Source organism: Alnus glutinosa, chromosome 3 (assembly GCF_958979055.1).
Source record: "Alnus glutinosa chromosome 3, dhAlnGlut1.1, whole genome shotgun sequence".
NCBI classification, from domain to species: domain Eukaryota; kingdom Viridiplantae; phylum Streptophyta; class Magnoliopsida; order Fagales; family Betulaceae; genus Alnus; species Alnus glutinosa.
Genome location: NC_084888.1, coordinates 14475520 through 14536467, shown reverse-complemented (window position 1 = coordinate 14536467; position 60948 = coordinate 14475520). Strand labels below are relative to the sequence as shown.

At 38.3% G+C, this 60948-nt stretch overlaps 2 protein-coding genes across 2 annotated transcripts; both read right to left on the bottom strand.

Moving 5' to 3' along the window:
• Positions 1-20646: 20646 nt before the first annotated feature.
• LOC133863831 (protein TIFY 10A-like) lies at positions 20647-33170 on the bottom strand. The gene is made up of 4 exons (XM_062299942.1): positions 32936-33170; positions 22940-23132; positions 21713-21951; positions 20647-21601 (listed from the first exon to the last, which is right to left on the bottom strand). The coding sequence occupies exons 1-4, from the start codon at positions 33066-33068 to the stop codon at positions 21540-21542; spliced, it is 627 nt and encodes a 208-aa protein (XP_062155926.1). The 5' UTR covers positions 33069-33170; the 3' UTR covers positions 20647-21539.
• A 23495-nt stretch (positions 33171-56665) lies between these two features.
• On the bottom strand, positions 56666-59696 carry LOC133862356 (protein TIFY 10A-like). The gene is made up of 5 exons (XM_062298140.1): positions 59464-59696; positions 59085-59277; positions 57875-58113; positions 57707-57764; positions 56666-57050 (listed from the first exon to the last, which is right to left on the bottom strand). Exons 1-5 carry the CDS (start codon positions 59594-59596, stop codon positions 56927-56929), a joined length of 747 nt encoding a protein of 248 aa, XP_062154124.1. The 5' UTR covers positions 59597-59696; the 3' UTR covers positions 56666-56926.
• Between the last annotated feature and the right edge of the window lie 1252 nt (positions 59697-60948).

Below are 60948 nucleotides of genomic sequence, written 5' to 3'. Positions count from 1 at the left end.
AAAACGTTCTATAATCCAAAACAAAAGGAAAATAGAGAAAAGTTTGCAAGTGGCCTAAAAGAGAGGAACAAAAAAAATCCTACTAGTACCCAATCCCGCTGATCTACTGAAATCAAGTAGCGGAGAGAAAGACGTACAAAAGGCTAGATTTGTACTACCTCGGCTTCTTGATCTGGAAGTCGGGAACCATGGACTGAAAAACCTTTAGTCGCTTGATTTTGCAAAGCCTGAACTTGGTTATCCGTAGATTGATATCCTCTAAGCAGCTGGTTTGCAAGATAACAGAGGAGATTCACCACCGAACCTCTAACTGATACAGATCTGAGGAGGATGCTATGGAAGGCTATGCATGAGCGGGGGGAAAAAGCTCATCTTAATCCTGAGACCTTTGGACTTTGAACATCCTACTTCGACAACAGTCAGTTTTCCAAATGATCCATCTGTCAGATATTGTGCTGGAAGCTGTTGGATGACATATTCCTGAAAAGATTTAATCAAAAATATTTCTAAAATAACACCACAAAGAAATATTAGATCGTGTTAGTCTAAAAAAGAAAGTGGTATTATGACAGCTGTCAATTGGATGCCCAAGTATTACAAAAGAAAAGATCGCAATCCAAATGACCCAGATATATCAATATCAACCCAACACACAAACATAATAGGATTTTCATGTACAGTATCTTAAGAAAATATTCCAATCACCAAATATTTCGATATTCTAAAAAGCACAAAAACTTAAAAGAATAAAGGAAGATACAGTAAATACCATGGAAAGAGAAGAGATGTGCAAAGAATGCAAAAATCTCGGGAAAAATCCGCGAGAAAAACACACAACATGACATGATAAATCACTAAAAATGCAGAGATGTGTGTATGGCAGAGAAAAAGATGCAAATCTTAAACCTGTAGAGATCCCGTTCGGACGTGTCACTTAACCGTTCGGATGGCTACTGGTAGGTCAGTGTATGGCAAGCCTGCGCTCATCCGGACGTAAGAATTGGTCCGTCCGGACACTTCACATTGAAAATCTGAAACTAGAGAAAAATTTGCAGAAAAATATTTTCCCCTTAGGTTAGCTTCAGAACACGCATATATAATCAATTGATAAAACAATCAAATAGCATTGCAAAAATATGCAAAGATATAAATGAGAGTTAAATATTCAATAAGCACAAATTTCCCTGCAGATAGAAATTTTAAATAGATTACTCAACTCATGCAATGCGTGTGCGTGTGAAAGCTTTCTCAATAAGGTACGAAGTTCACTGATATGACTTAAAAAAATTGGATTTTCTAAACAAGAGAGAAAATCAATGATAGATCAGTCAAAAGTAAAACCTTATTATATACTAGGGCCTAGCCACCCTCATCTGATACACTCTTCCTAAGATGCAACACTTAATTGTTTTACTTGTACCATGAAGGACAAGATAAAATTTTACTTGCACCATGAAGGACAAGATGTAAAGCTAACTCAGCACAGAAGCAGTGAATAGAAGCATATAACAGGGAATTCAGAAGAATAACTACTTGTTTCTTTTTTGTGCTGCAACCTAGAGCGAATGCTAGAATTTTTAGGTTCTAGGTTCAACTAGCATATTGGTCAATTTGACCATCTAATCAAAAACATATCTCTCATTAGAATTTCCAGAAGCAAGAAGTCAGAGAGGAAAATGATGTACCTTAGGGGAGCCTTGGATAGTGCACATATTCATAGCATGAGGAAAGTAACTATCTATCATTAAGATGCAACAGGAAAACTTAGTAGATATCAGACATAAATTCTCAATCATATATAATCAATACACAATGAACTGAGATATCAGGCAAAAACATATACAATATCTGAAAAGCTATCAAAAGAAAAAATAAAATTTTGTATCTTCTCCCCCAATTTTTTTTTTTTTTTTTTTTTTTTTTTTTTTTTTTTTAATGTTGAAAACAATAAAACAAAAAAGCAACAAGGGGATGCTTATGGAAAAGGAAATAACATCTAGTCCCAGCATATAAGGTAAACTCAAACCTGTCCTCAGGGAGAGAGAGGTTTAGAAATACCAAGACAGAAAAGCAGCCGCCTGACTTGCTTTTAACTGTCATCCCAAAAAAAATATCTGTAGAAGTTTCTCAAGGAAACAAGTGAAGATATGGGGATAGAATAAATGGTTCCTCAAATAGAATGCAAGGCATGAATAAGATATGATATAATAAACAATGCAATACAAACATACCTGACATGCACTAGGATTTAGGAGACAAAATCCTAGGCATGGGAGACCTCACCTACTAGGTGAGTCCACTCCCCCTCAAGGGGTGAATTGTCTCATCCTTCCTTACCCATACCTTCTCTACCTGTGAGGCAGGGGTGTGAGCCATGTCCCAATTGATCAGTCTGACTAGAACATTCTTCATCATGTTGACAAGCCCTTCATTGGTCTGATTCTTCTTGGGCTTGTGAGGCTTCACTTTGAAGCATTCAGCTTTGATGTGGCCATACTTGCCACAGTGATGGCATGAGGGAGAATCCCTATGAGGATAATGTCGTTGTTGTCGAAAAGCATGATGAGGCTTGGAAGGTTTAGAGCTAGACTTACTTGTCTTTTGCTCTGTTTTCCTGATCCGAGGCTGCTGATGTCAGATCTGAGGACAGTGTGGCCTGATGTGTCCAGAGACACATAATGATAGCAGGTAGGCTGACTTCATTTGCTAAAATGCTTCTTGAAGGGCTCTGCAAATTTAAGATTAGCAGTTTCACAAATAACAAAGTCTTTACCTCTTTGAGATATATGCCTCCTATGGGGCAGAACATATTTATCTAAAGAGGTTTTCTCAATAAAGCCCTTTCTGGAATCCACCTGCTTCTTCCAAGGTTTGTTTAGTCTAATATGACCAACCTTCCCACAATGATGACAAATAGGAACAAACTTACTTTGTGTTCTCGAATCCTTGGAGTTAGGCTTCACACAGTTATTTAAGCAAGAATTTTCAGAACAAGCTGTATCTACTATCACAGGCTTAATATCAACAAAATCTAATTCAGAATCAGAAGCATGTGAAGTAGAAGTACTTAAATCAGTAGTTAAACCAGGCTTGCTAGAAATATCTGAATGAATACACATCATGCTTTTCAAATTATCACTTGAGAATTTTTTCAAGAATTTTTCAGATTCCTTTAATTTATTCTCAAGTGTATCAATAATGTCAAATAACAAGGTATTCTCAAATTTCAAAGAGTCAATCAACACATGTGATTCAGACAATTGTATAATGAAAGACTTTTTTTTCTTGCTTCACCTTTTTGAGCTCTTTTGGAGAAATAATTTTATCGAATTTTGCAAAAACTTTAGAGAGCTCAATATCATAATTTTCTTTAGATAACTGAGAGAAATCCATGATAAAAGGTGTAATAAAAAAGTAGAAGTCACAAAGAGATAAGGATCACACTCAGGAATTAAATCCTTTAAACGGAGTGTACCTGCTCTGATACCAATTGAAAATTATTGGACTCCTAATTTATCAAGTGTGTGCAATAGTGTGCAACAAAATACCACAATGTGGAAAATAAAGAGACAGATAGACAAAGAAACGTTCTAAAATCCTAAACAATAGGAAAATAGAGAAGAGTCTGCAAGTGGCCCAAAAGAGAGGAACAAAAATCCTCCAAGTACCAAATCCTGCTGATCCACTGAAATCAAGTAACAGAGAGAAAAGAGAGGAAGCCGGGACCCATGGACTGAAAAACCTTCAGTCGCTTGATTTTGCAAAGCCTAAACCTAGTGATCCACAGATTGACATCCTCTAAGCAACTGGTCTGCAAGATAAATGAGGAGATTCACTAGTGAACCTCTAACTAATGCAGATCTGAGAGAGATTCTACGGAAGACTCTGCATGAGTGGGGGGGAATAGCTCATCTAACACCTGAGACCTTTGGAAATATGAACATATGACTTCAACAATAGTCTGTTTTCCAAAATATCCATCTATCAAACGTTGTGCTGGGAGCCGTTGGATGTCATATTCCTGAACCAAGATTAAACAAAAATATCTCCAAAAATACCATTACCAAGAAAAATCAGATCCTATTAGTTCCCAAAACAATATGGTATTTATGACGGCTGTCAAATGAATGCCAAAGAAACATATAAGCAATGCAGAAATTCATAAGGTATAAATATATCAAGATCAACCCAGCACACAGATAGAGTAGGTTTTTCATGCACAATATCTCGAGAAAATATCCCAATCAACAAATATTCCAATATCCTAAAAGCCAAAAACCTTAAAAGAATAACAGAAGACACAATAAAGATCATGGAATGAGAAGAGATGTGCAAAGAATGCCAAAATCTCAGAAAAAATCCACGAGAAAAACACACAACATGACATGATGAATCACTAAAAATGTAGAGATGTGTGTAAGGCAGAGAAAAAGACGAAAGTCTTAAACCTGTAGAGATCCCGTCCGGACGTGTCACTTAACCATCCAGACGACTACTGCTAGGGCAGCGTACGACAAGGCTGCTCTTGTCCGAACGTAAGAATAGGTCCATTTGGATGCTTCACACTGAAAATCTGAAACTGAAGAAATTTTTTGCAGAAAACTATTTTTCCCAAAAGTTAGCTTCAGAACACGTATATATCATCAATTGATAAAGTAGTCAAATATCATTGCAAAAATATGCAAAGATATAAATGAGAGTTAAGTATTTAATAAGCACAAATTTCCCTGCCGATAGAAATTTTAAATAAATTACCCAACTCATGCAATGCATGTGTATGTAAAAGCTTTCTCGATAAGGTATGAAGTTCACTGATATGACTTGAAGTGACTGGATTTTCTAAGCAAGAGAGAAACTCAATGAAAGATCAGTCAAAAGTCAAACCTTATTATTTACTAGGCCTTAGCCACGCTCATCTGATACACTCCTCCTAAGATGCAGCATCTAATTGTTTTACTTGTACCATAAAGAACAAGGTAAGATTTTACTTGCACCATGACGAACGAGATATAAAGCCAATTCAGCACAGAAGCGGTGAATATAAGCAAATAACAAGGAATTCAGAAGAATAACTACTTATTTCTTTTTGGTGCTGCAACTTAAAGAGCATGCTAGAATTTTTAGGCTGTAGGTTCAACTAGCATGTTGGTCAATTTGACCATCTTATCAAAAACATCTCTCTCATTAGAATTTTCAAAAGCAAGAAGTCAGAGAAGAAAATGATGTACCTTAGGGGAGCCTTGAATAGTGCACAATATTTCATCGCATAAGAAAAGCAACTATCTATCATTAAGATGCAACATGAAAATTAGCAGATATCAGACATAAACTCTCAATCATATATAAGCTTATTTAATTAATGCACAATGAACTGAGATATCAAGCAAAAACATATACAGTATTTGAAAAGCTATCAAAAGAAGAAAAATAAAATTCTGCATCTTCTCCCCCAATTTTTTTTTTTTTTTTTTTTTTATTTTTTTTTATTTTAATTTTTATGTTGAAAACAATAAAACAAAAAAAAAAAACAAGAACATGCTTATGAAAAAGGAAATAACATCTAGTCCCAGCATGTAAGGTAAAATCAAACCTGTCCTCAGGGAGAGAGGTTTAGTACCAAGACAGAAAAGCAGCCGCCCGATGTGCTTTAACTATCATCCCTAAAAAAATATCTGCAGATGTTTCTAAAGACAACAAGAGAAAATATGGGGATAGAATAAATGGTTTCTCAAATAGAATGTAAGGCATGAATAAGATATGACTTGATAAACAATACAATGAAAACATACCTGACATACACTAGGATTAGGAACCACAATCCTAGGCAGGGTAAGACTTCACCTTTACTAGGTGAGTCCACTCCCCTCAAGGGGTGAATTGTCTCATCATTCTTGACCCATACCTGCTTTACCCGTGGAGATGGTTTGCGGGTCATGTCCATGTTAGCCATACTCCTTAGCATACCTTGTATTAGGCTCAGCAATCCATCATAGCCATGACTGCTGTTCAGCTTCTGTGGCTTTCTCTTGTAGCGCCTTGATTTGTTCTTCTTTGGTTTGCCACTCTGATTAGCAGGAACAAACTTCTGCTGATGCCGTGGAGCTTGATGTGTCATCGGAGGTAGAGAGGCTGATGTAGCTCTTGTTGGCAGCTCCCTCTGAACCTTCGCTTTCTGGGCCTGGAGATGTGGACATTTGGGTCGGATGTGACCGATGATGCTGCAGTGATGACAGGTGGACAAGCTTTTTTTGTTGGAATGCTGCTTGACTTTCTCTGTAGAAATATAGTTAGCATTCTTACAAACAATATTGCCCTTACCTTTTATGTGTCTCCTATGCGGAGGGACATATTTTGATGAGGAAGAATCTTCAACTTCACTTTTCCTCAGACTTAATCCAAGCCCTGTGGGATTTCAACAAATAACAATTTGGCCTAATATGACCAATTTTTCCACAATTATGACACTTAGGAATAACCTTACTTTGTATTCCTGATTCCTTGGATTTAGGCATCACGTGATTAGTTAAGCAAGAATTATCTAAACAAGCTGTGTCTTCTATCACATGCTTAATATCAATTAAATCTAATTCATAATTTGAAGCATGTGAAGTAGGAGTACTTAAATCAACAACAATTAAATCAGGCTTGTTAGAGACATCTGAGTGAATACAAAGCATGCTTTTCAAATTATTTCTTGAGAATTTTTTCAATTTATTCTCAAGTTCATTAATAGTATTAAGCAACATGGTATTCTCAGATTTCAAAGAGTCAATCAAAACATGTGATTTAGACAATTGTATAATCAAAGACTATTTTTCTTGCTTCACCTTTTTGAGCTCTTTTGGAGAAACCACTTTATCCAATTTAGCAAAAACTTTAGAGAGCTCAATATCATAATTTTCTTCAGATAATTGAGAGAAATCCATGATAAAAAGTGTAATAAAAAAATAGAAGTCACAAAGAGATAAGGATCACACTTAGGAATTAAATCCTAACAGAGTGTACCAAGCTCTGATACCAATTGAAAATTATTTGACTTCTAATTAACTGTGTGTGTGAACAGTGTGCAACAAAATATTAAATGCGGAATTTAAAGGAGACAAATATTTTGTTGACGAAGTGGAAACTCAATTAGGAGAAAACCACTCCGGGGCCGCCAAACCTAGGATATCCACTATTTCGAAGACAAAGCTAGTTACAAAGCAGTAGCACTCATATAGCCCTGATGCAGTGGTCGTACCTTGTACTCTGACGTGTAACCCAACACGAACGCCTCCCAACCAGGTCTCCTATCTAAAGGGGTCTTCAATGGAATCCTTTACCTTAGGGCCAACTCCTAAGATAGACTTCACAGCTGATCAAATCACACACTGGTAACAGCTAGAAAGCTAGCAGATCTTTAATATCTCCCTAAACACCCTTTCTAAGCTATTTGGAATTCACTACTGAATTCTGTACATAATGCATGCCTAGAGCCTCTTATTTATAGGCTTTACAAGTCCTGATTCTAGTCAAAATTGGAGTCTCTGGCATGCGCATCCGGAAGGTAGACTTGGGCGTCTGGACGGTCAACTGTTTCCGTGTCTGAAAAGCAATTCTGAAACTTTTCAAATTTTGGAGGGTTGTCCGGACGCTTGATATTTCCGTCCGGATCGTGGGCCATCTGGACGTTTCTATTGACCTTCTAGACCATTAAGTTGCATCATTTTTTGTTAGCTTTCTAATGACTCCAATTTCGTCCCAATCCGATATTTGAGCAGAAAGTTATGATCAAAATACTAGGGGGTGTCCGGACGGTGTTGCCCTAGCGTCCGGACAGTTGAACTTCTGCTACATGCAATTTCCATAATAAGGTCTGAGCATCCAGACCACGGAGTCTAATGTCCGGACGGTTGAACTTCTTCTACAAGACTTGCCTTCAAGGATAGTGTCTAGATGGGAACACCACATCGTCCGGACAGTTGCAATTGTCTTCCCATATCTGTGTCTGAGACAGAAACCCTATTACATGTCGAACACTGAATGGCGTTCGGACGGTATTACCACGTCGTCCGGACGGATGCACTTGAACACTGGATTCTTCTCTGTTAGTTTGTAATTGGCCACATTCTGTTGGACAAAATCACTTCTTTGTAAAGATGCTTTTTAACAGGGATTCCACTATTCAGAAGTGTTTCCAGAAGATTATGCGGAGTTTGCAAGTCAAAAAATTCAGTTCCCTGCCAGCCGTCCGGACAACTTGTCATACCGTCTGGACGCCCATCAGACTAAAGCATCATCCGTCTGGACCTTCCTCTATGTCGAGAAGTTTCGAACTACTCCAGCTTGCATCCGTCTGGACGTTTTAGCAATACGTCTGGACGACACTCAGTGTTCGACAAGCTTCAAGATTTCTTTCCAAAACAGAGTTCTGGGAAGATTGCTGCAACCGTCCAGACAACGTGGATTCCCTTCCGGACGCGCTCATCCATAAGGCAAGTATCGCAATTCAAATCCAGACGTCCGGACGCTAGGCATCATGGTCCAGACGAGCGACCATCAAATATGGAAATTGCGTGCATCAGATTTGCCGTCCGGACGACCATCCTCCTGGCCCGGACTCCCAAATCCTCTATATGGAAATTACTTGCAGTGGACGTGTGACCATCCGGACACGGCTCATTTCAGGAAAGAATTTCAGCAAAATTCTCGGACAATTGATCGCACAATTGTCCATCCGGACGGCCCATGACTACCATTCAGACGGCGCCTAGTTTTTATCAAGCCAGACGCTCATTTGAACCGTCAGCCTATAAATAGAGGTCCCTAGGCTTGAGAATAGCAAGAATTCGGTATTGAATTACATTAGTGATTAAAGAGCTATATAGTGACATTATTGAGCTGAGTTAATCTATCTGAAGCCGTTGATGTGTGTGCTGTTGCTACATTTAATCTGAAGTCCATCTTAGGGGTTGGCCCTAAGGTAAAGGATTCCATTGAAGACCCCTTCAGGTAGGAGACCTGGTTGGGAGGCGTTCGTGTTGGGTTACACGTTAGAGAGTAAGGTACGGCCACTGCATCAGGGGTATGTGAGTGCTACTACTTTGTATCTAGTTTTCTCTTCTGAATAGTGGATATCCTGGTTTGACTGCCCCGGAGTGGTTTTTCTCATATTGAGTTTTCCACTTCGTTAACAAAAATCTTGTGTTATTTAATTTCCGCATTGTTATTATTTTGTTAACACTGAGTGCACACACACACTTTCTTTATATTAGAAGTCATTTCAATTTTTCAATTGGTATCAGAGCGGGTACACTCCGTTTCAAGGATTTAATTCCTGAGTATGATTCTCATCTCTTTGCGACTTCTATTTTTTTTTTATTACACCTTTTATCATGGATTTCTCTCAGTTATCTGGAGAAAATTATGATATTGAGCTCTCTAAAGTTTTTGCTAAATTGGATAAAATGGTTTCTCCAAAAGAGGTCAAAAAGGTGAAGCAAGAAAAAGAGTCTTTGATTATACAATTATCTGAATCACATGTTTTGATTGACTCTTTGAAATCTGAGAATACCATGTTGCTTAATATTATTGATGAACTTGAGAATAAATTGGCAAAATTCTCTAGTGATAATTTGAAGAGTATGCTTTGTATTCACTCAGATGTTTCTAACAAGCCTGATTTAACTGTTGATGATTTAAGTACTTCTACTTCACATGCTTCTGATTCTGAATTAGATATTAAGCCTGTGATAGAAGATACAACTTGTTTAGATAATTCTTTCTTAAATAATCATGTGATGCGAAAGTCCAAGGAATCAGGAACACGAGGTAAGTTTGTTCCTACTTATCATAATTGTGAAAAAATTGGTCATATTAGGCCAAATTGTTATTTGTTGAAATTCCACAGGCCTTGGATTAAGCAGGATACTATGAGGAAAAGTGAAATTGAAGATTCTTCCTCATCTAAATATGTCCCTCCTCATAGGAGACATATAAAAGGTAAGGGCGATGTTATTTGTAAGAATGCTAATCATAATTCTGCAGAGAATATCAAGAAGCATTCAAACATAAGAAGCTTGCCCACCTGTCATCACTGGGGCATCACCGGTCACATCTGACTTAAATGTCCACAGCTCCTGGCTCAAAAGTCGAAGGTTCAGAAGTTGCTACCAACAAGAACTACATCAGGCACTCTACCTCCTTCGGCTTTTCAGGCTCTACGACATCAGCAGAAGTTTGTTTTTGCCAATCAGAGTGGCAAACCAAAGAAGAACAAATCAAGGCGCTACAAGAGAAAGTCGCAGAAGCCCAATGGCAGCCATGGCTATGAAGAATTGCTCAGCCTAACACAAGGTATGCTAAGGAGTATGGCCAACATGGACATAACCCACAAACCATCTCCATGGGTCAAGCAGGTATGGGTCAGGAAGGATGAGACCATTCACCCCTTGAGGGGGAGTTGACTCACCTAGTTGGTGATGTCTCCCATGCCTAGGATTGTGGTTCCTAAATCCTAGTGCATGTCAGGTATGTTTGCATTGCATTGTTTATCTTGTTATATCTTATTCATGCCTTGAATTCTGTTTGAGGAACCGTTTATTTTATCCCCTATATTTTCTCTTATTGTCTTGAGAAACATCAGCAGATATTTTTTTTTTTGGGATGACAGTTAAAAGCACGTCGGGCGGCTGCTTTTCTGTCTTGGTATTTCTAAACCTCTCTCCATGAGGACAGGTTTGGCTTTACCTTACATTCTGGGAATAGATGTCATTTCCTTTTCCATAAGCATGAATTTTTTTTTATTTTTATTTTATTTTTTATTTTTTTCTTTTGATAGCTTTTCAGATATTGCATGTGTTTTTGCCTGATATCTCAGTTCATTGTGCATTGATCAAATATGCTTATATATGATTGAGAGTTTATGCATGATATCTGCTAAGTTTTCCTGTTGCATCTTAATGATAGATAGTTACTTTCCTCATGCGATGAAAATGTGCACTATCTAAGACTTCCCTAAGGTACATCTTTTCCTCTCTGACTTCTTGCTTCTAGAAATTCTAATGAGAGAGATGTTTTTGATTAAGATGGTCAAATTGATCACATGCTAGTTGAACCTAGAGCCTAAAAATTCTAGCATTCTCTCTAGGTTGCAGCACCAACTAGAATCAAGCAGTAACTCTTCAATTTTTCTGTGCTATATGCTTATATTCACTGCTTCTGTGCTGAAATAAGCCTTGTCCTTCATGGTGCAAGTAAAATTTTACCTTGTCCTTCATGGTACAAGTAAAACAATTAGGTGCTGCATCTTAGGGGGAATGTATCAGATGAGGTTGGCTAGACCCTAGTAAGATAAGGTTTGACTTTTGACTGATCTTTCATTAATTTTCTCTCTTGTCTAGAAAATCTAGTTGCTTTTTGTCATATTAGTTAAATTCATACCTTTTGGAAAAGTCTTCACACACACACGCGCATTGCATGAGTTGAGTAATCTATTTAAAATTTCTATTTGCAGGGAAATTTGTGCTTATTGAATACTTAACTCTCATTTATATCTTTGCATATTTTTACAATGTTATTTGACTGTTTATCAGTTAATTATACATGCGTGTTCTGAAGCTAACTTTAGGGAAAAATATTTTTCTGCAAATTTTTTTCCAGTTTCAAATTTTCAGTGTGAAGCATCCGGACGGACCTATTCTTATGTCCAAACGAGAGCAGTCTTGCCATATGCTGACCTAGCAGTTGCCATCCGGATGGTTAAGTGACACGTCCGGACGGGATCTCTACATGTTTAAGACTTGCGTTTCTTTCTCTGCCATACACACATCTTTGCATTTTTATTGATTTATCATGGCATGTTGTGTGTTTTTCTCGTGGATTTCTCCCGAGATTTTGGCATGCTTTGCACATCTCTTCTCATCCCATGATCGTCATTGTGTCTTCTGTTATTCTTTTAAGTTTTTGTTCTTTTAGAATATTGGAATATTTGTTGATTGGGATATTTTCTTGAGATAGTGTGCATGAAAATCCTATTCTATCTGTGTGTTGGGTTGATATTGATCATTTGGATTGCAATCTTTGTTTTTCTAATACTTGGGTATCCAATTGATAGCTGTTATAATACCACTTTCTTTTTGGGACTAACAGGATCTAATATTTCTTTGTGGTGTTATTTTTGGAAATATTTATGTTTAAATCTTTTCAGGAATATGTTGTCCAGCAGCTCCCAGCACAATATCTGGCAGATGGATCCTTAGGAAAACTGACTGTTGTTGAAGTTGGATGTTCAAATTCCAAAGGTCTCAGGATTTAAATGAGCTTCTTTCCCTAGCTCATGCAGAGCCTTCCGTAACATTCCCTCAGATCTGTATCAGTTAGAGGTTCAGTGGTGAATCTCCTCATTTATCTAGAGACCAGTTGCTTAGAGGATGTCAATCTGCGGATAAACAGTTTCAGGCTTTGCAAAATCAAGAGATTGAAGATTTTTTAGTCCATGGTTCCCGGCTTCCTGAGCTAGAAGTCGAAGTAGTACAAATCCAGCTTTTTATACGGATTTCTCTCTGTTACTTGATTTCAGTGGATCAACAGGATTTGGTACTTGCAGGACTTTTTTGTTCCTCTCTGTTTACCCTTGTCCTTCTGATACACTTAGGGAGAGTAATTTTTGGTTTCTCTTCTTATTATGTTTTACCCTTTGTCCCTTTGTGACAAAAAGGAGGAGTAATTTTTATTTTTGGATCAGGATTGTATTTTTAACCGGTCAAGTGATTTTTGTCCCAGAATGGCCAAAGGGGGAGTTTGTTAGTTTGTAATTGGCCACATTTTGTTGGACAAAATCACTTCTTTCTAAAGATGCTTTTTAACTTGGATTTCGCTATTCAGAAGTGTTTCTAGAAAATTTTGCGGAGTTTGCAAGTCAGACAATTCGGTTCCTTGCCAGCCGTCTGGACAACGTGTCATACCGTCCAGACGCCCATCAGACTAAAGCATCATCTGTCTGGACGACGTGGATTCCAGTCCAGACCTTCCTCTATGTTGAGATGTTTCAAACTGCTCCAGCTTGCATCCGTCCAGACGTTTCAGCAGCACGTCCAGACGACACTCAGTGTTCGACAAGCTTCAGGATTTCTTTCCAAAACACAATTATGGAAAGATTGCTGCAACCGTCCGGAAGACGTGGATTCCCGTCCGGACGCGCTCATCCATAAGGCAAGTATCGCAATTCAAATCCAAACGTCTGGACGCCAGTCATCATGGTCCAGATGCGCGACCATCAGATATGGAAATTGCGTGCATCAGATCTGCCGTCCGGATGACCATCCTCCTGGTCTGGACGCGCGAAGCCTCTATATGGAAATTACTTGCAGCGGACGTGCGACCGTCCGGATGACAGGGCACCACTGTCTGGACGCGGCTCATTTCAAGAAAGAATTTTAGCAAAATTCTCGGACAATTGATTGCACAGTTGTCCGTCCGGACGGCCCATAACTATTGTTCGGACGGCGCCCAGTTTTAATTAAGCCAGACGCTCATTTGAACCGTCAGCCTATAAATAGAGGTCCCTAAGCTTGAGAACAGCAAGAATTCAGTATTGAATTCCATTAGTGCTTAGAGAGCTATATTGTGAGATTATTGAGCTGAGTTGATCTCTCTGAAGCTGTTGTTGTGTGTGCTGTTGCTGTGCTTAATCTGAAGTCTATCTTAGGGGTTGGCCCTAAGGTAAAGGATTCCATTGAAAACCCCTTCAGGTAGGAGACCTGGTTGGAAGGCGTTCGTGTTGGGTTACACGTTAGAGAGCAAGGTACGACCACTGCATCAGGGGTATGTGAGTGCTACTACTTTGTATCTAGTCTTGTCTTCTGAATAGTGGATATCCTGGGTTTGGCTGCCCCGGAGTGGTTTTTCTCATATTGAGTTTTCCACTTCGTTAACAAAAATCTTGTGTTATTTAATTTCTGCATTGTTATTATTTTGTTAACATTAAGTGCACACACACACACACACACACACTTTCTTTATATTAGAATTTCAATTTTTCATTCTTGAACTCTTAATAGCGGCAGGACGATTTGTCATTACGTCTGGACGGATGCAATCATGAACAGTTTGAAGTTTCTAGACACTAATGGGTGTCCGGACGGATGTTGATAACTGATGAGCATCCAGATGTTATACTGAGTTGTCTGAACGGAAGCTTGGGATCCAACTTCTCTGAGTTAGAATCTGCACAAAATCTTCCTTGCACACTGAAATAGCCTTCTTGAAGCTTATGAGACTTGCAACTTGTCATAATAAGGCTCTTTCCACATCAGAGAAATAAACTCTGAATATATGAAGACTCTGAAATATACGGCATCCCTGTGAAAGCAGCAACATTAGATAGAAGTGATTTTGTCCAACAAAATGCAGCCAACACAAAAGCTAACAGCTTCTTTTGAGACATTATTTTATTATTTCCTATTTTGGATTTTTGTAGAAGCTGTTTGGTAACCAAGCCTAAAATTTCCAATTTCCATTTCACTTCTCCCAAAAACATCAAATTAAAACATTCCAACTTTTTTACACTTTTTACATCACATCAATAATTTTTTGTTACTATTAAAATAAAAAAACCCACTACAAAACAAACCTTTTTCACTTTTTTATAAAACATTCTCAAATTTTATATCACATCAATCATTTTTTACTACTATTCAAATAAATATTCCAATTCATAATTACTTACCAAACAACTTCGTAATATTTTTAACTCTGGATTTTATTTACTCTATTTTACCTTTGTCCTGCTAAGACTTTAAGGGGGAGTAATTTTTTGCTAGTTTTTCTATACTCTTTTTACCCTTTGTCATTTTGAGACAAAAAGGGGGAGTATTTTTTGTTTTGGACTGGAAATTTTTTTAAAAAAAAACCGGTCAAGTGATTTTTGTCCTAGAATGGCAAAAAGGGGAGTTTGTTAGTTTGTGTTAGCTGTATTTTGTTTGACAAAATCACTTTTATGTAATATTGCTACATAATCAGGGATGCTGTTTATTTCAGAGTCTTCATTTCAGATATGTGCTTCAAGATGCTTCAAGAAGATTCTGTGTAGATTCCAAGTCAGAGAAGTCGGAACCCAAGATTCCGTCCGGACAGCCCTGTCTAGCGTCCAAACGCTCATCAGTCAAGCGACATCCGTCCCGGACAATGAGGCAATCCCGTCCGGATGCCCATTAGTGTCGAGAAGCTTCGAACAGTTCAAAGTTGCATTCGTCCGAACGTCATGGCAACACGTCCGGACGGTCTTCAGAGTTCGACAAGAATTAGGTTTTCTTTTGCAGACACGTATATGGAAAGACAGCTAGATCCGTCCGGACGATAGGGCTACACCGTTCGGACGCGATCCTTAATAAGGCAAGACATGGAGAAGAATTACAACCGTCCGGATGTCAGGGCAACACCGTCTGAACGCAGTCCTTATTATAGCAATTGCGTGCGGCAGAGGTGCAACCATCTGGATGTTAGTGCAACACCGTCTGAACGCAGTCCTTATTATGGAAATTGCGTGCAACAGAGGTGCAACCGTCCGGACGCTAGGAAAATGATGAGTGCCAAATATTGTATATTTGTACCCCTTAGTTTCATTTGTTAAACCTTTAGCTTTGTTATTTTCTGATTTCTTGGTTAGTTTTGGTGTTTCAGTGTTTTGGAAGACTTTAAGATAAATTTGCAGTATTTTTGTGGGATTTGCAAAGAAACAAGAGAAGAAGTCTTCAAAGCCATTCAAAGCACGGGTGTTTGGGCTGATGTGGCAGCATTGTTGAAGACAAAAGGAGAGCTGAAGACCTAGAAGGCACTCAAACGCAGTGCGCGATGTCGCTCAAGCGCACTTACAAGTTGTTCGAGCGCAATCGCGCTAACGTGGCAGGCACGAATTCCCAAGCTCTGGCGGCTGCTGACACAGTAAAACCTTAGCATCTTTTTCTCCTATTAGGTTTTTGAGGGGTAGAGGCGCCATTTTGAAAATATGACCCTAAACCCTAGCATTCTTTTCTCCTATTAGGGTTTTGAGGGGTAGAGATACCATTTTATAAAAATTAGGTTTTAACCTAATTTTCTGCTATAAATACCCCATGCTAGGCACTTCTATTTTCACAGTTGTATTCAGAATTCAGAATTCAACATTGTATATACATATTCTTTTTAGCTCTTTTATTTCTTTTGTAATTTAGTTTAATTTCTGTCTTTCTATCTTCTCCATTTCTTTAGTTTCTTTTAGTTTATGTTTTCATTACAAGTTGTTCGGTGTTCTTAGTCATGTGTAGCTAAATGATCAACTAAGATTGAGGATGAAGCCTCACCATTGAAGAGTAACAACATTTTCATGTAAGTTTACACTATCCGATTTTATTGGGTTTAATATTTCCAATGTTTTATTTCTTTTCAATTATTGAGATGATTTCTTGGATATCTATAGTGATTTACGGATACATGTGATGATTTGAGATAGTCTCATTTAAATTGATTGCTTGAATTTTTTTTAAAAAAAACGTTAGATATTCATTATGTTTCGTTCTACGGATACATTTGATGATTTGGTTAAAACCGGATATCTTTTGTGATTTGTGCAAAAAATGGATTGATTTAATGATTTAACACATTTTTGAAGCATAGTAGAACATACATAAGATTTGTACGGTCAGAACTTTGGATATGTATTGACGAACATGAGAATATGTTGCTTCGATTTGGTTTGGTGGATTTCGATCCCTTAGTGTTTTTTTCTTTGTGTTATTTACTCATTTTTATTTCTTTGTTCTTAAGAAAAAAAAAAAAAATCCAAAAATGCTGCTCTAGGTTAAAATAGAATTAATCTAAATAGAAATTGATTGATTTTTTTGTTTACACACACTTCCTTGTGGATACGATCTCGCACTTGCATGTACTATGCTACATACGACTCGTGCACTTGCAAGTAAAATTTGCACATCAGGCAACACCGTCCGGACGCGGTCCTTTATATGGCAAGCATGAAGCGCGTTATGGAAAGCCAATTGCACAGTTGTTCATCCAGACGGCCACAGCTTGCGTCTGGACACCACCTAGAGAAAACCGAATCAGACTCTATTTAGGTCTTCTGTAGCCTATAAATAGAGGCCTCTAAGCATGTATTATTTACAGAATTCGATATTGAACAATTAAATGAACTTCTAATTTTAACAAGTGTGTGTGAACAGTGTGCAATAAAATATTAAATGCGGAATTAAAGGAGACAAATATTTTGTTGACGAAGTGGAAACTCAATTAAGAGAAAAACCACTCCGGGGCAGCCAAACCCAGGATATCCACTATTTAGAAGACAAAGCTAGATACAAGATTGTAACACTCATATATACCCGATGCAGTGGTCGTACCTTGCTCTCTAACGTGTAACCCAACACGAACGCTTCCCAACCAGGTTCTCCTACCTGAAGGGGTCTTCAATGGAACTCCTTTACCTTAGGGCCAACCCCTAAGATAGACTTCACAGCTGATCAAATCACACACTTGGCAAGGCTTTAGAGGAAATATCACATCTCTAAGCTGTAGAGAATTCACCACCGAATTCTGTATTGAAAGCATGCCTAGAGCCTCTTATTTATAGGCTTAGGAAACCCTATTTTGAGTAAAAAATGGATTCTGTGGCACACGTGTCCGGACGGGAGCCAGGGCCGTCCGGACGGGTCAAGTTTTTCTTGTCCTGAAAGTAATTCTGGAATTTTCTGAAGGGCCATCCAGACGGGCAAATATTTCCGTCCGGATGCTTCTAGGGTCTGTCTGGATGCTCAAATTACAGCATTTTTTCTAAGCTTTCCAATGAAGCCGATTTCGTCCCAATCCGATATTTGAGTAAAAAGTTATGACCAAAATACCGGAAGGTGTCCGGACGGCTTGACCTAGCGTCCGGATGGTCAACTGCAACCGCCTCTCCAAGATAGCGTTGAAAGCTACCATAACAAGGCCACGTCAGGATGGTGTTGCCCTAGCGTCCGGACGATTGCACTTCGGCTGCACGAAATTACCATAATAAGGCTTGGAGCGTCCGGACCTTGAAGGCTAACGTCCGGACGGTTGAACTGGTTCACACAACTTCCATTTATGAAGCTTGATCGTCCGGACCATGAAGGCTGACGTCCGGACGGTTGAACTTGGTATTCACGTTCTTGCCTTATAGAGGACATCGTTCGGACGGGATCACACATCGTCCGGACCGTAGCAGCCGTCTTCCTATAACTGTGTCTTGAGGCAGAAACCCTATTTCTTGTCAAACACTGAATGGCGTCCGGACGGTATAACCACGTCGTCCAGACGGATGAGCTAGAACATTGGGATTTTCTCGAACTCTGAAGAGCGTCCGGACGATTTGCCATTACGTCCGGACGGATGCAATCTTGAACTGTTCGAAGCTTTTAGACACTGATGGGCGTCTGGACGGAAAGATCTCGTCGTCCAGACGGATGTTGCTGACTAATGAGCGTCCGGACGGAATACCACGTCGTCCGGACGGCTGACAGGGAACCGAAATAAATCCTTGAAAATTTCATAGAATCTTCTCGAAGAACATATCTGAAGAGTAGACTTTGGATAAAGCAGCATCCCTGTGAAAGCAGCAACATTACATAGAAGTGATTTTGTCCAACAGAATGTAGCCAACACAAAAACTAACAGATATTGAATTCTTTAGAGCTTAGAGAGAATATTTTAGGGAGAACTTGTGACGATCCGCTAGCTCTCAAGCCGTTGCCGTTGTGCTGTTGCTGTGATCTTAATTGAAGTCTATCTTAGGGGGAAGCCATAAGGTAAAGAAATTCATAGAAGACCCCTTCAAGTAGGAGACTTGGTTGAGAGGCGTTGACGTTGGGTTACGTGTCAGAGTGCTAGATACGATCGCTGCATCGGGTATGTGAGTGTTACTGTCTATGTACTAGCTTTGTCTTCTGATAGTGAATTTCTTGGGTTTGGCTACCTCGGAGTGGTTTTTCTCTTCATTGAGTTTCTACTTCATTAACAAAATAATTGTGTCTTCGCTAGGACTTTTGAGAGCTAGCGAATCTTCACATGCCTAGAGTCCTCTATTTATAGGCTAAGAAGACCTAAATCGAGTCTGTCTCTGATTTCTCTAAGCGGCGTCCAGACGATTGCACTTTGTCTGTATGTAATTGCCATAACAGGACCGCGTCCGGACGGTGTTGCCCTGACGTCCGGACGGATGCAGAGTGTATGCACACAATTTCCTTATCAAGGATCTCGGCGTCCGGACGGTGTTGCCCTAGCATCCGGACGAGTGCAAGCTGTCTTCCCAATCTGTGTTTGTGAAGGAAAGCTGGAATCTTCCTGAACCTTGAAGTGCGTCCGAACGTGTTGCTATGACGTTCGGACAGATGCAACCTTGTATTGTTCGGCTTCTTGACACTGATGGGCGTTTGGACTATATTGCCACGTCGTCTGGACATATGTTGTTGACTGATGAGCGTCCAGATGCTTCACTAGGCCATCCTGACGGAAACAAGGGATCCGACTTCTTCTGAGTTGGAATCTGCACAGAATCTTTCTGGAACTCTGAAATTGCCTTATTGAAGCTTTTGACACTGAAACTTGTCATATTAAGGCCCTTTCCATATCAAATAAATAAACTCTGAGTATCTGAAGACTCTGAAATATATGGTGTCCCTGTTATAGCAGCAACATTACATGATAGTGATTTTGTCAAATAGAATACAACCAACACAAGCTAATAGTTTAAATAGTATTACTTTGGAAACGACGCTAAATATAGGGATGAGATTCCAGATTAGAGCCGCTTACTATTCAAACGGTGCTAATTAACGCAATTTCTGTTTAAACGACACTAAGTTGTTAGTGTCATTTTAATAGTAAACAACACTAAAAGCTTAATGTCATTTCACAATTCAAACGACACTAACAATTTTGAGCCGTTTATTGTTCAAACGGAGCTAAATTATTAGTGTTGCTTAAACTTCTAAACGACGCTAATGTAAATTAAAAAACTTAAAATATATATATATAGGATCCTCCTTCTCATCCTCCTCTTCTTTTTCCTCCTCCTCCTCCTCATTCTTTCTTCTTATGCTCATTCTCCTTCTCATCCTCCTTATCCTCTTTCTTCTCCTTCTCCTTCTCTCCTCCTTCTACTCCTTCCTGCACTCCTTCGCAGAGCGCAAGAGAGCTTCTCTCTCTCTCTAAAACGTTAAACTAAAATATAGAACTAAATTTTTCACCACATTAATTAGCGTCGTTTGAATAATAAACGACACCAAAAAAAAAAAAATTGAATTTAGTGTCGTTTATTGTTTAAATGACACTAGATTTAGAGCCATTTTATATAAACAGCGGGCCTGCAGCACTAAACTAAATGACACTGAATTCCTAATCTTTTTATAGTGATATAACTGGATTTTACCTCGACTATGTCAGATTGTAGATCCAATCTGACCATTGACAGCCTTTCATGAGAATTCTACTACATATGATAAGCCATTTTTCATTTAAAGTTTCCCTCCTTTTGAGGTTTCATGCGACAAAGTCATGTTGGTAAGCATGACATACTGAGGAAACGTCGATATGGGATTTTCAGTAGCACACAAACTTATCAGTTATATGACATTTCGAAAATTCAGAAGCTTGATCTACTTGATGAATAGAATGTACAAATTTATTAAATAATCAATCCAAAAAAAAAAAGGTACGCAAGGACTAATAACTAGTATAATTAAGATTTTTAAAGTCGCCACATGGAGGTCCTACGAAATGGTGAGGTGGTCATTATAACTTAAGCTCGAGCTGTTTTGAAGATTGATATTCCTACTCAATCCATGGGTTGCTTTCCTTGGGCTTGGGAAGAGCTTTGGAAGGTGGGTTGACTTGATATGGTGCTTTTACCGCCACCCTGAAAAATAGGCCAAAAAAGTTTTTTTCATCAGTAAAATACAAGAAAAGAAAGGGAGCAATTCAACAACAACAACAATAATAATAATAACCAACAAAAACATTTTAAAATAATTCATTATTCGTTACCCTAAAACTATAAAAAAAAAAAAAAAAAATATGTAAAATCAGTTTATATAATTAAACCCGATATGCAATAATTTTTTTGTGGTATAAAAATATTTTGAGACATTCATGTAGTATGCAAAATTAATAAATAGATCCCTATACTCAATTTTTATATATAAAAAAAAAAAAAATTAGATCAAGTTTAGTGCATGGACCTATTTATTAATTTTATGAAGCTCTCAAAACATTTTTATGTCACAAAAAATTTATTCCAAATCAATATAATCACAAATTACTGATTTTACAATTTTTTTTTTTTTTTTTTTTTTTCCAAAAATCCAACTAAGCCCCTTGAACCTAGGGGTGTTGAAAATGTTGAAAACCCAACATCTGACTGAGCCGACCTTCCTTGACTTTTGTGTAAAGTCGACATATAAATAAGATTTATAATGATCAGAATTTACCAAAGAAGAAAAAGAAGAAACAACAAAGAAGAAGAAAGGGGGAGATCGCCTCTATAAGAGTGCTTACCTATCCTTCCTCTTCTCCAAGAACCGGTGAAGTGAAGCTCTTCTTGCAATTGGCAAATCTAAAAATTAGGAAAAAAAACAAAAAATTTTAATACAAAATACAAATCTCTCGAAACCCATCATTAACATGCAACTCCTCTTAAATTATTCAGACAAGACAAGAAAATTACCAGAACCAATAGTTTGAGATTGTTGTTGAAGGCGTTGTTGGGTGGTATTCCTTTGGGACGAGGCTGCAATAAAACTTCCTGAATTTACTTTGTCCATGCCAAAAGTATAAGAGCATCCCTTTCTGGCCAAAGCCATGATCTCCCTTGCCTTGTCGGCCTGAAAGTCGTTGAATACTAGTACTTGGCCGATGTAAAAAATAGTCATCTGGGCTGTTACAGACTCCTTGATCCCCGGTTTCCTGAAGCAATAAAAAATACTTATAATTTAGCAACAATTTTGTTAAAGGATTAATGCTCGGATATTTCATGCAAGTTTTATGCTTGAGCTATGTATGTGCACGTGCTATAAGTTTTTATTTCTCGAATATATACTCTCGTATAATTCTAACAATTTTTTTTTTTTTTTTTTTTTTTGTTTAAAAAAAATTAACCATAGAATCTATTTTTCTACATGTGGGCCCTAAATATCTAATGAGATATGTTAGCTGGACAACATTTTGCACAACAATGCTGATGTTTTCAGCATTTTCATATTTTTTTTTTAAAAAAAATGCTGGACACATCAGCGTTGTGCAATCCTTATATAAGAGTTGTGTAAATAACATATCTTATATTCAATAGTTAATTTCAAAAAAGTTGTAAAGTTGTAAATGTATCATATATCGTTTGATAAACAAGTTGTATCGTATTAACTCAATCCGACCCGACCAACATAACCATTAATAAATCAGCTGTATTAGGTTGACCCAATCACGATCAATCCATTTGACATATTATTTGAAAAAAAAAAAAAAAAAGAGACTCAAATAAATAAATAATTAAATTTCTTATTGAAAACATAATTTCTTTGGGAGACTCTAAAAAAGAGCTAAAAGAAAGTTTTAATGAATTTTTTTTGCAATAAGGTTAAAAGAAAAAATAAAATCTGATTTTATAATTATACAAATTAAACGGGCCACCAAGTTAAGTGCGTTGACCCATGATTAACCCGTTTACTAAACATGTTAATTTGGGTTCGCAGGTGTATCTAAAATTGCAGTTTAGTGCCAAAAGTAGGGGATCTTCAGTAATTTCAGACGACTCTAGACATGCATATATGAAATTTGAGCAAAAGTATATATATGCTTCGAACTAACCCATGCGTATCTAAAGTTAAAAATAAGTTCATGTTTCTTAATTTCATACATATATATATAGGCCGGAAACCACAAATGGCTGCATATATACCTGAAATCAGCCTTACTAGAAGCCATGTCGCTCGAGTTTGAGGGATCGAAACAACCAAACTGTTGAAGAAAATCCGTGGATTGCGCATTTGAAGGAGACACGGTGTTTTGTCTCAAAGCCTCAGCTGAATTTTCCATGTTTATTAATAAATCCATAGTGGTTGCCGCTGGCAGATCAGATGTTTCGGGTTTTTCTGAAACGTGGCAAGACAAACTATGAGACAATTTGTTCGATCCAACAGTACTACTTCTTGTAAGTCAGGCATATTATATTTGTTGATACGATTTCTACCTTGGTGACGTGGCAGCCTCAGGTTCTCCCCTTCGCCTATAACCTGCAACAAAGCAAAGACCCGCCGGGGTTGGCCGGCGGAGCCTCCTCTGACGCCCAAGTCAGTCGAAGTGTGAGAGGGAGAGAGTACGATGCTTAATGTTAGATTGGATCCATACCTCTTAGATGATAGGTATATATATATACTCCACTTTACTGTTGATGAATAGCAAAAAGTCTTGTTAGTGTACAGTGTGAATAGTGACCGGTAAGGTGTGAAGATGCTAGGCATGGTGCTACATGCTGATTTCTTACCTGATTTGACAAGTACTAAGATCCTAATAAATGCTAAGGATCCTGGTGATTCCCGACCAACCATATAATACCGAGACCTTTTTCATTCCCGACCAAGCCTACCTTCCCGACCAAATGTACTGCCCGAGTAATCACTCCTGACTGAGTGTAGTCCGACACGTGCACTACCCGAGTGGGGAATAATTATTCCCCAACAGTTACCCCCCAATTCGCTTATCTCTTACTCGAGATAAAGAGAATTAAGCATGGGAATCATGGAAATTGATGCTCTGAAATTCTAGAATCTCAAATTTTCGCACTTCTTGTCCCTCTTGTGATGAAGTGACTTTTGTTGAGCTTTGGTCGGATCTCCCCAGTTTCAATAAACTCCTCAAGATCTCTCGTGATAATTCCACCGACTCATGGGTGCTGAATGCATAGAGCTTATTGTAGTCTTCATGAATGCTTGAAAAATTATAATCAGCTAGCTCTTACTAGGTAGAGGGGGGTGCCCTGAGCTCTGAGTGTGCTTCTTGACCGACCACCCTACTCGACCACCCCCAACCCTTTTTATAACCTCGGGTTAAGAGGACATCTCGGGAATGCCAGGCTCAAGGAGCCACCTTAATGGCGTGTGCTAATGTGATCTTCTAGTGCGCTGGGGATCCGACGTACATGTGATCTCCAACTCTTGGTCCTGATATGATTAAGGGAGTACGCAGAGTTTTTCTATCATCAGGAAAGGTGCGTCCTCCTTCACGTCTCTTGTCTTGTGGATTTTCGACCGACACCAAAGTTGCTGATTCCGAGAATGTTTGCGTCTTTTAGACTTCCTGCCGTGGAAATTGTTCTTTAAATAAACATTTGCTTCATTTGCCGAGAATCGTGATGCGTCTTCAACAAAAGTTTCGGCGAGTTGAAATTCGAGGGAGAGGCTGACTAGCCTATCCGAGCCGTCCCTTATCCGAAGGAGACAATCAAGCCAAGCTGATTCCGTCTGCACCAGTTTAGGCCAAGGGCAGCCTATCATCTGTGCCACTAGAAATCCGAAGTGTTGTCGTGCTCTCGAAATGTCATGCGGATCTCCTCTCTACCCCCCCATATCCAAGGAGGGAAGGTATTTAAATTATTTCTTTATATATGAGGAAATAACTGTCCAGATCCACAATCACCCCCCTTTTTTATCCAAAAGGGGATAGTTCCCGAGGATACCTTTCTATCCGAGAGAGAAAAATCTGTAGTACCAAAGCGAGGTGATAGATTTTCAAGGATGAACAATTTTGTTAATCGCCTCATGAAGTGTCTCTCGGAGGCCATGTCACTTTTCTTATCCAACAAAGATCTCCTCACTCGAGGAGAAGTTTTTCCGCCTCCTCATCTAAGGGAGACTCCCTTTTGCCGCTTTTACAACTAAAGCTTGAATGTCAATGGTGCCTGGTCTTCAAATTTTACCGTAGGGGACGTCTTCCCATGATGGTCTGTCACAGAGGTTGGGCTCCTTATTGTGCCCTTTTTTTTTTTTTTTTTTTTTTTTTTTTTTTTTCTGAGGTTATGCTCCTCATTGATTTTTTACCGAGGTTATGCTCCTCATTGATTTTTTACCGAGGTTATGCTCCCCATTGATTTTTAACCGAGGTTATGCTCCTCATTGGTTTTTTATCGAGGTTATGCTCCTCATTGATTTTTTACCGAGGTTATACTACTCATTGATTTTTTATGTCTTGCGAAGAAGGTTTCCTGCAAATAGAACCTGTTAGCAAATGAAATTTTAACTAATTTACCTCTGAGAGAGTGTGTGTATATAACCAACAGTCATCTGGAGCCGTCACCGAACGAGAATTGTCCTGGTCCACGGGAGGGTGATTGATCTGGGTTCCTGTGACGTTCCCTAGGATATCACAAAGCTAGATGACTGTTTAGCCTCCACCCGATAAAGAGAACAACCTATTGTGTGCATAATGATTATCCGAGCAGAAATTGCCGAAATGTCTGTAAGTAGTCCCATAACTGGTAGCTTGTGCAACACTTTGCAGGAGCAATCAGTCCCCTCTACAACTTTGGTGCCACCTTCTTACCCGAAGGAGGCCCCCCTTTTCTAAGGAGGAATTTTACGACTACCCCTTGAGCACATTTTCTTTGGCACTTGGAGAAGCCGAAATGTCAGCGCATAAATCTTCGTAGAATCTGCATATTGCTAGTAATGCATGTAAAGATGTGTGCTCTTTTCCGAAAAGGGGAAACTAACAAGTTAGCATGAGATAAGCAGGTCTTTAGCTAATATTCCCCCCTCAATAACTATGGCAAATGTACAAATTTGCCTAAGTTATTTACCGAGGGTGCATCAATAAATCTAAATTACTTTCTTTGGGCAACCGAATTTTTCCTCAAAGATGACTCAACACATTTTAGAGATTGCTGAGAACAAGGAAGACTACAACAAGTATTCCAAGTCTGTCTCTGAGATTCTCGTGATAACTGAACTTACCCCCTTGAACCGAGGAAGGATAAGATAAAATTTTATTCCAAGTTACCCCCTATCCGAGTGAGGGTAACCGAAAAAGTTTTATGCCGGGTTACCCCCTATCTGAGTGAGGGTAACCGAAAAAGCTTTAACTTACCCCCTTAAACGAAGGAGGATAAGAAATTTTTTGCCGAGTTACCCCCTTATCCGAGTGAGGGTAACTGAAAAAGTTTTATGCCGGGTTACCCCCTATCCGAGTGAGGGTAACCGAAAAAGTTTTATGCCGGGTTACCCCCCTATCTGAGTGAGGGTAACCGAAAAAGCTTTTAACTTACCCCCTATCCGAGGGAGGATAAGAAAAAATTTTATGCCGAGTTACCCCCCTATCCGAGTGAGGGTAACCGAAAATGCTTTAACTTACCCCCCTTAACCGAAGGAGGATAAGAAATTTTTTGCCGAGTTACCCCCCTATCCGAGTGAGGGTAACTGAAAATGCTTTAACTTACCCCCTTAAACGAAGGAGGATAAGAAATTTTTTGCCGAGTTACCCCCCTATCCGAGTGAGGGTAACCGAAAATGCTTTAACTTACCCCCTTAAACGATGGAGGATAAGAAATTTTTTGCCGAGTTACCCCCCTATCCGAGTGAGGGTAACCGAAAAAGTTTTATGCCGGGTTACCCCCCTATCCGAGTGAGGGTAACCGAACATGCTTTAACTTACCCCCTTAACCGAAGGAGGATAAGAAATTTTTTGCCGAGTTACCCCCCTATCCGAGTGAGGGTAACTGAAAAAGTTTTATGCCGGGTTACCCCCTATCCGAGTGAGGGTAACCAAAAATGCTTTAACTTACCCCCCTTAACCGAAGGAGGATAAGAAATTTTTTGCCGAGTTACCCCCCTATCCGAGTGAGGGTAACCGAAAATGCTTTAACTTACCCCCTTAACTGAAGGAGGATAAGAAATTTTTTGCCGAGTTACCCCCCTATTCGAGTGAGGGTAACCGAAAATGCTTTAACTTACCCCCTTAAACGAAGGAGGATAAGAAATTTTTTGCCCAGTTACCCCCTATCCGAGTGAGGGTAACCGAAAAAGTTTTATGCCGGGTTACCCCCCTATCCAAGTGAGGATAACCGAAAAAGCTTTAACTTACCCCCTTAAACGAATGAGGATAAGAAATTTTTTACCGAGTTACCCTCCTATCCAAGCGAGGGTAACCGAAAAAGTTTTATGCCGGGTTACCCCCCTATCCGAGTGAGGGTAACCGAAAAAGCTTTTAACTTACCCCCTATCCGAGGGAGGATAAGAAAAAATTTTATGCCGAGTTACCCCCTATCCGAGTGAGGGTAACCAAAAATGCTTTAACTTACCCCCCTTAACCGAAGGAGGATAAGAAATTTTTTGCCGAGTTACCCCCCTATCCGAGTGAAGGTAACCGAAAATGCTTTAACTTACCCCCTTAAACGAAGGAGGATAAGAAATTTTTTGCCGAGTTACCTCTCTATCCGAGTGAGGGTAATCGAAAAAGTTTTATGCCGGGTTACCCCCTATCCAAGTGAGGGTAACCGAAAAAGCTTTAACTTACCCCTTTAAACGAAGGAGGATAAGAAATTTTTTGCCGAGTTACCCCCCTATCCGAGTGAAGGTAACCGAAAAAGTTTTATGCCGGATTACCCCCCTATCCGAGTGAGGGTAATCGAAAAAGCTTTTAACTTACCCCCCTATCCGAGAGAGGATAAGAAAAAATTTTATGCCGAGTTACCCCCCTATCCGAGTGAGGGTAACCAAAAATGCTTTAACTTACCCCCCTTAACCGAAGGAGGATAAGAAATTTTTTGCCGAGTTACCCCCCTATCCGAGTGAGGGTAACTGAAAATGCTTTAACTTACCCCCTTAAACGAAGGAGGATAAGAAAAAATTTTATGCCGAATTACCCTCCTATCCGAGCGAGGGTAACCGAAAAGGCTTTTAACCGAAAAAACCGCGTTACCCCCCTTATCCGAAGGAGGATAACTTAAAATGTAAAGGGCAAGTAAAAATGCACCGTCATCTTAAAGAATTCAAGCATTGCAAAATATCATTTTCCATAAATTACCATATATTGTGAATAGGCTAAATCATGAATAAAAATGCCAAGAATAGACTTATCTCATTTCGGAACCTTGATACGTGCCGCTCGATATGTCGCCGAAAGGATCTTCGTAATATGCAACTCCAAAAAGTGGTCTCGGGAAATACCCCCTCGGGGTGCTCGCAGACTCGACACATAGGCAAGTCAGCATGTGAAGTGAACTCGGCACGTGGAGTGAACTCGGCACATGTCAAGCTCGGGGACGTGCATGAGGATCCTCAAGTTGCTTGTTCGGTATGTAGGGCAAACTCGGTATGCTTGCTCGGGATGCTTGCGCGGAATGCTTTGCTCGGAATGCTTTTCTCGGGATGCTTGCTCGGAATGCTTTGCTCAGGATGCTTGCTCGGAATGCTTTGCTCGGGATGCTTTGCTCGGGATACTTGCTCGGAATGCTTTGCTCGGGATGCTTGCTCGGAATGCTTTGCTCGGGATGCTTGCTTGGAATGCTTTGCTCGGGATGCTTGCGCGGAATGCTTTGCTCGGAATGCTTTGCTCGGGATGCTTTGCTCGGGATGCTTTGCTCGGAATGCTTTGCTCGGAATGCTTTGCTCGGGATGCTTGCTCGGAATGCTTTGCTCGGGATGCTTGCTCGGGATGCTTGCTTGGAATGCTTTGCTCGGGATGCTTGCAAACTCGGTAATAGTAAACTTGGAATATCGCAATCTCAGTATGTAGAACAAGCTCGGTATATAATCCTCGGGAAAGTGATGAACTCAGATGTGCTCAGGTTGACACTGCAATCATCAACTTTCAAGGAGATGCGGGAGCCCAAAATATCGGTACTTCGTTGGTACGAATGCTTCACTGCTGCCGTTTCCAAATCTTGTCGGCAAAGCACTTGCCGAGCAACTATTCTTGGAAGCGACAACCAGCATCTAGAGCCCAGTCATCGTTCGATCATGGTTGCAGTTGGAATACCCCCTGGACAGTGAAGGTACGTGGGTCCGCATATGTCACCCGATTGGCTCGGAATCACTCCACACCAACGTGGGCTTCCATAGTCCAGGTGAGAGTTTTAGACACAGTTGGACCCACCTACGGTGGACTCAAAGAATATCATTTCACCTTCCCCAAAATGTGTACCTGAGAAAACAGCTCAACTGAAAGCTATTGACGCCTCCACAAGCTCATACCGACTTTACCACTACTTGGGCCCGGGACTAGTCACTTGGGCCGAGTGCTTGGTGACAGCTAGAAGAGCCTGATGTTCTTGGGTAATAGAGCCCAACGTTCCATACAAGTTCAATGGGAGATTTTCCGAAGAATTGAACTTGTGTCGGGCTCCAGGCAATCCTCAAAGTGAGGCCGACTGGGAAGACCAGACCTTGGGGATAACAACTGCGGAGGACATAAGTGGTTGAGATGATTCGCTTTCCTGGTTCCCGACCGGATCCTTTTTTTTTTTTTTAAGCAATTGTCGGCATTTCCTCAACAAGAAAAGAAAACCAGACACGTAAAAGTGTTTGTTATATACCCGAGCATGCCTTCGCAACATGATCTAATACCTCTAAAGTAATTTAGCAAGTCGTTCGAGGCTTTTCTTTCTTTCGCTTTGCTTCTCTTTCTTTTTAAATGCAGTATCTCGGGCTACGCAATCACCCACATTATCTCCAACCATGCACATCTTCACCGAATAGCCAAAATAGCTATCTGCAACGCATCTTTCACAAACTGCCTTGCATCACTGAAGACACAAGCTGACACCCACATCTCAGTATTCCTTGCAAGAGCTGACTCGACAAGCCTCTAATTGCACCAAAGAGAACCGCACGCACCAATGGGCATCTCTACTAAAGAGATAGCACATCTCCCTAACTCTGTCTTTGTCCAAGTTCGAGCAACCCACTGACAAGAGCCTTGTGTAAACAGAGGTGTGTACTTCGACCCATTATCGGGCGCCGGATGTCTCACCATCTAACCAAAACATCCAAATCGAACAAGATGAGAGATCAAACCTGGATGGTGATATGCACCTGTGGGCATTTTTTTTTTACCTCCCTATCTCTGAACTAATAAAGCTATCGGCTAAGAATGAACGATAAAGCTAATCCAATAGCCAAAGAAGAAAACCTGTACCCATCGACCACACCGAGGCTGCGTCCTCACCGATTGAGCCTCTCGTAACCTTTTCACGGCTAACCCAGTTCACCAACTCGGTCTTCTCCATGGTTACTACTTCCCGAGAGGCAAAGGCTTGGAAGCAATTGCAGCTGGTTGCAAGGGATCTATACATCCTGAAGATAACAAGGCTCCGCCGGTTCCGGGTTGACAAAACTTGAGTGCGTCGTACATCACAAGAGGGGCCATAGGACTTCCATAGCCTAGACAAAGACAAGGTTAGGGGGGAAGGCGAGGTTGGCGAAGTCGGGCTTATGGGTCTGGCTATCATTCCCATGTACAGATCTACATATCTTCATCCGTATCAAGCGGTTGTGGATTCAGCGATTTCCAAAAAGTTGAACTTGTGTTGGGCTCACAATAGAGATGAATATACATAGAGTTTATTGGGCACTGTCTCGGTTGAATATGGACTAGACTGATCAACACGCTGCAGAGTTTGCTCATAGAGAATGTGGACTGGACCGACACGCTGTAGAGTTTGCTCATAGAGAATGTGGACTGGACCGACACTCTGCAGAGTTTGCTCACCGACATCATGACCCATTATTTGTAAAACTTGCAAATGAAGACAAAGGAAATCAAAGAGGGACGAGCCAAGAGGGGGAATCCATGACTGAACCACTAGTCCGGTCTGTCGAGAAGCACCGTGGGTTTACATGGGCCATGCAAATAGCTCAGAAGACCCCATGCGTAAACCAGAATTGCTCAGAAGACCCTGGGCTCTGATTGTGAGCTTTGGCATGTACATGCACATAACACCGACTGAAATCCAGAGCTGCGTGCCGACACTGACTCGGCTAGTGAACGGAACCGAGACCGAGCCCCTTGAACTGGGGGGATCCTGATGACGGCAGTATGAATCATGCCTCACAGGGAGTGATTGAGTTGAGATTTTTGAGAAGCTGAGAGAGAAGAATTGGTGTAGAACCCTTTCTTTTGATAGTTCCAAATGCCTCTTGCACCCCATACCCATTCATACCCTGGGGTACCAAGTCGAGTCCAGGTAGTGACAGTTCTGAAGACCCATTGGAGTTCCCGATCAGCTTTGCCCACTTGTAGCCTCTATTTGCCGAGAACCTCGATGTTTCCACGTGCATGCACCATGCAAACCGCTTGGGGTCCACTGGAGCCCTTTGTGTAAGTTCTAGTTGTTCGGTATTCTCATTACGTCATGTTCATCCTAGCCTTATAACCAGAGAAGACCGACCCAGTCTCGGTAATAACCTTTTGAAAATCTGGAGTCCGTTCGGGAAGGTGATACCTGTTGCCTTTGTCCCAAAATATGCCCTTTGATCGGTGATTCATCGGCCTGTCAAAAGAGTATCGAGCGGGTTGTAGAAAGCGCGAATCGCCTCGCACTCCATTTTTGTGAGTTCTTTAAGGTTTAGCAGGATCCAGCAGGCCAAACCAACATGCTTGGACGCGGAAAATAATGCCAGTGCTGAGGAGATCAAGGCCACGAACAGATTCTCCAAAGCGGTTTGTTTCTTCTTTTCTCAGACAAAATAGACAGGGAAAAAGGAACAACAACAAGATGACCGAACAGGGTGGCCAGACCTAAGAGGTAAATGCTGATGGGTGCCTCGCCAACGGGTACCTTGTGTAGACAGACTCACATTCCCCGACCTGTTGATGGGCGCCATGCGTGGTGACTTGATCCCAGGGAACGACATGTGGTCTTCGGTGACAAATGTATCAGTGCACTTCAAGCGCCACAGCATGCATTGTTGATGCTAGCTACGAGTTGTCGTCCCACTCACTGAGGCAAGGTGGGCCCAGTTCTTCACCTTTTATTTTTTAAGCCACCGACTCACCTTGACCCCCACGTAGCTTCGACCAAAACCCCATCTTCGGGTTTTTGCTTTCGTAGCAAAAAGGAAAGCTGAATAGGAGGTTTTTTATGAAGATGAATCTGATGGCTGTGAACACCAATTCAATTCCATAAAAACCGATTGTCCCATATCTGTCGTGAGTGAATCTGAATCCTCGGAAATCCATCTCTGTTGGCGAGAAGTGTGCTCTGCCAGTCACCACTCTAGATTTCCTTTTGTTGTTTTTTTTTTGCAAGAACGATTAAATCGTTCCCATAGACGGCGCCAAACTGTTGATAAGATTTCTACCTTGGTGACGTGGCAGCCTCAGGTTCTCCCCTTCGCCTATAACCTGCAACAAAGCAAAGACCCGCCAGGGTTGGCCGGCGAAGCCTCCTCCGACGCCCAAGTCAGTTGAAGTGTGAGAGGGAGAGAGTATGATGCTTAATGTTAGATTGGATCCAAACCTCTTAGATGATAGGTATATATATATACTCCACTTTACTGTTGATGAATAGCAAAAAGTCTTGTTAGTGTACAGTGTGAACATTGACCGGTAAGGTGTGAATATGCTAGGCATGGTGCTACCTGCTGATTTCTGACCTGAATTGACAAGTACTAAGATCCTAATAAATGCTAAGGATCCTGGTGATTCCCGACCAACCATATAATACCGAGACCTTTTTCATTCCCGACCAAGCCTACCTTCCCGACCAAATGTACTGCCCGAGTAATCACTCCTGACTGAGTGTAGTCCGACACGTGCACTACCCGAGTGGGGAATAATAATTCCCCAACAATATTAATTAACAGTGTTCGATCTACAGAAACAGATATGGAAGATAGAGAAAGAAAACTATGTACAAAAAACAGAAGGAAAAAAGATATGGAGATAGAGAAAGAAAGAACACCTTTAGGCTCCAGTTTCCTATTCATTCCACGGCTAATATCGCCCATCCTTCCTTTCTCCTTCATGTTCTGGCTCAGGAGGTTGCATGTCTGAGCGAAATTGGACTTCTCCGTTGCCTTTCCGGTCTTCAACATGTTTGTTTGGCTAAAAAATTCAGATGTATTCTCCACAGTGCCGCTGCTTTGAAGACTTGTTTTGTTGTTACTTTGGGAAGAAATGGGGAAGGCTTGGACGCAGGGATATATATGGGCGGCTGGTCAGTTTCCTAGCATGTGCTTTGAACCTGGTTGGTCCTTAGCTGTACCATTTTTTTTTTATCTGTGGATGTGGACGTGGAATTATCTTATTATTTATTTAGACCACATGTTTTTTGCTTCAGAAAAAGAGGTGGAAAGCAAAATGATGGTAATCATATTCAAACAAACAAGTCAATGGAAGAACAAAGAGAGAAGGCATCCTTGAGATGCTTTTTCTGACACATTTACAAGATTGCCCTCAATGGACTGGGTCCAATCTGGCTCATTCCTTTCTTTATCTCTGTATCCTTCATATCTACTTTGGCCATATTAAAGATTTTAACTTAAAATTAATATCACCTATTTTGTTGTGGGTACTGAAAATTCCAAATTATTCCCATTTTATTTTTTGGCAACTAATTTTGATAAAATATTTTGAATAATATATCAATTTTGAATAAAGGAGACTAAAGTATGATTTAAAACGAGACTTGTTAAATGGAGAACCATTAGTTGTCTTCTTTGTTTTTAAGAGCTAAAAATAGTTACTCTTTCATTTGTATGAGAATATGTTTTGGATAAAAACTTGCTACAAACTCATCTGTAGTTATATTTTACAAATCAATCAAATAAAATAGTATGTGTCTTTTAGCATTTGAGAAGAATTTTATTTGCTTAATACTATTTGTTTCTAACATGTTATTTTAATATTATTAATAAGAAAATATGTGCTTCACAAACGCGTGTCATTTTATTAAACTGGTAAATAAAAATTAATTACAAATTAATTTGTAGTTAATTTATGTCCACATGTTTTCTTTAAAATAAAAATTTAAAGAAAAGTAACATTTTCATATGAGATTACTACTTTTAAGCCCAATGATTCAAATTATCATGGACATAATCCTTGTCTGGGAAATTCTTCAATGTTGGAAAGAAAATGAAAATAATATATAATTCCATCCCAATAATGATTTCAGGAAGAAATATGATCTTTTGCCGCCTTAAGACACAACTCTTAAGGGCAAGGTGGTCCCCTAGCTGCTTTAGGGGTTTTTTCCTAAAAAAAGAAAAAGAAAAGTAAAAGTAAAAGTTGACACGTGGGTAAAGGTCGTTAGAAGTTGCGTCTTGGGGTGGCAATGTATTATATCTCTTTCAGGAATTATGTTCAAAATTTTTTCTGTTAGTTTGTGATTGGCCTCATTCTGTTTGGACAAAATCACTTGTATGTAAAGATGCTGTTTAAACAGGGATTCCGCTATTCATAAGTGTTTCAGAAGATTTTGCAAGTCAGAAAAGTCGATTCCCAGCCAGCCGACTGGATGACGTGTCATCCCGTCCGGACGCTCATCTGTCCACTGTTCCAGCCGTCCAGACGACGTGCCATACCGTCCGGACGCCCGACAGACCTAGCATCATTCGTCCGGAAGACGTGGATTTCCATCCAGACCCTTCACTGTATTGAGAAGCTTCTATTCCAGCTTGCATCCGTCCGAACGTCTCAGTAGCCCGTCCGGACGACTTTCAGTGATCGATCAGCTTCAGATTTTCTTTCCAAGCTCACCTAAGGGAAGATTGATGCAACCATCTGGACGACGTGGATTCCCGTCCAGACGCGCTCATACATAAGGCAAGAATCGCAATTCAAATACAACCGCCAGGATGTCAGTCTGCTTGGTCCGGAAGTGCGTTCAACAGATATTGAAATTGCGTATTCAACTTCAACCGTTCGGACGTCTGCCTATCATGGTCCAGACGCGGGCTCATCTAATATGGAAATTGTGTGTTGAAGATTAACCGTCCGGACGACCATCCCCCTCGGTCCGGACGCGCGAAAGCCTTATATGGAAATTACTTGCAGCGGACGTGCGACCATCCGAACGACAGTGCCTCACCGTCCGGACACGGCTCTTAAACAGGAAAGATTTGTAGCGAAAATCTTGAGAATTCTGTCGTACAGTTGTCCTTCCAGAAGGCTCAGGTTCACCGTCCATACATATCACAGCAGTCGCTCATTTGAACCCTCAGCCTATATATAGAGGCCCCTGGGCATTGAGAACTGCAAAAATTCGGTATTGAATTCCTTCAGAGCTTAGAGAGTTATTTTGTGAAGTTATTGGAGCTGATTTGTTCTCTCTCAAGCCATTGTAAGTGTGCTGTTGCTTCGCTACAACTGAAGTCTATCTTAGGGGTTCGTGTAAAGACCAAGAAAATAAATAGGGAATTTAACATTTAATAAATTATATTTATTTAGTAGGATGAGACTAATAATAAATCCTAAGTAGATAAATTTATATGATTGGAATAAAATGGGTTTAAGACAAAGTAATATAATTAGAATAAGAAATAATACTAATGAGTCATTGGGTAATAAATAACTAATTGTATGGGTAAAATGTAGTTAGATTAAAAAGGAGGCTAGAGATTAATTATCAAGAGATAGAATAAATATTAGGTGACATTGCAGTAATTTTATAGAAGATGAAACCTTAAAAAAAAAGGGAATCTATCATGTGTGTAATACCCGGGAAAGACACCTTACTTAAGTTATTAAGATATGTGCATGAGTACAAGGCTTAAGAATTGTTATATAGTCTAATAAAAATTATGTATTTATGCATGTAAAGAAATAGATCAGTAAAGTTGAAATCGATCGAGCGACTTTCTGGTCGATCGAGCGATTATAGGTCGATATCGATCGATCGACTAAGTTTCGATCGAGCGATTTTATCCAGTGCGACGCAGCTTACTGGTAAACAGCAGAGAAGTGATTTTCTACCTTTGATTTTGAACCCATTGCTTATGGACGGCTCCAAATGATTGAAACTTATTTAGTTAGCCTAAGTTAGCTTAGTTTGGTTGAAATTGAACTAGATATGGTGGTACAATTTAATCATGACACTAGATATGGAAGAAAATCTAATCTTGGATATTAGATGATCTTGCATGGATATTTCTCTCTCTTGCGGTCAAAGATCCGACCATTGGAAGAATTTGTGCTGGATTGATCTTAGCCATTCGAAGTTATTATATATAGCATGCATGGGACATCAAAAAACAACCTAAGCTCTCCCCATACCACTCACGTAAGCTCTTCTTCCCTTCACTGTTTTGGTGCTGAATCTCCCATGGAAAATCTCTCTCATTCTTCTGTGAAAGCCAGCACTTATAGCCAGAAATGAAGCCTTAAATCTCCTCTTGTTTCTCAACAAAACACTAGAAATCAGCATCTGAAATCTCTCTCTGATTCTAGCTCAAAAACCAGCAACTTCCAACTCATTTCAAGCACTTTGTTTTGGAGTTAGACCCCTTCCTTCTATCCAACCTGTTGGGTGCGAATTTTGGTAAGTAAATCTTCCTTTCTACTCTCTAAATTCAGTATGTGTTCCCTAGAATCATGGGTAGTTTCTCCTCTTAAAAGAATTACACTCATGAAGCTTTAAACAAGCAAGATAGTAGCTTTGCTTTAATACTTTTGTGTGGGAATGAGTTGCTGAAATATAGGAGTTTTGATTAATGAAAAGGAATGTGTGAAGTGAATGTGTGTGTGTTGTATGCTGGAATTCCCTGCATGAATGAGAATATTAAAGTATAAACTTAGTAAGTAAGTGTATATGGGTATATGGCTAATGTGTGTGTGTGTGTAGAAAGTATTATTTTGGCTACATATGGGTATGAATGGTAGTTATATATCAACATACTAGTTGGAGTTAATGACTAGTAAAAGAGGATGTCTTAGTTTCATTATTCAATAACCTAAGATGGCATTCAATATCTTGATTAAGAGAACCAAAAACGGAAGTATTAGGACAACGGTTAAAATGATACTTTAAGGATAAATATAGTAAACATATTGTAGCATCTTTTCACTAATTTAGTATTACTATATGATAGGAATTATGCAGTTATAAAGACTTTTGGAGCAGAAACTAGTAAGTATCTCTATACTTATTGAGGACGAAGCTGGTTGACTTTTCCTATAATATTATGTTTACTGTTTTATTTACTTGTTTGCGCATGTGGTTTTGCATATTTTATTATTTCTAATAACAAGCTGTTGGATCACGATCCACAGTGGGTACGTGAGGCTTCACATGAGTTCCAAGGTTCTCAGTGAATGAGGAGGTACCTGAAAAGAATAATAAATACAAAAACTGGTGTACCAAGGTCACCAGGGAAACCAAGGTTTCCAGGAGCCAAGGCTCCCAAAGATTATAATTAAAAGTTAAGTGAGGAAACCAAGGTTTCAAATAACATGCTAACCGTGCCAAGGCCAATAGAGTAGTGAAAAAAGGGAAATACCTAAAACTGTACACTTAAAACTGTCATTGCCTTATGATTACGTTTATGTTCACTTTATGTCTATGATTCGCGATCATAGATTATATTTTGTATATACATGTGATTATATGGCCATTGCATTGTGTTGCATTAATTAAATAAATCAGCACTCATATTATTATTGGAAACAGCGGACTCACTTTAGTGTTTATGTTGTTTTCTTCTCTTTGTATGGTATTTGTAATAGTTCAGGCTATGAAGAAGAAGAGGATTATCAGGACTATCCTGACACATAGATGGTTCCTAGTTCAGTTTTTGTAAGGCTGGATAGCCTACCTTTTGGGACTACCCTGTTGTAGTTCATTAGCCTAACTTAAGACAGTACTTATAATTCTCCAGTTATATGTAGATATTCGACTTGTATAATTATCTAGCCCTGTGAGCCATGACTGGTATTACTGTTTGTATAATTATGCTGACTGGCTTATTATATATTTTGAGGTATTTCAGTAGTAGCTCTGAGGTGTCAACCTATTCCCAATTTATATTACATTTATTCCGTTGCTAATAATTATCTCTGATAAGTTAGTAATGTCTTGTGGAAATTCGAAAAATTTTCACTTACGCTTTTTGTAAAAGCGGGGCGTTACAATGTGCCACTGGTCACATGTTTGTTGACTATGGAGGTATCTTATCTCTTGGTTTTGATAAAAGAGATAAAAACAAAATAAAATTTGGAAAAGAAAAGAATGGGCAAGCCCATTTTCGAAAAAAAAATTCCCCCTCCCCCCCTTTCATTCACGCACACACATATCCATCTCCCCCCTTCATCCTTATTTCCTTTCTTTTCCCTATTTTTCTCATTTCTCCTCTCCTTTACCATACACCCACATACCCATGAAAGAGAGGGCTACCGTGTGGAGGAGAGTTGCCGTGGGAGAGGATTACCGGCTGGAAAAGGAAGATCCAGCCACGTTGCAGCCCAAGAAAAAGAGAGAAGAAGAAGAAGAGATAGGAGATCCGGCCATTGGGCTTTTATGGGGGTAAATTTCTAGCCTTTCTTCGTGTTTCTATGTTACCCATTGTTTATAAAGCACGAAAATCATGTGAATAGTTTGAGATTTGTTTAGATTCGGATTTTAGGTTAAAATGGTAATGGGTTTCAGTTTTTAGGAGGTTATTGTAGATTTTTTTGGGTGAAAACCAAATGGGTATTGTTGAGAATTTCTTGGATTTGCTTTGTAAACCGAATGGGTTCCATTTGGTTTGATTTAGATTGAAATCGTGGATTTTGCTTAAGATGGAAATTGAGGGTTTTATGGTGAGTTTGGAAGGGGATGGCCGAATGGTGTATATCTTTTGGGGTTTTGGTTTTTATTGATTTTAGCTTGTGTTTAATGCTTTATTGTTGATTGTTGGAATTTTAGATGGATTTCCATGGGATGGACTGAGTGGGTGGTCCTCTTGGGGTCTTGGATTTTGGTGTTAGATGTGACAAAGTCTCGACAAATTTGATGTTGTATTTTTGGAGCTTAGCTTAGTGATTGATAGTTTGAGTTTGAAGAGTGTATGGGCTAATTTGGATGGGTGTTTTTAGTGGAACCCAAATCTGGTTTTGGGTTGGTGATTTGATGATGTTGGTTGTTAAGTTAATGGAGGTTTATTTTGGTAGCTCATGGTTAATGCCTTGGGTAGAATTATGAGTGGAGAATAAGAGAAAAGAGTAAAACAAATAATTAGTAAAAATGGGAGTATATGGAAATAAAGTGTAATAAGGGTCATTAAGTTAATAGCTTAAGTAAGATAAAGGGGTAATAATGATAAAAAAGTGAATGGATAGTGTCACAAGTGAATAAATTATAAATGGATATGAAGGAAATACAAGGATTAATGGAGTTAGTCAAATAAACATAAATAGTGAGTTAAATGTTGAAATATAAACATAATTAATATTGGAATAAAGTTCATAAGAACTATGGATTATTAATAAATCAATTATTAGCATAATGTTTAGTTTTGAGTCTAGGTATGTGCCTCAAGTTTTAGTAATGAATATATTATAAATGTGATTATAATCTAGTTTAATATGAGTTATTAAATTAGTATGTTAAATAAGATTAAAGTCTTAAATCTAAACTACTTGGAAAGTTAGAAACTAATAAGAATAAAATATTAGATGTAGTGATTAAGGTTAAAAGAACATAGAGTTGTTATGTCCAATACAATCTTAAGTAAATAAGTATACATAAGTGGGGGAAATACATAATAAGCTCTGGAGTCATTTGGTAAATGTAATTGAATGATTAATGTGTTTACCTATGTAATATGAAACCTCTAACTGCGTTAGGAGACTATGTTTAACTTAATAAGCCTTTTATGCATATATGTACCTACATATATATATTGACCGAATACACATAGTTAGCCTAAGTGGATAAGAAAATTATAAGACTTAATTGATAATAATGATAATAATGATAATAAGGTGACTAAGTACCTAATTCACCAATCCGTGTACACATGATATTTATGTGTATCAATTGATTAGGTTTAAGCGTTGTATGTGTATATGTGTGTGTATATATATATATATATATATAGAGTTAAATATATATTGTTAACTTAGTAAATAAATAACAAGCCATAAAAGGATTAACGATGATAATGTGACGAAATAATAATAAGTAGGCAAATAAAATAGTAAACGCGACTTAAAAATAATAAGCGAAACAATTATGAACCTATAACCAATGGTTAACCCAATGGTAGGCAAGGTACTTTGTTGGCTTTAGAAGCGAGTAAAGCGACGTGTGAGCACACGGGTAGTTTATGTGTCATAGAGTATATGTTCAATAGCATAGTTTAACGTCATAAATATTTGCAGGCATGTGTCGTGATTGGAAACTTCATCGTGTTCTCCAATCTAGAGTTCAAGTAACTAGAACACGGGAGAAATGTTTGAGTCAAGAGTCCAATGCAGCCAAGGTGAGTATTCTCCTCACTGAGAAGTATTATTTTCATAAATGATGAATTGCAAAATATATATTGTTTTACAAACCTGAACCAACTGTATGTTGATTATGAATTGTTTTGGATGATTTGAGTACTTTTGAGTATATTGAAAATATGATGATGTTTTGAAGTATGGATATGATATGTGGAGTTTAAATGAATGGAGTCACTATATGTTATGGTTGAGAGTTTTGAAAACTATGATTGCGATGGAACATGAATAGGATTTTAGAATGAGTTAAATTATGCAAATTGTTTAAGAAATGACATGTTAAATAGTTTACGTTTTTATAAAGAAAGCATGTGTTAAAGGCATGATTCATGAAATGAAATGTATATTGATTTAAGGCATGATGCATATGCATATGAACGCTAAACGTGCATCGAAGTGAGGCTCATAGCCCACGGGAAACAATGCTTGGATTAAGTTCCATGATGCTTGGGGTAACCCATGATGCTTGGATTAATTTCCATTATGCTTGGATTAATTTCCATGATGCTTGGGGTAACCCATGATGCTTGGATTAATTTCCATGATGTGCATTGCATAATCATTTATAGCATGGTTTTGATGAGTGATGTTTTTATACTATGAGCAGTTTTGCTATACGTATTGGTATGCATAAGAGTTTTAATGAAAAAGAGCTTATGTATATTTCTATCGGATAGTTGCATGATTTAAATGCCATTGATTTCTAACGTAAGGATTATGTGAACCTAAGCAAATAAACCTTAAAGTATTATCGTAGGTGAGGTCGTACGTAGTTGTTTCTACAACAGAACTTCTACGCATAATCTTAGCTGCTAAGTATGTTCAAATGTTTTCTATTAGACGGTGTGTGCTATATCAGCTATGGGGGTTTTCAAACAAAAGTTTTGAAAATTGGTGGCTGTTATAGTATACGCATGACAAAAAAAAAAAAGAAAAAAGAAAAGTTGGTTCTTTGCGAAAACTCAGTGAATAGTATACTTCTGAGGTCTTAGTGTATTTATTTATGCTAAGACGGTGGGCTCATAATTCCACCTATACGGATGTGGCAAACCCCCACAACTGTATAGATGTTCTTTGGCTGTAGGTACTACAGTCGTGGTTGAGGGTGTTGTAGATATGCACTTGAGATATTATGACCGAAGCTCGCCGCGACGGTCGTAATTGCTGGACCACAGTTGTCCACTATTTTATAGGTTTTGTTTATGGCTCGGGACGCCTGTGTCACTTGTTATTGTATAAGCCATTCCTGTTGTATAAATATTATATTGATAAGACTTAAACATATAGATGTTAAATGGCTCTGTATTGTAAATAACTTGTAATAGATGAATAAGCTATGCTTTCCGCTATTCAGGTTTATGTTTCCGCTGCATAGTTAGCTATATGTTATACTTTGATTTACCAAGTGTATATATTATGGGATATATACAATATGTTGGCTTTGCAACATATCGTCGTGCCACTGTGAGGACTCGTTTATGTTTGTATATAAAAAAAAAAAAAAAAACGGGTCGTCACAGTTCGCCCTAAGATAAAGGATTCCATTGAAGACCTCTTCGGGTAGGAAACCTGGTTAGGAGGCGTTCGTGTTGGGTTACATGTTAGAAAGCAAGGTACGACCACTACATCAAGGGTATGTGAGTGTTACTATCTTGTATCTAGTCTTGTCTTCTGAATAGTGGATATCCTTGGTTTGGCTGCCTTGAAGTCGTTAACAAAAATTCTTGTGTTGTTTATTTTCCGCATTGTTTATTTTTGTTAAGACTTTGTGCACACACTTGCTATTTATGTTAGAAGTCAATTTCATTTTTCAGCTTCTAACCTTATCATGAGGTTTGATATGTTAGATTCAATCTTGGCAGGATCTTGTAATCATATGCGTGTCTGTAATGGGTTTTGTCACCGAATGACCAAATAGAAAGTTTGATAGGTTTTAGTTGACTCATTCGGTATCCAAAACATGTCTTTTACATTTTATATCTGAAAAATAAAGAGACTTCTAATTTAATTGTGCATGTACAATGTGTAACAAAATATTGTAAATGCGGAATTTAAATGACACAAATATTTTGTTAACAAATTGGAAACTCAATTAAGAGAAAAACCACTTTATGGTAGCTAAACCTAGGAAACCTACTATTCAGAAGATAGAGCTCATAACAAGACAGTAACACTCACATACCCTTATGCAGCGATCGTAGCGTGCACTCTAACACATAACCCAACGTGAACGCTTCCCAACCAAGTCACCTACTTTAAGGGGTCTTCAATGAATTCATTTACCATAGGCCTCTTCCCTAAGATAGACTTCAACACGAGCACAACAACAGCACTACGACAATAGCTTGAGAGCAAACTGATCAGCACAGTAACTCCTAAATTATACTCTCTAAGCTCTAAAGAATTCAATACCGAATTCTTACAAATTACATGCCTAGAAGCCTCTATTTATAGGCTACAGAAGACCTAAATTGAGTCTGGAATGATTTTCTCTTGACGGAATCTGGACGGTAGCCAAGAGCGTCCGAACGGACAACTGTGCAACCGACTTTCCAAAAGCGTTGATATTCTTTCTTGAATAGGGAAGCGTCAGAAGGGTGTTGCCCTAGTGTCCGGACGGTTGCACTTCAGCTGCACGTAATTTCCATAATAAGGACGTCCAAACGGTGTAGACCTGTCCTCTGAACGGTTGAAAATCTTCTCTACGTCTTGCCTTATCAAGGATAGCGTCCGAACAGTTGCAGCTATCTTCCCATATCTGTGTTTGTGAAGGAATCTTTTTACTTGTCGAACACTAAATGGCATCCGGACGTGTTGCTGAGATGTCTGAATGGATGAAACCTTGAACAGTTCGAAGCTTTTGGACACTGATGGGAGTCCGGATATTATAACCACGTTGTCCGGACAGATGTTGCTTGATAGATGAGTGTCCGGATAATTGATAGGGATGTCCGGACGGATGCAAGGGATTCAACTTCTCTGTCTTAAAATCCGTGCAGAATCTTCTTGAAGCACAAAATCGACATGTAGACTCTGAATATAAACAGCATCCCGGATTTAAAAGCAACTTTACATAGAAGTGATTTTGTCCAACAGAATGCAACCAATCACAAACTAACAAACTTCCTCTTTGGCCATTCTGGAACAAAAATCACTTGACCGATTAAAAAAAAATCCCAGTCCAAAACAAAAAATACTCCCCTTTTTTGTCTCAAAAGGACAAAGGGTAAAATAGAGCATAAGAAAATCCAGCAAATAAAATTACTCCCCCTTAATGTCTTTGCAAGACAAGGGTAAACAAAGAAAATTAATCCAGAGATATAAAAATATTACAATAATCCAAAATAGAATAATAAAAAATGTCTCAAAATAAGTCCAACACAACACAAAAAAAAAAAAAAAAAAAATCCTCCTCAGCAAGGGTAGGATGATCCTCGTCATCACGAGCCGGATGATGGTGCTGGAGACACTCCTGGATATCCAGTTGGCACTACTCCACACGGAGGTTAATAGAGTGAACCACCCGTTGCATCGAACTCATACCTCCATGAAGTGACTCTAGAGAATCTAGAATCTGAGTCAAAACCACATCAAACTGGGGAGGCAGAGGAGTTGTCTGTGAAGATGATGCTACAACAGGCATCTCAACATGAATAGGAGGAGGATGAGGAGCTTCATCTTGTCCTTCATGCCTCAGCTGACATTTGACTTCATCAGGGTCTGATTGCCGAGGGGGTCCTGTATCTTCATCTTGGGCTCTCCAGAGATATCTATACCAGACTAAATGATAATTTGCGTGATCAAGCATGCAAAAGGAAGTCCTGTAGTATTCTCATCTCAGGCCTCCAGCATAATATTGAGGATATGCTTGCACAAGCAAAAGGGTAACCTCATAATAATGGCATATAAGAACTGAGCCCTCTTCTGAATCAGATCACCCCTACGAATAGTAGGCTAGAGATTATACTGGACAATCTTCGCATGCAAGCGGTGCGAGGGAGAAAGGCACCGATTCTAATATTTGTGGCTCGCTCCTCGCCCTGTGGAATAGCATTAAAGAACTCCCTGAGATCCTCCAAAGTGGGAGCCTCCACAACCTCATTAAATGGGCTGGTGGAAATATGAAGCACTGGTACACCAATAATCCTGCTGATGACCTATGGATCAATCTGAAGCACATGCCCCTCTACAATAGACTGAAGGACAATGCCACTGTTCTTATCCTGCACAACCTCCAGATGCGTATAGAACTCTTTGGCCAGCCTGGTGAGCACAATACAGGCACAATTGTAGAGGTAGCCCCAGTTATATGTCTGAATGATGTCATTGATAACATCAAGGGCTGCTACCATAACACCAGCCCTAACAACATTCATTTCTGGAATAACTGGCTTGTTAGCTATTCCGGCTCTGGAAGCAGCAATGCCTTCCTCTGTCCTTTGGCGAACTCTACGTTGTGAACAACTGGCTGACATGATTCTGCGAAAGAAAATTCGACCATTTTGCCAAAAAAAAAAAAAAAATAACACCAATGAAATGAGTTCCTGTTAGTCCCAAAATTTTTTGCATTATAACGGCAGTAAAATGGACTTCCCAAAATAAACAAATATGCAATAATATCCCAACACAGTCCAAATAGAAGATATAACAAATAATCCAATCACAACAGCAGAGACAATACTCAAGAATATCTAACATTTATCTCAAAATATATTCCAAAATATTAAAATGTTTAATAGTTAAATAATACTGAAAATAATGCAAAAGATGAAGTAAAATACCTATAAAGGAGATAAAATGCACAAGAGGCCAAAATAAGCCAAGAACTCGTGAGAAAACACAAGAAAAAGAACCAAAAAAGACAAAAATCTCAAGAGAAAACCGAGAGAAACAAAAGGGAGATGCAGCAGCTAGGGAAGAAACGTGATACTTAAACCTGTAGGGTAACCATCTGGACGCATCACTAACCCGTCCGGACTCGAGCTGCCACATAAGCATACGGTAGAATTGCGCACGTCCGGACGTGTCACCTGACCATCAGGCCGTCTGAGCCGCACCCATCTGGACTTAAAAAGGAGACCGTCCGGACGCTTCACACTGAACAAACAGAAACTGAAGAAAATTTGTTGAAAAATTATTTTCCCTAAAGTCAGCTTCAGAACACGCATGTATAATCAACTGATATAGTAGTCAAATAGCATTTCCAAAATATGCAGAGATATAACTGAGAGTTAAGAGTTCAAATTGGCACAAAATTCCCTGTAGATAGAAACTTTAAATAAATTACTCAACTCATGCAATGCGTGTGTGTGTGTAGACTTTCTCAATAAGGTATGAAATTCACTGATATAACTTAAAGCAACTGAATTTTCTAAACAAGAGAGAAAATTAGTGATAGATCAGTCAAAAGTCAAACCTTATTTTACTAGGGCCTAGTAACCCTCATTTGATACACTCCCTAAGATGCAACACTTTTCTTTTACTTAGTCCTTTAGTGACCGTTTATTTCCGCAATGATTTGGTCACTAGCTGTTTCTTTAGAGACAGTTTAAGAATAGAATTATAGCACAATAAGCAATTGATCTTTTTATTTATCCATATTTATTGAATTTTTGATTTTTTTTTTTTTTTATCACTAGGTGCTGCAACCTACAGAGAATGCTAGAATTTTTAGGTTCTAGGTTCAACTAGCAAGTTGGTCAATTGGACCATCTTACAAAAGAAATGTCTCTCATCATAATTTTCAAAATCAAAAAGTCAGAGAGGAAAACAATGTACCTTAGGGGAGCCTTAAATAGTGCACAAAAGTCATCGCATGAGAAAAGTAACTATCTAACATTAAGATGTATAGGAAAACTTGGCAGATATTAGGCATAAACTCTCAATCATATATAAGCATAGTCAATTAATGCACTATGAACTAAGATATCAGGAAAAAATACATGCAATATCCGAAACGCCAACAAAAGAAAAAAAATAAAAAATAAAATTTATGCATGTTCTCCCCTAATTTTTTATTTTTTTATTTTTTATGAAAAACAGTAAAAACAAGCTACAAAGGTGAATAGACATGTGGTAAGATCAAACCTGTCTTCAAAGAGAAGGGATCAAAATTACCAATACAGAAAAAAAGTCGCCCGATGTGCTTTTTCTCTCATCCCCTAATAGTACCTGCAAAATTTTCTCAATCAGAACAAGATAAATAGGGGGCAAATAACCATGGTTCCTAAATTGCAAGGCAAACAAAGATATGACATGTAGAGAATAATGCAATGCAATCAAACCTAATGTTCTAGGATTAGGAACCAAATCCTAGGCATGTGAACCCTAACCAACTAAGTGAGTCCATTCCCCCACCAGGGGTGAATGTCTGCCTCCTTTCTGACCCATGCCTGCCTTCCTTGTGGTGGTTGTTGACAGGACTTCATTTGATGTTCCATCTACTGTATCATACTCTGCATCCATATAGGCAGCTCCCTATAGAATTGATCATCCTCCATCTTTTGCGGCTTCTTCAAGAATTGCCTTGATTTGTTAGTCTTGTGTTTGCCATTCTGATTGGCAGGAGCAAATCTCTGTTGATGCCACTGGTGTTGAGGAGCCTGACGCCGTGGGGCCTGGTGCCTTGGAACCTGATGCTATGGAGCTTGATCTTGGGGAGCCTGATGCTGAGCTAGAGGTCTTGAGCCAAAATTAGCTTGTCTTGGCACTTCTTTTTTGACCTTTGATCTCTGAGCTTTGAGAAGAGAGCATTGGGGTCTGATGTGCCCGCTTAAGCCACAGTAGTGGCATATAGGAGGTCGTCTAATGGTGGGGAGCTTCTAAGTGACCAGAATATTTCCACCAATTACGTCATTTCCTTTGTCCACAACTGTGAGAAGAGGCTCAGGGACTGTGGGCTTGACAAAAAAGTCATAGAAGCAGAGGGAATGCCAGAGGGAGGAGCTACATACCCGAGTCTAGTCTTGTCTGTTAGGCTCTTCTGGATTTACAGCATATGAGTCAGCTTCTCATCAGTGACCCTTTCCAACTGTAGTTATGTCTCCAGTAGCTTCTCTTCTAGATCCTGTATCTTGAGTAGCAGTGAACTCTTCTCAGTCTGTAAACTATTCAGCTCATGAATGTGCTGCTTACGAGTCTCCCTCAACTTCTCGAACTCTACATAGAGGATTTTATAGGCTTCTTTGAGTTCTTTCCTATCTTCATCACTGTGCTCAGAGTAGTAAGAATCCTCCTATTCTTTATGGGGAGCCACAAAAGCTAGAAACTGATCTTGAGCAGGAGATTCTTCTTTTTCGGACTCATCACTGAGAGTCACATTGTAGACCTTCCCTTTTCCCTAATTGAGGTTCCCACAGTCAGCTCGTATATGCCCAAAGCCTGAGCATTCAAAACATCTAGGGCCTCTTGGGTCTTTCTTCTCAGCTTCTTCATGTTCAGACTCTTTGGGGGCCTTCTTCAATCTTTCGGAGAATTTTTTCTTGAATTTATCATTCTTCATCAATCTTCCGAAATTCTTGGCAAGCATTGCCACTGCATCTTCTTCTTTCTCAGAGTCCTCTTCAGATGAGACTTTGGTTTTCTTCTTAGATGCCTTGAGGGCAATAGTCTTCACCTTCTTGACTTGGGGCAGGGAAAGGTCATAGGTTTGAAAAGATCCCATCAACTCTTCAATCTTTATCTCTTCTAAATCTTTGCTTTCTTCAATGGTAGTCACCTTGATTCTGAAACGCTCGGGAAAAGATCTTAGAATTTTTCAGATGAGCTTTACATCCGAGACGGACTTCCCAAGACTCACCATCGAGTTCCTTAGTTCGCTCATCTTAGAGTAAAACTCTCTGAATGTCTCATCTTCAAGCATTTTAATCTTTTCAAATCTAGAAATCAACATTTGAAGTTTGGCAGATTTAACAAGTTTTGTGCCTTCATATGTTGTTTCTAAGATTTGACATGTTTCTTGAGCAGTTCCACAGTTTGAAATTTTAGTAAATTTAGAGGGTGAAAGAGCTTGACATAGAGTATGGAGGGCTTTATCATTGGCAAGTCGTGCGTTCTTTTCAGTTACAAGCTCAGTATTTGTATCTATTGGCTTAGTCCAACCAGTTTCAACAGTTTTCCAACAATCAATGGATGTTAAAAAGAAACGTATACGAGCTTTCTAATAGCCATAGTTCGTGCCATCAAAGGCAAGAACGGTCACAAGGTTTTGAGACATGGTAAAATAAAATAGAAGTCAAAAGGATAACACTTAAGAAATAAATCTAAACAGAGTGTACCAAGTTCTGATACCAATTGAAAAATAAAGAGACTTCTAATTTAATCGTGTGCTTGTGTAATGTGTAACAAAATATTGTAAATCCGGCATTTAAATGACACAAATATTTTGTTAACGAAGTGGAAACTCAATTAAGAGAAAAACCACTCTGGGGTAGACAAACCCAAGTAATCCACTATTCAGAAGACAAAGCTAGTAACAAGACAGTAACACTGACGTACCCTTATGCAGTGATCGTATCTTGCACTCTGACACGTAACCCAACGTGAACGCTTCCCAACCAAGTCACCTACTTGAAGGGGTCTTCAATTGATTCCTTTACCTTAAGTCTCCTACCAAGATAGACTTCAACATGAGCACAACAACAGCATTATGGCAACGGCTTGAGAGCAAACTGATCATCACAATAACTCCAAAATTATACTTTCTAAGCTCTAAGGAATTCAATACCGAATTCTTATAAAATTACATGCCTAGAGGCCTCTATTTATAGGCTACAAAAGACCTAAATCGAGTCTTGAATGATTTTCTCTAAGCGGCATCCAGACGTTAGCTGAGAGCGTCCGGACAGACAACTATGCAACCGGCTTTCCAAAAGCACTGAAATTATTTCTTGAATAGGGCCCCGTCCTGATGGTGTTGCCTTAGCATCTGGACGGTTGCACTTCAGCTGCACGCAATTTCCATAATAAGGACTGGCGTCCAGACGGTGTAGTCCTGTTGTCTAAACGGTTGCAAATCTTCTCCACGTCATGCCTTATCAAGGATAGCGTCTGGACGGTGTAGACCTGTCATCCGGATGGTTGCAACTGTCTTCCCATATCTGTGTCTGTGAAGGAAATCCTTTTACTTGTCGAACACTGAATAGCGTCCGGACGTGTTGCTGAGACGTCCGAATGGATGCAACCTTGAACAGTTCGAAGCTTCTAGACACTAATGGGAGTCTAGATGAAATAACCATGTCGTTCGGACGGATGATGCTTGACAGATGAACGTTCGGACGGTAGCCAAGGACGTCCGGACGGATGCAAGGGATTCAACTTTTCTGTCTTGAAATCCGCACAGAATCTTCTTGAAGCACAAAATCGACATGTAGACTCCTAATATAAACAACATCCTTGATTTAAAAAGCAACATTACATTGAAGTGATTTTGTCCAACAGAATGCAGTCAATCACAAACTAATAATCACATTTGGTAGTGTTTTTTACCTAGGTTTGTGTTGAAGAGTTGAAGAATTATCCAAGAAAATAAGTACATAAGCTGATGTCCAGACATGATCCAGGTAGAAAGTTATGTGTGTTGGCAAGTGGGCATATGTCTGGACATGGTGTGCTTTAGGGAGTTCTGTGCACAGTTGTGTGCGATGGTGTCTCTACATGAAGACTTTTATAGAGTTGTGTGTGCTGGTCTCTGAACATAGTGGACTTCCAAAAAGTTATGTTCGTTGAGGTGTGCGCAACTGTCCGGACATGGTGGCATGACTAGGTGTGAAACCCTAATCATGTTCGGACAATCTATTCTGATGTCTGGATGCCGCCATGCAAAATTAGAACGAAATTTTCTTTTTAAGGCTCTCCATTGCACAATTTTTAAGAACTATTAGAAGAGACTAGAGAGCTTTATGAGCTAAGCATTATTGAGGTTGACACTAACATTAGCGGCTTAGAGTATTGTGCTAAGAGATCATTGAGGATATGAGCATTGAAAATTAGATCTATTGGAGTTGTTTCAAACCCCATTTGTATCGCCCCGAATTTTAATCTTTGAACAAAAGGATTTTGTTTTGAAATTAAAATTAGATGATAATATTTAAAAAGTAGTGTTTGGTTCAGTAAAGGGAGAATCAGAAGTTTTTATTTTTTTTGTGGGGGAGGGGAAGTGGGTCGAGGGAGGGAGTTTATATAACTGATATAAATTTGATTCTAACTGATATAAGTCTGAAGTCTATATAAACTACAAAAAAAAAAAAAAAAAGTATTTAGTGGCATTTGAATAGTGTTGCTTTGAAAACGACGCTAAATATAGGGACGAGATTCCAAATTAAAGCCGTTTACTATTCAAACGGTGCTTATTAATGTAATTTCTGTTCAAATGACACTAAGGCTATCTCCAACAGAGTAGCTATTTTAACCAAAATAGTCAAATATGACTTTTTTTGCTTTTTTTTCTTCTCCAACAGAATGGTTACTTTAACCATTTTTCTAAACACATGAACAGTGAATAGCCAACATTGGCTATTCACTGTTCATGTGTTTAGACTTTTTTTATTAATTTTTTCTCTCTCCCTCTCCGATTCCTGTTCGTCCCTCTCTGTCCCTCATCTAAAGACTCACATACGAAGCTCAAAGGTCAGGGAACAAAAATGGCCGCAATCACATGCTTGGCTCCCTTAATTTGCATCCCTCCTAATCACCGTACATATGTTCATGGATCGACGATGGGTGACGTCAGGTGGATGGGTCGACGCCAGTGAAGCTGGAGGTGGATTCCGCCGGGGCCCGCCAAATCCTCGACTCGTCTGGAGATTTTGGTGGTTTTGTGCCTTTTTTTTTTAGTGGTTCAGCTGTGCCCTTTTTCCGGTGGATCGGTCTTGATCAGTGTTGATCGGTGGTTCCGTTGCTCTGGCTGTGGGTGGATCGACATCGTGTGTGCGGTGGTTGAACGGCGCTGATCCGGTGGTTGAGTGGTGCGGTATTGAAGTGCTAGTCTTGTGCGGTGGGTGCTTCTTCTTCGTTGTAGTGCAGTGGGTTGGGGTTGGGGGAGACCTGGGTGCTTCTTCTTCGTTGTAGTGCAGTGGGTTGGGGTTGGGGAAGACTGGAGAGTGAGAGAGAAATGAAAATAAAAATTAAAGAAAATGATTAAAAAATAATATTTAAAAAATGTAGAGAGTGAACTGTTGGAGAGAAAATAGGATAAACAGTGGTTAAAGTAGAGAGTTGTGCTTTTTTAACAGTTATTATAACTTTCATTGCTGGAGATGGCCTAAGCTGTTAGTGTCGTTTTAACAGTAAACGACACTAAAAGCTTAATGTCATTTCATAGTTCAAATGACACTAAACTGTTAGTGTCGTTTGAATAGTGAAACGACACTAACAATTTTGAGCTGTTTACTGTTCAAATGGAGCTAAATCAGTTGTGTCGCTTAAACTCCAAAACGACGCTAATGTGAATAAAAAACTTTTTTTTTTAAAAAAAATATAGGATCCTCCTCTTCTTGTTCTTGTTCTTTCTCTTCCTACAGAAGCTTCTGGAGTGTCCTCCTCCTCCTCCTTCATCTTTCTTATTCTTATTCTCCTTCTCGTCCTCCTCATCCTTTTTTCTTCTCCTTCTCCTTCTCCTTCTCCTTCTCCTTCCTCTCCGTCTTCTTGCACTCCTTTGCAAAGCGCAAGAGAGCTTCTCTCTCTCTCTCTCTCTCTCTCTCTCTCTCTCTCTCTCTCTCTCTCTCTCTCTCTCTCTTAAAAACATTAAACTAAAATATATATTACCAAATTTTTCACAATGTTAATTAGCGTCGTTTGAATAGTAAACGGCATAAAGAAATGAATTAAAGTGTCGTTTACTGCTTAAAAGATGTTAGATTTAGAGCCATTTTATACAAACAGCAACGCTAAATTAAACGACACTGAATTCCTGATTTTTTTATAGTGATATAACTAGATTTTACCTCAACTATGTCAGATTGTAGATCCAATTTGACCATTGACAGCCTTTCATGAGAATTCTACTACTGATAATCCATTTTTCACTTAAAGTTTCCCTCCTTTTGAGGTTTCACATGACAAAGTCATGTTGATTAGCATAACATACTGAGGAAACGTCAATATGGAATTTTCACACTACAAAAAAACTCTGCATTTAGTATCGTGTCTACAATAAATTACTTTTTGATACCTCACTATTTAGTGGCATGTTAAAAAGTAACATCTCACTAAAATAATTAGTGGCGTGTTAGATGAACACGCCACAAAATGTGGTTAAATGCCAACTCCCGCGCGGCAACACCCCATGCACCTACTCTCTCACTCTACTTTCTCTCTCTCGACAAGACCCACCGTCGCACGGCAAGACCCAGCCGGTATGCATCCCTCTCTCTCTCTCTCTCTCTCTCACTAACTCTCTCTCTCTCATCTCTCGCTCTCCCGGCCAGCTCTGCCCAAGACGTTGGGCACCCACAACCGCCCAAGACCACCAACGCCGCCCAAGACCACCTACGGTTAGTGCATGCCTCTCCAATTTTTTGGTTTTTTTGTTTTCAATTATATATTCAATATCTTTATATATGTTTAATATATGTAAAATAAATTTATTGTTTTGTGTTGTGTTTCAGTTTTTGATTTTTGTTATTGTTTCATTTTTTGTTTTGAATTGTAGATGTTGTTGTGTTGCTTGGTCTTTTATTTTTGTAATTGACATGTTGGTTATTGGAATTTTTGCATAAATATACACTCTGAATATACAATGAATGGATGCAATTTTTAGAAATTAGGTTTTTAAAGAGGATCAAATTCTTATTACTAGTATTGATAGTTATTGTTGCTAATATCACTATTATAGTAATTGTTGCTAATATCAACAACCAACATGTTATTGATATTGACATGTTATTGACATGTTGGTTATTGAGATTTTTGCATAAATATACACTCTGAATATACAATGAGTGGATGCAACTTTTAGAAATTAGGTTTTCGAGGAGGATCAAATTCTTATTACTAGTATTGATAATAATTGTTGCTAATATCACTATTATAGTAATTGTTGCTAATATCAATAACGAACATGTATTTTAATTGCAATATCCAACATGTATTTTAAATTTAGTGAGATGATTTCTTGATTAAAATCATTCGAATAAATATGTAAATAGTATGCATAATAAACACTTTCTAAATTTAATTCGAACTAGTGATAATATTTGAGTATCTATTTTTTTTTTAAAAAAAAAAATGTAAATTACTATTTTTCGTGTAATTATTTGGAATATGAAAATTGTTCTATTCAATATCTTAACTTATTACAATTTTTTTTCAATAAAGATAAGAATGTGTAAACCGTAATTAAGATTAATATTCAAAATAAATATTAATCATAGTTTCACCCTATGGATGGATATCTTAGCCCTTCGTAATACATCTTCCACACACACAATAAAAACAAAGACTTTTAAAAGATTAATATATATATATATATATATATATATATATATATATATATATATATATATATATATATATATATATATATATATATATATATATATAAAAGAAAAGAAAGAAGAAGAAGAAACTTTCTACCACATCGTTTTAAACGAAGTTTTACCATAACATTTCTCTAGTAGGTTGCTGTAACCGGTATCTAATTGATTCAATTATGAAATCATGAATAATCATTGGTTCGGTCAATACATAGTAATCTATACTTTTATGAATGGGTAGTTAAAAAAATCCTTTTGCCTTAAACCTATATACTTTCACTAATAAATTAAAATAATGAGATAAATATTATTCCGATCATATTGTGGATATAAATATCCATTGTTTTCATTTATTCAGTTATTTTATGTTTGGTCACCTTAGATATTTTAGTGTCCACACGCCTCTTTTATTTTTATTTTTGTGCTACCTTTTAGATATTTAATAGAATAATTGGACTGAACTTCCTTTCTCATTGAAATATTCAAATTTTAAAACTTAGTATGAAGCCTCATAAACTTAGCATGTTCATTTATTACTATTTTGTATTGTACGTAAAGAAAAAGATGAACAAGACTTGGATGACAAAGTCTAGGGATAGGAGGGAATACAGAGATGGGTGTAGATCGTTTGTTGACTTCATAGTTAGTAACTATCGGATCCCCAATGGAAATATCCACTGCCCTTAAAAGTCATGTCGAAATGACCAGCGCCACCCACCAAGTGTCGTTCTTGCCCACTTGAGAGGGGGTAAGAGAATAATGACTATATACACTACATGGTTTTGGAATAGTGAGAAGCATGTATAGGGTCCTGCTGGAGGTTCTTACTCAAATCGCTCGGCTGTAGATGCGGCTAGTGGAAGCACAGAACACAACGGGGTGGCGACATGCACGTAATGTTGCACAATGCATTCAGAATGCATGAAGTTAGAGAAGACAATTGTGAGCCTGAGGTCGTGGTTGAGGGAGGTGAGGAAATCGGGTGGAATAAAGAACCAGCTGATGGTGACGTTCATAAGTAATATGAAATGCTTAAAAAGTCGGAGAAGCCACTTCATGGGGGTACTAAACATAGCAAGCTGAGTGCTATTGTACTTTTGTATAACTTGAAGTGCATTGGCGGAATTAGCAACAATAGTTTCTCGGCTTTGCTTGAGTTCATCATTCAGTTGCTGCCTACATGTGATAACACTTTGCCAGCTAATACATATGAGGATAAAAAGTTTCTTAGAGACATGGGGCTTAGGTATGAGAGGAATCCTGCATGTCGTAATGATTGTATGTTATTATATATATATATATATTTATAATCCTATGTGTTATAATGTTTTATTCTTTCGGTAAGCTGTCAAGGATGACACTCCTCCGACGCGAGCAAAATCGTACATAAAAACTCACGTGAGGAAGGATGGAAGCTATCCAAATGACATAGTGAAGGAGAGATGTGTATACTATTCACCTTTCATATATTGCTTTACTTATATGTGTGATAACTTATTTACGATGCACATTTATTTGACGCACCAACATTTAATATAACATGCAGGAGAGGATGGTAGAGCTAATAGCAACCGACCCTGCCGAATCGTCAAGTGTAACACACAGATCGATACGCTAGAGACATGACTATGCGTATGCCCAGGCGCTCGGCAATAAGCCTGAGTACGCAGTCAGAGTTTGGCAGGTTGGGCCAAATATTTGGCCTATGCGGGGGTCCATTCGCCCATACCATACATCTTCACAACCACGATCACAGAATAAAGGGCACGCCATCTTCCCGTAAGAAATGGTCGCTTCTGAGATCGAGAAAGCACTTGAGGGTGAGCGGTCACGACACAAGGCACAAATGGATGAGGTGTTGGTGGCACTATCTTAGATTATGTTCCGTTTTAGCAAAATAGAGTCATTGTGGCACCAGTCATTATCCGTGTCCGGAGTCTCTAATGAGAATGCAGCGCCAGACAAAAATTTCACACATCGGATCAATGTCATATCGTTTGTTGATAGCAGATCAGGTAATAATTAATGGCTTTTTTTTTTCTTAGTATGATTACGTTTGTTTAAATTCACGTGTTGCTTAATGCTTAGGACTTGATATGAGTCAATCATATTGTTTGCTAATTATGTTTGCTTTATCACTCGCAGCTGCTGCGGAAAATGCTGTAAAGTTACCTGGTCATGAAAATCTTGCTAACAATTGATATTGGGTAACATTTAGGGTTATTTTGTTCCTGTATTGTAATATGTACAATTTGTTATGAACCACTTGACAGAAAATTGATTGTATATTTTGTTTGTTGAAACTTTTGTTTTGATTGTTATGAATCTATGATATATATGTTTGTGATTGTTGATCATCGATAAAAATGCAAATTGTTGTTATTGTGTTGATCATGGATTGATGGAAATGTAATAGATAGTATAAACTTTTGTTTTGATTTTTTAGTAGTTGTGATTGTTGATTATCAATAAAAATGCAGGCTTGTTGTCATTGTGTTGATCATAGATTGATGGAAATGTAATAGAATGGATTGCAGAATGGACATGTAAAAATGCAGGGTTTTTAATAGATGAATTGTAATTTTTTTTTTCAAAAAAAAAAAATTACATTAATTAGTGGCGTGTTGTTCAGTGACACGCCACTAATATTTAGTGGCGTGTCTGGCACGCCAGTAAATCATAATTACTGATTTTCTAATTACTGACCTTTTAAAAAGGCCACTAATCAAAAGTCACTATTGTTTAGTGACCTTTTAGACGTCCTGAAAGGCCACTAAAATTCAGTCACAAAAATCATTTATTTTTGTAGTGTCAATAGCCCACAAACTTATCAGTTTTATGACATTTCGAAAATTCAGAAGCTTGATCTACTTGATGAATAGTACGTACAAATTTATTAAATAATTGAGAAAAAAAAAAGTACACAAGGCCTAATAACTAGTATAATATTCATTTTTAAAGTCGCTAGATGGAGGTCCTAAGAAATGGTGAGGTGGTCATTATATCTTATGCTCGAGCTGTTCTGAAGATTGATATTCCAGCTCAATCCATGGGTTGCTTTCCTTGGGCTTGGGAGGAGCTTCAAAAGGTGGGTTGCTTTGATATGGTGCTTTTGCCGCCGTCCTGAAAAATAGGCAAAAAAAAAAAAGAGATTAATTATGTAATTCATTAATTTTTTATTTTTTATTTTTCATCAAAGAAATACAAGAAGGGAAAGGGAGCAAATTGAACAGCAATAATAATAATAATAAAAACCAACAAAAACAATTCAAGAAAAATTCATTATTCGTAACCCTAAAACTATAAAAAAAAATATTAAATCATTTCATATAATTATACTGATATGCAATAAAATTTTTTTGGTATAAAAATATTTTGAGAGATCCACGTAGTATGCAAAATTAATAAATAGATCCCTGCACTCATTTTTTGTAAAAAAAAAAAAAAAAAAAAAAAAAAAAAAAAAAAAAAAATTAGGTCGAAGTTTAGTGCATGGACCTATTTATTAATTTTAAGAAACTCTCAAAACATTTTTATGTCACAAAAAATTTATCGCAAATGGATATAATCACAAATTACTAATTTTACGATTTTTCTTTCCAAAAATCCAACTATGTCCCTTGAACCCAGGGGTGTTGAAAATGTTGAAAACCCAAAATCTGACTCAGCCGACCTTCCTTCACTTTTGTGTAAAGTCGACACATAAATAAGATTTATAATGATCGGAATTTACCAAAGAAGAGAAGAAAGGGAGAGATCGCCTCTATAAGAGTGCTTACCTATCCTTCCTCTTCTCCAAGAACCGGTGAAGTGAAGCTCTTCTTGCAATTGGCAAATCTAAAAATTAGGAAAAAATAAAAATTGTTAATACAATATACAAATCTCTCGAAACCCATCATAAACATGCAGCTCCCCTTAATATTATTCACACAAGACAAGAAAATTACCAGAATCAATAGCTTGATATTGTTGTTGAAGGCGTTGTTGGGTGGTATTCCTTTGGGACGAGGCTGCAATAGAACTTCCTGAATTTACTTTGTCCATGCCAGAAGTATAAGAGCATCCCTTTCTGGTCAAAGCCATGATCTCCCTTGCCTTGTCGGCCTGAAAGTCGTTGAATACTAGTACTTGGCCGGCGTAAAAAATTGTCATCTGGGCTGTTACAGCCTCCTTGATCGCCGGTTTCCTGAAGCAATAAAAAATACATATAATTTAGCAACAATTTTGTTAAAGGATTAATGCTCGGATATTTCATGCAATTTTTATGCTTGAGCTATGTACGTGCACGTGCTATAAGTTTTTATTTCTCGAATATATACTCTTGTATAACTCTAACAAATTTTTTTTTTTTCTTTATTTTTTTAAATTAACTATAGAATCTAGTTTTCTACATGTGGGCCCTAAATATCTAATGAGATATGTTAGCTGGACAACATTTTGCACAGCAATGCTGATGTGTTCAGCATTTTCATATTTTCTTTTTAAAAAAATGCTGGACACATCAGCGTTGTGCAATTCTTATATAAAAATTGTGTAAATAACATATCTTATATCCAATAGTTAATTTCAAAAAAGTTGTACAGTTGTAAATGTATTATATCTCGTTTGATAAACATGTTGTATCGTATTAACCCAATCTGACTTGACCAACATAACCATTAATAAATCAGCTGTATTGGGTTGACTCAAATAAATAAATAATTAAATCTCTTATTGAAAACATAATTTCTTTGGGAGACTCTAAAAAAGACCCAAAAGAAAGTTTTGATGAATTTTTTTTGCAAATAAGGTTAAAAGAAAAAATAAAATCTGATTTTATAATTATACAAAATAAACGGGCCACCATGTTAAGCTCGTCGACCCATGATTAACCCGTTTGCTAAACATGTTAATTCGGGTTCGCGGGTGTATCTAAAATTGCAGTTTAGTGCCAAAAGTAGGGGATCTTCAGTAATTTCAGACGACTCTAGACATGTATTTATGAAATTTGAGCAAAAGTATATATATGCTTCGAACTAACCCATGCGTATCTAAAGTTAAAAATAAGTTCATGTTTCTTAATTTCATACATACATACATATATATATATATATATATATATATATATATATATATATATATATATAGGCCGGAAACCACAAATGGCTGCATATATACCTGAAATCGGCCTTACTAGAAGCCATGTCGCTCGAGTTTGAGGGATAGAAACAACCAAACTGTTGAAGAAAATCCGTGGATTGCGCATTTGAAGGAGACACGGTGTTTTGTCTCAAAGCCTCAGCTGAATTTTCCATGTTTATTAATAAATCCATAGTGGTTGCCGCTGGCAGATCAGATGTTTCGGGTTTTTCTGAAACGTGGCAAGACAAACTATAAGACAAGTTGTTCGATCCAACAGTACTACTTCTTGTAAGTCAGGCATATTATATTAATTAACAGTGTTCGATCTACATAAACAGATATGGAAGATAGAGAAGGAAAACTACGTACAAAATCAGAAGGTAAAAAGATACGGAGATAGAGAAAGAAAGAACACCTTTAGGCTCCAGTTTCCTATTCATTCCACGGCTAATATCGTCCATCCTTCCTCTCTCCTTCACGTACTGGCTCAGGAGGTAGCATGTCTGAGCGAAATTGGACTTCTCCGGTGCCTTTCCGGCCTTCAACATGTTTGTTTGGCTAAAAAATTCAGATGTATTCTTCACTGTGCCGCTGTTTAATTTGAAGACTTGTTTTGTTGTTACTTTGGGAAGAAATGGGAAAGGCTTGGACGTAGGGATATATATGGGCGGCTGGTCAGTTTCCTAGCATGTGCTTTGAACCTGGTTGGTCCTTAGCTGTACCATACTTTTTTATCCATGGATGTGGACGTGGAATTATCTTATTATTTGTTTAGACCACGTGTTTTTTGCTTCAGAAAAAGAGGTGGAAAGCAAGATGATGGTAATCATATTCAAACAAACAAGTCAATGGGAGAACAAAGAGAGAAGGCATCCTCGAGATGCTTTTGCTGACACATTTACAAGATTACCCTCAGTGGACTGGGTCCAATCTGGCTCATTCCTTTCTTTTATGAGTTTATCTCTGTATCCTTCATATCTACTTTGGCCATATTAAAGATTTTAACTTAAAATTAATGTCACCTATTTTGTTGTGGGTACTGAAAATTCCAAATTATTCCCATTTTATTTTTTGGCAACTAATTTTGATAACATATTTTGAATAATATATCAATTTTGAATAAAGGAGACTAAAGTATAATTTAAAACGAGACTTGTTAAATGGAGAACCATTAGTTGTCTTCTTTGTTTTTAAGAGCTAAAAACAGTTACTCTTTCATTTGTATGAGAATATGTTTTGGATAAAAACTTGCTACAAACTCATCTGTAGTTATGTTTTACAAATCAATCAAATAAAATAGTATGTGTCTTTTAACATCTGAGAAGAATTTTATTTGTTTAATAGTATTTGTTTCTAACATGTTATTTTAATATTATTAATAAAAAAATTTGTGCTTTACAAACGCGTGTCATTTTATTAGATTGGTAAATAAAAATTAATTACAAATTAATTTGTAGTTAATTTATGTCCACATGTTTTCTTTAAAATAAAAATTTAAAGAAAAGTACATTTTCATATGAGATTACTACTTTTAGCCCAATGATTCAAATTATCATGGACATAATCCTTGCATGGGAAATTCTTCAATGTTGGAAAGAAAATGAAAATAATATATAATTCCATCCCAATAATGATTTCAGGAAGAGATATGATCTTTTGCTACCTTAAGACACAACTCTTAACCACCTTACCCACTTGGCAAGGTGGTCCCCTAGCTGATTTAGGGTTTTTTTCGTAACAAATAAAAAAGAAAAGTAAAAGTAAAAGTTGACACGTGGGTAAAGGTCGTTAGAAGTTATGTCTTGGAGTGGCAATGTATCATATCTCTTTCAGGAATTATGTTCAAAATTTCTTCTGTTAGTTTGTGATTGGCCTCATTATGTTTGGACAAAATCACTTG

Coding starts and splice junctions, on each gene's coding strand:
- LOC133863831 (XM_062299942.1), bottom strand. CDS start 33,068: ATGTTGAAGACCGGAAAGGCAACGGAGAAGTCCAATTTCGCTCAGACA. Junction 21,952..22,939: donor TCTAGTAAGGCTGATTTCAG/GTATATATGCAG, acceptor TTATTGCTTCAG/GAAACCGGGGATCAAGGAGT. Junction 21,602..21,712: donor ATCTCAAACTATTGGTTCTG/GTAATTTTCTTG, acceptor CCTAATTTTTAG/ATTTGCCAATTGCAAGAAGA.
- LOC133862356 (XM_062298140.1), bottom strand. CDS start 59,596: ATGTTGAAGGCCGGAAAGGCACCGGAGAAGTCCAATTTCGCTCAGACA. Junction 59,278..59,463: donor TAGGAAACTGGAGCCTAAAG/GTGTTCTTTCTT, acceptor GCCACGTTTCAG/AAAAACCCGAAACATCTGAT. Junction 58,114..59,084: donor TCTAGTAAGGCCGATTTCAG/GTATATATGCAG, acceptor TTATTGCTTCAG/GAAACCGGCGATCAAGGAGG.